Source organism: Beta vulgaris, chromosome 5 (assembly GCF_026745355.1).
Source record: "Beta vulgaris subsp. vulgaris cultivar EL10 chromosome 5, EL10.2, whole genome shotgun sequence".
NCBI lineage: Eukaryota > Viridiplantae > Streptophyta > Magnoliopsida > Caryophyllales > Amaranthaceae > Beta > Beta vulgaris.
The window spans coordinates 14,475,854-14,541,609 of NC_079206.1; the positions used below are offsets into that span (position 1 = coordinate 14,475,854).

Sequence of the window (65,756 nt, forward strand, 5' to 3'; positions counted from 1 at the left end):
AACGGATTCGGACCTGGTCCTAAATTATTACCTAGATCCAGATTTGTTTACCCATTTTTATAATAATAATAATAATATTTAATATTATAATATTAGTTATTACAAGTAATTACAGATTTTCGCTTGAATTTCGAATTATTGTTCTAATTAATGTGCGAATTTACTGGATTATTGAGTTCGAAAAATCGATTGATAATTGTTGATCTTTTTGAAATAGTTGTTAATCTACAGTTTGATAATTAAATAGTTGTAAATAGTTGCAATGGTTATTTTTCAGAAATTAAATTAAATTTTTTGGTTTATATTAGATGACTTTATTGTTTAAAATCTTTAATTGTTGTGAAAATTAGGGTAGTTTGAAGAAAATAGTCAAGGATCCGTATAGGACCTAGATCCGTAGGATCCATACGGATATGGAGCTGGATCCTTATTCTTATTACCCAATGGGTCCGGGTAGGATCTGGATCCTTGTTTAAAAAATAGATATGGATCCTAAAGGATCCTGTCCAGATCCTACCCATTGCCATCTCTAACTCTCATCATCACCTCGACTATCTTTATCAAAACTTTTACCAAATTTTTACCAGCTTTTCCCTTTGATTTTGAACTGTCATCTCTTTCTTCTAGGTTGCACCAATACGGGTACGGGGATGGATACGGGTACGGGGACGGAAAACGGCAAAATCAAAATTTCAAAAAACGGGTACGGCTTGGATTCGGCAAAAAAAAAAAATATTTTTTAATGAAAATTATTATGTTCAATTTTTCCTACATCTCCATTAAATTTGTGTACAAAAATATTAAAAGACATGCATATGAAACTATGGAGAAAAAGCTTTCCTTCCTGTAAATAATTTGATTTTAGTTTAGCAAAAAAGAAAAAGAAAAAAAAGAAGCAGAAACATACTAAACAAAGTTGTGAAAAAGCCAAAGACAGCTGTAAATATAATATTATAATACACTACTCACTTTCACCATTTCACGTGCCTTTTTTAATGACCTTCCCCCTTCCCCACATACTGTACAAAAGAAAAAAAAAATTAAACCAGAAAATGACTCTCTCTATCTCCCCTGATCTTCTTTCCTTCTCTCTCCTCTGATCTGCTTTTTCTCTCTCCTCTGATCTTCTTTCGTTCTCTCTCCTCTGGTCAAAAATTCTAAGATGAACAACTAAATTTAATCGGCGAACAAAATTACAAAACCCTAAGAATCGAGAAGAAGAAATGATGAGAAGGTTACTTGTTCCAGCCTGCGTTGAAGAAGAAAACCGGCGAGAGGAAACCGGTAAAGACCTTGGGTACGTGGTTTAGTATAAAATACGTACCCAGCCCGTCCCCGCGTTCGAATTTTCCGTCCCCAACAACAGCCCGCGTACCCGGCCCTATGGATTCGTTCTGGGTACGAATCCTAGGCGAATCCGTACCGTACCCGGTACGGGAAACGGTCCCTGGAAGGCGTACCCAGGCATCATAGTCTTTCTTGGCTCTCTCTTGCCAAATAAAATTAACGTTATGTTTGTAAGAAGGGAATAAAATCATGAGTAATAATGCAATACATTGTTATGTGGACGTTCCTAGAAATTGTAGCCATGCAACTTTCACGTTGATTTGAGCCTCGTCTACTTCGCCGAACCTGACAATGCACGAACGACTCCAAAAGAAGTGAAGCTAAAATATTAGCCGGCTGCGAGGCCGTATGTGTGGTGGGAATTGGGATGTGCCAACTTCGTATACGTTACACCATGTACGAACTGAGCTCTTGGTCTTTTATATTCTAAGATTATGTTCACTTTACTGATAGAATTTCTGACAGGCGCATGCGGAATGTTAATGGATCAATTTTGTAATTTATGAATTTTCGTTGATTGGAATAATATGTTACAAACTTGAGGGAGATACATATGATATGTGATATGCAAGGTTCCATAAGAGAACTATTACTTATGAATGTGGTCGGAAGTACATATGACTCCATACTCCTATGTACAATGCTTACACATATTTATAGGAGTGGTATATCTTAACCTACTATATTCTACACTAATCTTATATGATCTAATAATATTTGGTGCTAGATTATTCTAGATTCTTCATTCCTAGATTTTTCTATAATATGTTTTAATTACATATATATTTGTTTAGATAACTCTAGAATTCATCTTGATTTTTACACTCGCTTTTTCTAGATTACTATTTTTAACATTTACCTTATTTTTACTCCATCCTTTTCATTTTAATCTACATATTGACACTTTTTATGCCAATGCAAAACTTTGAGGATATATATCTTTAGTTTTGTATTTGTAAAAATTATAAAAAGTACATCTTAATAAAATAAATGTTATAATGAATCTAACAAGATCCCACATGACTATATTTTCATCCGCGTATAAATCACAAATGATGGTCAAAGTGAATTTTATGAATAGTGTAACAATTAAAATGAAACGGATGGAGTACTTATTTCATATCATATCAATTCAGATCAAAAAAATAAGTTTAGATCAATCAAATAAGTTCAAATTATGCTTATATTATTGTTGTTGTTGTTGTTGTTGTTGTTGTTGTTGTTGTTGTTGTTGTTGTTGTTGTTGTTGTTGTTGTTGTAGCTGCTGCTATTGTTGCTGTTCTTGTTGTTGTTGCTGCTATTGTTGCTATTGCTGTTGTTGTTGTTGTTGTTGCTAGTCTTGCTGTTCTTGCTAGTGTTGCTGTTGTTGCTGCTGCTGTTGCTGCTATTGCTGTTGTTGTTCTTCTTGTTGTTGTTGTTCTTGTTGTTGTTGTGGTTGTTGTTGTTGTGGTTGTTGTTGTTGTTGTTGTTGTTGTTGCTGTTGCTGTTGTTGTTGCTGTTGTTGTTGCTGTTGCTGTTGTTGTTGCTTTTGTTGTTGTTGTTGTTGTTGTTGTTGTTGTTGTTGTTGTTGTTGTTGTTGTTGTTGTTGTTGTTGTTGTTGTTGTTGTTGTTGTTGTTGTTGTTGTTGCTGGTGTTGCTGTTATTGTTGCTGTTGCTGGTGTTGCTGCTGTTGTTGTTGCTGCTGTTGCTGTTGTTGTTGTTGTTGTTGTTGTTGTTGTTGTTGTTGTTGTTGTTGTTGTTGTTGTTGTTGTTGTTGCTGTTGCTGTTGCTGTTGCTATTACTAAGTCCTCTAATTCTGTTTCGTAGCTTGAGAGTGACACATGTTGGTGTCGACATGTAGTTTAATGTAAACTGACCTGTTGTCAACGTCAACCTGAGTTTGAGTGTGGGATGACATTTTGTCAATGTCAACTTGAGTTTGAGTTTTGTTTGGGTATCGAATGTATTTGAACAGTCGGCACATGTGCTTGTTGATGAATTGGAGAGAGAATTCTAAGAGAATATTATGAGCTCTTGAGAATAATGATTTTTCCGTTCCCTCAACTGAGAGATGTGAGGTATATTTATAAGGAATGGAGATCCCTTCATGGACTTGGTAGTTTATGGATTTGGGCTCGTTTATGACTTGTGAGTCTTTTTACCTTTGTCATTTGACCATCTTATTCGAACTAGTAATATGGGCTAGCCTAAATATTTTAGAACCCAAATTATATTTGTTTAATTTAATTTGGATATGTTATTTGAGTGGACTAAATTAATTAAATTGGACTAATTATATTTATTTTAGCTCAATAATAATTACTTTATTTTAATGTAAAAAACTAATAAATTTTTGATATCTACAAATTACCCCCTCGATAATATGTCACGTACATAATTTAAAGTGTTTAATCATGACAGGTCTCGTCGTCTCAACAAATTTGATTTAAACTAGGTCGTGTTTTAACATTGCCATGATTCTTGATTTTTACGGTTTCGCAGTTACGTGAACTCTTTCAAGTTTTATCATGATTCCACTAGGTTTACCATAACCTATAAAAGCCAATAAGGATAGCCCTCCTTTTTTTTTTCTTAACCTGCGATACCCGAACTCCTTTTTCACCAGTTAAGGTAAACCATGCAAGTTTTTTCTTTTCTTTTTTGTTTGGGTTTTCAATTCACAGTTAGGGTCTTTGCTCTTTTGCTTCAGTTTGCATTCTTTCACTAACACCATCATCAATCAACAGATCACAACCAAGTAAGTGCTAAAGTTGCTTTTTTTGTTTTTGTTTTTGTTTATGTGATGATGATGAATAATAAAGATCAGGCGGGTTAGAGAATTTGGTGAATTAAATTCCAAGTCAATTCAAAGCATCTGATTTGGGTGAATTTCAATTTCTTGAAGAGGAGGTCATGGAATATGCATAGTGTTGCCCTTTCTTTTTTCGTTCTTTTTTTTCTTGGTTCTTTCAAAATTTGTTTTTTTTCTATGGATTTCTGAATTGGGCATTTTTTTTTGGGTTTTGTGTGGTATTTCGACAAAAGCAGAAATCTTGGTGTTTGATGTGGGTTTTATGTGTATGTGTTTTTTTGTTGTCATGTCTCTGGATTTTCATTGTGAGGTAGAAGACATTAGGTGTTTTGTGGAACCAAATAAATCCGACCCCCTTGGCTTTAATCTTTACTAAACTAGCATATACCACCTTGAGAAATATACAATCTTTATTAAGTCATCAATGTGTACAAGCCTGCAATCTTCAAATATCCAAAGTATTCTCCGACGAGGACAAACAATTGTAAGCATGTGGATGAAGAGAGATGTCACATAGTTCCAACTTCAACCAAGGATGTCTTGGCATAGTGGTTAAGATTGAGGTGCTGTGAAAGATAGGTCACAGGCTCGATTCCCCTCCCCTTCTTTGTACTTTGTACCGCCTTCTTGGCTCATATGGATAAAAAAAAACATAGTTCCAACTTCAAGCCTCAATGCAAGTTCTGAGAACAACAGTTGACCAAAAATAGGAGAGAGAAAGTGCGTGAAATGATGGAGATTGGAGGCCATGGGAGAAATCATTAGCAGAATAATATCCAAATTATTCGTCTACTAGCACATTCTTTGCTGAACAAAAACTCTAATTTGTCGGAGAAGTGAATTATACCCAATTTTATTTGTGAAAATAAAAATTGCATTTTTCTTCTTTACACAAGCGCGACTACTGATGAGATGTTTAGAAATTCTCTCTTTTGTTTATACTTTTATCATGTGACACCTGATTGCAAGTAGAAATAAACATCTCCTTTGTGTATTCTTAATATATAACAATTATACATCAGCGACACTTAATATTTGACAAGTCGAATTTCGATATCCCTTTTCTTTTATCAAATTGTATTTTGACATATTTTATTTGACTTATAGTACATTAGAAATTGTGAGATACTGAACTTCTAGACTAACTTTGAAGCCTTGCAGAAGCTCAAGACTAGTAAGGTGATGAATTTTTTTTTTTTTGCACCTTTAAGTCTCTTCTTTTTCACTTCTTTGATTTTTGGTTGATTAGTGCTATAGAGATTGCTTTTTTTTTTTTGTGACTTATGTTTGTCGATTTCAATGCTCTTTTTGTTTGTTTTGTTTTTTTTTTCAAAGTATCATGAAGGTGTAATATTTGAAATACCACGTAATAAACACTGTTAATCTTGTCATGTACTCGATTTTTTTTAAGTCTCTTTTGTTTCATTTTCTTTTTGTGTTCCTGTATATATTTTTTTGTAACAAAATTTAAATCTTGATGTTATGGCGTACTTTACATGACTTGGAGCACATGAACTTCTAGACTATCTTTGAAGCGTTGCAAAAGCTCAAGACTAGTGAGGTGATGATCTTGTTACACCCTTTTTGTCTAGAATATTTTATCTTTATATCATTTTTGTGCATGTGTACCCATATATATTTTTTTGTATGACAGGTTCACATGAAGACGGGGATTTCATTGCGATGGGCCACATGACTTTAGCACTAAGAGCCTGTCAGGGGTGTTACTCATATGTCTTTAGCACTGTGACACCTCCAGACAATCCCTTGAAGACGCAGATGAAGATGGGGATTTTGTCGTGATGGGCCACATGTCTTTAGCAATGTGAGTTTGTCAGGGGTATTACTCATATGTCTTTAGCATTGCGACAATGACACCTCCAGACAGTCCCCTCAAGACGAAGATGAAGATGAGGATTTTGTCGTGATGGCCCACATGTCTTTAGCACTGTGAGCCTGTCAGGGGTGTTACTCACATGTCCTTAGCACTGCGACAATGACACCTCCAGACAGTCCCTTGAAGACGAAGACGTCTGACTACCCTTCTCCCCTTAGTTATTACGTCCGACCCTTCTCCCCTTAGTTATTTATATATTCTTTTTTAGCACACTTTTTTCTTTCAGGATGGTGTACTTCAAAGAATTCAAGCAAGGCGATGACATTCATCTCTCTTTAGTTGACAATGAAGAAGATGATCTACGGATTGGCACTACTTTCGTTATTCACAAATCATTACTTCGTCCTGACGACATGCATACGCACATTGACAAAGGATCGTTACTGAGTGAAATGTAAGTAAAGGTGAGCAAAGGGTCCAACGACGCAGTTCCGATGTATGTCCTTAAAAGCAATCTTCGAGACAACTTTGAGCTTCCTACGTCTTCATCGATGCTTGGTCGCAGAATAATTTCAGGTTCGGCGCGCTGGGGCTCTAAAAGTTTGAGAATATTGGGCGAGGCAGTTTATTTGTCTGGTTATTGGGAGTGGACCGAAGACGTTCTGTCTCGCTTTGGGGCAATTCTTGACTCTTGTTCTATTTACTCTGCAGTTCAAGCTTTTCTTTATTTGTATGACAAGAACCTTGACATCATTCGCTCATTCTGTGAGAGCTGGTGTCCTACTAACAATACACTACTTCATACCATGACTGGCGAGTGATCAATTTCATTGTGGGACATGTACAAATTTGGGGGTTACTATTGGAAAGATTTATGATGAGACAGTCCCTAGCTACAACATCATGCGTGCTCGAGACAAAGAGGGAAAACGATTACTATCTCAAGCTTGTGAGGTATTGTTTATTTTTTATCATACCCTAACAAAAGACCCCAACTCTAGAAAAGGTGTGAGTGCTCAAAGTTGGATTGATTTTTGGTGTAAACAGAAGAGAGTCCATGAGGAACCTACCAAGAGTCTTAGATACTTTGAGTCTCGCCCAAAATTTACTGTTAATCCTAGCGTAAACATTGAAATTCAGCCAATTGTTTGGGAGAAGGCAGAATCTGATATGTTTGATCTTCTTGGGATCAAATCTGTGAATAGGAAGACATACATTTCTGTTGCTGCTTTTATATCTTTTTGGTTATGCACTTTTGTGCTATCTGACTCTGAAGAGAGGTTGATTAGACCGAGCACTTTTGAGATTGCTGCCTTGATGGCATGTGGGCACACCTTTAGTCTTGCAATTCCTCTGCTTTCCAGTATATATTGCGGTTTGAATGCGATTGCAAGTGCTCCAAAACTAGATTTTTCAAAAACCTTCTTCCCAGCACATTACCTTTATGGTTGGCTAGCATATTATTTCATCATTCACCATGATGTCGATCCTGTCTCACCTGGTCCTTTGATGGTTATATATTCAGGTGCAAAAGGATCAAAAGTCTTTAATGGAGAGGATGCTCACAATCTCATACATTTAGGGGCGTCAATTAATATGGGTTGCACCATGTTGAACAAGAAAAAACATGACCTTTTGCAGGATGACGATCAACTAGACCCTGTCAAATTTAGTTATATGGTTTCTCTTCAATTAGGTTACCTCGTCTTGCATTCCTGTGCCAAATTTCATGTTGAACCCTACTCCCATCATCAATTTGGACGGCAATTTGGTTATTGCCAAGAAAACACGGGTCTACTGCGCCGTGATGTACAAGAATGTAAGGTGTCTTATTATGAAGCTTTGCGTTATTGGACGTTGCTTTTGTTTACAAGAAGCCAATCTCGTGTTTTTACACCATGTCAATCACTAGACTGGAAAAACTTGGTGACATCTAAATTTGCTAGCTAGTGGCTTAAACTGACTATTGGAGATTTAAGGAAGAATGTTGAAACCCTTTGTTCAAGCGTCTTAACTGTTGCATTAAAGTACAAGTAAGATCAACGACATAATGATGGAAAACGTTTGAGTCAACCAAAAGATGATGGTTCACGTGAACCATCATCTTTTGGTTGACTCAAACGTTTTCCATCATTATGTCGTTGATCTTGCTTGGACTTTAAATGCATTAGTTAAGACGCTTGGACTTTAATGCATTAGTTAAGTCGCTTGAACAAAGGATTTCAACATTCTTCCTTAAATCTCCAATAGTCACTTTAAGCCACCAGCTAGCAAATTTAGATGTCACTAAGTTTTTCAGTCTAGTGATTGGCATGATGTAAAAACACAAGACTGGCTTCCTATAAACAAAAGCACCGTCCAATAACGCAAAGCTTCATAATAGGACACCTTACATTCTTGTACATCACGGCGCAATAGACCAGTGTAATCTTGGCAATAATCAAATTGCTGTCCAAATCGATGAGGGGAGTAAGGTTCAACATGAAATTTGTCACAGGAACGCAAAACGAGGTAACTTAATCGAAGAGAAACCATAGAACTAAATTTGACAGGGTCTAGTTGATCGTCATCATGCAAAAGGTCATGTTTGTTCTTGTTCAACATGGTCCAGCCCACATTAATTGACGCCCCTGCATGTATGAGATTGTGAGCATCCTCTCCATTAAAGAATTTTGATCCTTGTGCACCTGAATATATAACCATCAAAGGACCAGGTGGGACAGGATCAGCGTCATGGTGAATGATGAAATAATATGCTAGCCAACCATAAAGGTAATGTGCTAGAAAGAAGGTTTTTGAAAAAGCTGGTTTTGGAGCACTTGCAATAGCATTCAAACTGCAATATATATTGGAAAGCACAGGAACTACAAGACTAAAGGTGTGCCCACATGCCATCAAAGCATCAATCTCAAAAGTGCTCGGTCTAATCAACCTCTCTTCAGAGTCAGGTAGCACAAAAGTGCATAACCAACAAGATATAAAAGCAGCAACATAAGTGTATGTCCTCCAATTCACAGATTTGTCCCGAGAAGGTCAAACATATCTGATTCTGCCTTCTCCAAAACAATTGGATGAATTTTAATGTTTACGCTAGGATTAGCAATAAATTTTGGGCGAGATTCAGAGTATCTACGCCTCTTGGTAGGTTCCTTGTGGATTCTCTTCTGTTTACACCAAAAATCAATCCATCTTTGAGCACTCACATCTTTCCTAGAGTTGGGGTCTTTTGTTAGGGTATGATAAACAACAAACAACATCTCACAAGCTTGAGATAGTAATCGTTTTACCTCTTTGTCTCTAGCACACATGATGTTGTAGCTAGGGACTGTCTCATCATAAATTTTTCCAACAATAGGTAACCCCCCAAATTTGTACATGTCCCACAATGAAATAGACCACTCGCCAGTCATGGTATGAAGTGTATTGTTAGTAGGACACCAGCTCTCACAGAATGAGCGAATGATGTCAGGGTTCTCGTCATATAGATAAAGAGAAGCTTGAACTGTAGAGTAAATAGAACAAGAGTCAAGAATTGCCCCAAAGCGAGACAGAACGTCTTCGGTCCACTCCTAATAACCAGACAAATAAACTGTCTCGCCCAAGATCCTCAAACTTTTAGAGCCCTAGCGTGCCGAACCTGAAATTATTATGCGACCAAGCATCGATGAAGACGTAGAAAGCTCAAAGTTGTCTCGAAGAGTGCTTTTAATGACATACATCGGAACTGCATCGTGGGACCCTTTGCTCACCTTTACTGACATTTCACTCAGTTACAATCCTTTGTCAATGTGCGTATGCATGCTGTTAGGACGAAATAATGATTTGTGAATAACGAAAGTAGTGCCAGTCCATAGATCATCTTCTTCATTGCCAATTAAACAAAGATGAATGTCATCACCTTGCTTAAATTCTTTGAACTACACCATCCTGAAAAAAAATGTGTGTTAAAAAAGAATATATAAATAACTAAGGGGAGAAGGGTCGAACGTAATAACTAAGGGGAGAAGGGTCAAACGTCTCCGTCTTCTAGGGACTGTCTGGAGGTGTCATTGTAGCAGTGCTAAAGACATATGAGTAACACCCTGATAGGCTCACAGTGCTAAAGACATGTGGCCCATCATGACAAAATCACCGTCTTCATCTTCGTCTTCAAGGGACTGTTTGGAGGTGTCATTGTCACAATGCTAAAGACATATGAGTAACACCCCTAACAGTCTCACAATGCTAAAGACATGTGGCCCATCACGACAAAGTCCCCGTCTTCATCTTCGTCTTCAAGGGACTGTCTGGAGGTGTCATTGTCGCAATGCTAAAGACATATGAGTAACACCCCTGACAGGCTCACAATGCTAAAGACATGTGGCCCATCGCGACCCCGTCTTCAAGTGAACCTATCAAGAACCTATCATACACAAAAAAAAAATATACGATACACATGCACAAAAATGATATACATATAAAATATTCTAGACAAAAAGGGTGTAACAAAATTATCACCTCACTAGTCTTGAGCTTCTGCAACGCTTCAAATATTCTGATCACTGCTCTATATAACTTGGTGTCAAAAGTTTCAAGGTTCGAATATGTATTGTTTAACAAGGAAGTGCAAACTTTTAAAGAAAAAGGCTAAATATTGGGTCATTACAAGATTTGGCAATATAGCTAGACAATTAAGTAACGTCGAAGGAAAGCTAGCTAAAATTCAAAATCAACTCCTAGGACATAAAGATTGTCCTCTTCTTATTAGACAACAAAAATTTTTTTTGGCTAAGCAAACAAAATTGCTAGATTTTCAAGACTCTTATTGGAAAATCAAAGCTAAGTCTAATAATTTAAATTTTGGGGATGCAACCACAAAGTATTATCATGCGTGTGCTTCGATTAGACGAAATCGTAATATAATCACTTCTATTAAAGACCCACCAGATCATTTAGTTACTTAAAAATTAGTAGAAGAATGTATTACTAATGCATTTAAGAAAAGATTTACTAAGAATATGGACTGTTGCTTTAATTATGACTCTGATCTATCTTTATTATAGTGTACAATTTCTGAAAATGATAATATTGACTTATGCGCTGATATATCGATAGAAGAAGTCAAATCTGCTCTGTTTGATCTAGCGCCGGATAAAACTCGGGTCCAGATGGTTTTACTCCTTTCTTCTATCAAAAGTATTGGAATCTAGAGGGAAACTTAGTGTATAGAGCTATTAAAGCCTTTTTTCACTCTGGAAAATTTTTAAAAGAAATTAATCATACTTTCATTACTCCAATTCCGAAAATTGAAGCTCTATTATAATCCAAATTATTTTCGACCTATTAGTCTGTGCTCAACTATTTATAAAATTATTTCAAAAATTATGGCTAATAGATTGAAAGTAGTGTTGAGTCAGATTATTCATCCTTTACAAGAGGCTTTTGTTCCTGAAAGACAAATTCAAGATAACATTTTATTAGCTCATGAAGTGTTTTACTCTTTTAAGAATAAAAAAGGAAGAGAAGGGTGGTTAGCTATTAAATTAGATATGGAAAAAGCTTATGATAGACTAGAGTGGAGTTTTATTTTTGTAACTTTTAAGAAATTGGGCTTTTGTGAGAAATGAATTAATAGGCTTCGTCAATACATTACAATTGTGTCCTTTTCTGTTGTAGTAAATTGTATTTCTGGAGATATGTTCTTCCCTTCTAGAGGTATTCGTCAAGGAGATCCTCTTTCTCCGTACATTTTTATTCTATGTGCAGAAACTTTAGCCCGTCAATTGTTTCAAGCTAGTTCTCTAGACTCTAGATTGGTAGGGGTCACTCTTAGTCATTTTAGAGTTAACATTCCTTTTTTAACTTTTGCGGATGACACAATGATTTTTGCAAAAGCTAAAGTAGAAAGTTGTCATGCTATAGAATTCATTCTTAACAAATACTGTTCTATGTTAGGCCAACTTGTCAATTTTCATAAGTCTGCTTTTCAATTTACTACTAATACCCCTATAGAATTATTAAGTGTTTTTCAAAATATTCTTCAAATGGAAGACTTTGATCTATCACTAGGTAATTATTTGGGTTGCCCAATCATTAGTAACAAAGTCAAAAATGCAACTTTTAGTTTTATTTAAGAAAAAGTCTCCATTCAACTTACCAAGTGGAGAGCCAATTCTCTATCTCAAGCAAGAAGAGCTATTTTAATTCAGTCTAATCTGACTTCTAAAGCTAGCTTCCAAATGCAAAGTTTTACTCTCCCTCCTTCTACCCTCTCTTCACTGGATAAGAATTATAGAAATTTTCTTTGGAATAAGGATCTGAATTCTAAAGCTCTTAATTTGATAGGTTGGGATAAGATTTGTATGTCTAAAAAATTTAACGGACTGGGATTGAGAAAAGCTAAAATTAATAATTTAGCTCTACAATTTAAACTTTGGAAAATAATTAGGATGCCTAATAATTTATGGGTCAAACTTGTTAAGCAAAAATATCTAAAGCAAGACACTTTATTCTCTTATAAAACTAAAGCTAATGTCTCTTGGCAATGGCATAAACTTATGACGCTTCGTGCGATGATCGGAAATGGGGAGAATATTTCATTTTGGAATGACAATCGGGTGTTTAGGTACCTTATTAAAAATAAGTACTCCCCTATTATTGGGTCATAGGAGTTGATTATTAACTTGTTCATTACAGATGATGCTCAATGGAATAAAGATCTTCTCTTAAATTATGTTCCGATTAATATGGTAGATGCTATTATAAAAATCTCTATCCCTTCTAATAAAATGACAGATAGGATTTTTTGAAGTCTTACTGCAGATGGAGAATATTCAGTTAAATCAGGTGCTGCTCTGCTTCAAGGGTATGGCTTAGATCCTCCCAACTAGGTTAGTTTTGCCTGGATTTGGGATTTGTCCATTTCCACCTAAGATTAAATTCTTTTTGTGGAAAATTTGTTAGAATAGTCTCCCTACTAAAAAGAGGCTAGAAATGAGTCATATTTTCCTCCTTTTGGAGTGTGTTTTTTGTAACTTTCACTCAGAAGATGCCCATCATTTATTTCTCGATTGTTCTTTTATGCATGATGTTTGAAAAATAGTTAATGCCAATGGGGTTTTTTCCCCCTTCCTATCGATAACAATGATCTTTCTTTCATTGAGTACTTTTGTAAGCTTAAGTCTTGTTTGACTCTTAAGAACCTCAATTTCTATGCTATTGTCTGGTGGTTCATTTGGTATGCTAGAATTAGTGTCACCTTTCGTCAGGAAAGCTTTTCTCCAGCCAAACTAGGGGTATGATTAAAACTTATATGCATAATCTTGATTGTTCCTATTCTAGTTCTTCCAGTTTGGGTTATAGTCAACAAGTTGTTAAAGACTCTAAAAAGCCTAGGCCAAATATAATTTGGTCCCGCCCCTCCTATTAATTTTGTTAGGTTTCAAGTTGCAAAATGGTAGCATTGCGTACGACTTTGTTATTAGAGATGCTGTGGGGAATCTTGTGCTAAGTGGTGCTAATACCTTCGCTGATAATAATGCTATTTTAGTAGCCGAGACCTGAGGCCTAAGAGAAGGTATTAGGGGAGCTCTCTTTCTGGGGGCTAGAAATATTACTATTGAGGGTGATAATCTCTCGGTTATTCAAGTTATCAAAAAAATCTGGAAAATTCCTTGGTCAATTAATGCTCTTATTAATGATGCAGCGGAAGTTCTAGAAAGTTTGATAATTATAATATTCAGCATGTTTTTAGAGAAGCTAATTATACTGCCGACTGGATGGCAAATTATGGTCATTCCACTTTTAATCTCTGTTATTGGTTTGAATCTCCAAAATCATTCTTAAGGATGCTTTATGGTGGCCTGTTAGTTGGATACCTCCCTAGTTTCTTTCTTTTTGGCTTGAAAAAAAAAGGTAGCCGGCTGCCGGACTTTGCAAATAGAATGCTGCACTAGGAAGCGCTCTCTCCCTCTCCTGCTAAAAAAAAAGAATGGAGTTCATCGACGACTACGATGAAAGCAGACCCAAACTCATCTACCAATCTCGCCCCCAACCTTCTTCAGCAGCCATTGATACACCTCAAAATTCGCAGAAAGACAAGCCCATACTCATCCTCTCACTCTTCTTCTCTCTCCTTTTTCTAGCTTCATCCTTCTTCTTTTTCTCCCAATCTCAAATTCTTCAACCACTTTTCCTCTGGTTCTCTCTTTCTCTCCTCGTTGGTCCCTTCGCTCCCCTCTCTTTCACTGGCGGAGATATTCGAGTTGGTCAAGGAAGAATCCTTGACCTTCCCCCTCAATTTGACGCCCTTGATCTTGATGAATCCAAGAAAAAAGTACCCAATAAAAGAAACCGAGGAAAAAGATCTGATATTGATGGGGTAAGCGTTAATTCATCTTCTGATTCTCTCAAGAACAGTGAAATTCCTGGGAATTTTGAGGGTTTAGGGGCTGATTTGAAGAAAAATGATAAAGGGTTTGTTGGTTTGGAGGCGAATGTTAATGGGGTTGTAATTGAGGAGAAAGAATGGAGTGAAGATGATTTAGGATTGTTGAGGAAACAAATTTTGAAATACCCAGTTGGAAAACCTAGGAGATGGGAGGTTATTGCTGAGGTTTTTAGGGGTAGGCATAGTGTGGAGAGTGTGATCAATAAAGCGAAGTCGTTGGGCAAGGAGAAACCGGTTGATTCGGATTCGTATTCGAAGTTTTTGAAGGACCGGAAGCCGGTTGATAAGAAGATAGAAGGTGAAAATGTGGGTTTGGTTAATGGGGAAAGTAGTGGAGAGGTGAATAGTTGGAGTTCTAATGAAGATATTGCTTTACTTAATGCATTGAAAGTATTTCCTAAGGATGTTGCAATGAGGTGGGAGAAGATTGCTGCTGCTGTTCCTGGGAAATCTAAAGCTGGTTGTATGAAAAGAGTTTCTGAATTGAAGAAGGAATTTAGGAGTTCCAAAGCTTCCACTGAGAGCTAGTTTATGGGTTAATGTTTTTGAATTGGTGGCAATACTTAAACTAGGTATGATTGTATCAACTCAACTCTCATTTTGATGTTTTTAGTAGTGATCATATGCATTTCATTTTCTAATTATTGCTATACGCCTATACCCCAGAATTGGATGATTAACTGACTGGAATCTTTATAATGTTATTTCATCGTGTTCTTTATTTTGCACATTAGACCATTGAATATTTGAATGGCGAATTGGTGTATGCTACTGCTTTTTTTTTTGTTGAATTTCCGTTGATAAGTACATGTTGATGAACTATGAAGTTTGAATAGATTTAACCATCTAACTGTGAGATTATGATACATAGAGTCTACAAATTTAGATTAAATCAAGTCTTGAATATGGTAGAACTATTTAACTTGAGCAAGAGAAAATTACAGAGAAATCACCTACAAGAGCTAGGCATGCTTTAACTTGAGATTGTTATGATTGATTAGGGATGATGATTTGACTTTTGAGAGATGCTTGGAGTTGTTAAGGAGACAATGACCACCCTGACCAGAAATCTAGAATTAGAGTGTGATCGTTTAAAAATTAGGCTTGCTATGTGATGGGATGTTTCTTGCTTGAATGGATGTTCAGTTCTCTTTTGATTAATATTAGAGTGTAAGGAATGCTCTTCTAATAAGATGAGTTCCTTGCTGGCATCAAGTGTTTCTGTGAAGGTGTCATTAGCAGTACATCTTTATTACTTGTGACTTTAGAAGTTAGGCATGCTTTGAGATGAGATTGCCCTTGCTTTTGAGGAGCTTTTATTTGTTTATGTTGTGAAGGTCATTCTCTTCAAACATGAGGAATTTTGGACCTGTTGAGATGAAGTATCCTGGTGAAAGATAACCATATCTCTCGGGGTTCATCTGTATAATTTGGAGTATTCTCTACTTGTGGGAGCCAATCTGTTTTAAAATGAATAGTTTGAGTGAGAAAGCCTGAGACAGTCTCAGTAATGACTATTATGACTTTATGAGTGAGCATCTTTTAGGGCACTGAAAATATTTCTTGAAGGGCTTTACCACCAGATGATAATTGATATACCTCAATATTATTGTGGGTATAACCAAGTTGTTAGCTATTTGAATTCTACGAAGAGCCACAACTCTTTTGCAATAAGAACAGTAGAAGTGGACAACAATTGGCTTGCCCTCCTCGTCACTAATCATAGCTTTAGGCACTTTGTGAGCACCTCTAGCCAACTCATCAAGTTGCGTTTAACATTTAGGAGCGAAGGGGAGTCCTGGGGAAAGGATATAACTTATAAGGGAACTGGTTTTCATGTTTATTGGAGGACCTGTAAAGCTGTAATGTGAAAAGAAACATTCTGTAGTTCCATCGTGCAATCATTTTAAAAGCTCTTAATATAATCTCTTTAATATTGAGGATAACCTTCTTGAAAATCATCTTTAAAACTTCTTCATACTAACATCTTGTATATTGAATCATAATTTATAAATGTTTGATATTATCTACCATAGTTAGGGACTTAGGGTCAATATTTCAATAGCTGCAATATGTGTTTTACAGGTCAAATTTTAGAAACTTTAATGGTTGACCACATTTTTTAAGTTGGAACTTTTTAGGGAATAAAGTGTTCTAATTAAGTTTGTCATGTCATTTTAGAATAAGTAGAGTTTTTGATTTTAGAAAGATAAAAAGACATCAATAGAGTTTAAAATGAGATTAAATGTACAAAAACTACATGGTACGATGAAGTTAAATTAATGATAACTTCAAATATACCCTTCAAAACTTTAGATTTTATGTTCATTGCAATTAGCTTGGAAAACAATAAATTAATATGAGATCTAGATGATATACATAAATGTTTATATAAAATTAATTGATATTTTAATGTTCCTGAAAATATTATAACTATAATTACTTCCCACTGTTCTTCAAAATTGTTTCACATTCATGTTCCTCAACCAAACATAATTGAAAAACTTAAGAACCTTACATAGTTATTCTTAGGCTTTAAATTTTTTTCTGCCTGGGCATATTAATGCAGAAACTTTTGGGAATATAAAGAGTGCGACAAAATATAGTCAATTTAATAGTTAGATGAAACAACTGTTTACTAACTATAAACCAAACATGAGTATAAAACTCAACAACCTAACTTCAATCTTTATTTTTCAGTTGATGTATCTTTATTTCTTAGTTTGTGTATCACACATCCTGTACAAGTTTAAAGCTAAAAATATGTCTTGCTGTAATTTTTAATTTTCTTGCTTTATTTTAATAAAATGAAATAGTACTATGATATTATCTTTATTCTACTTAGAAACACTCAAACTCACTAAATAAAATCTTATTAACTACAAAAGTAGCTCAACAGAAGGAACCTTAGAAAGACTATTAGTAGTTGGTAATGTTGAAGTAGACATTATAAGATTCATCTTTCAATGCTAATAAAGGTTCAAGAATATAGCTCCTCCTTAATCCTTTGGCCATGAAACTGATAGGATGATACCTCTTCAAGCCTTGGTTCCATGTGAAGCTCGCTGCCTCCCTAAACATAGTGTCCGAAGATGATTCATTTTTGCAGCTCAGTCTCACATTACTGTCCGATTTAGAGTACTTTAGGCCAGTATACACGAAACGTCTGTCTTTAGTTTGTAAGGAAATTGTTCCATTCTTACCGTTCAACCCCTTTACAATCAGAAAATCAGCAGATCCAGCCTTATGATCAATAGCATGATAATGCACAACCATGAGGCCGTCTTTAGCTGTCCCATGGTAACTGTAAGCAAGCACCATTCCAGGAAGATCAAAAGGTTCTAACATGATTGATTTTCCAATAACACCCTCTTGTCCTGAGATTACCGTCTTCAGAATGAGCCTATAAGTAGCATGCACGTATGAATCATGATTTTGAGCTTTAAGAGATGCTTGCATCTTGATGAGTTGGTTCTGGTTGAAGAGGAAGAACTTGGAATTTCCCATCTCTTGTGCAAGAGAAACTAGATGGGAGTTATAGTTGGCTGGAATTGGGGATATCCAGCCTAAAGTAGTATTCACCGGTCCAGTTTGGATGTCATAGTCCCCCATAGATAGACCCGCCAGCAAGAAAGGTCCATACAGAATTGCTTGAAGGGAAGCAAAGATGGGGCGATCATCTAAAAAAAGGTCAATTTTTAGTTGATGTTGAAAAATATCCTTGTAATGCTAATCTATTGAAATTTCTACATAAAATCTGTCTAGATGCATGGCTCAAGTTCAGTTTCTTTGATATTGTATAATACTAGTACCTTGTACAAACTCTGTTCTGAGTAATAGAGGAAAATGTAGTTCAACTTCATCTGCATTTCCCCAACTCCTAGATATTGATAGAAACGTACCTGCCCGAATCAAGTATAAATTTGAAAAATCAAACATTGTATGATTTCATTTGGTATCCTTAAGTACTGGACTTTAGGATGCATGGTTTTCATTGTACCAGCAAACAAGACATGATACTTAATTTAGACCTGGATTTGGTGAAGGCAAAAGATCGCCATTCAGAGAAGCTTTTAGACCTCTCAAAGATGTCCAAGAAGGAATCCGAAAGTTCAAGGTAGCCATCCCTAAGCTCTGAGCCAGGCAAGTAAAGCCTATTAGAAAGTGATGTTATCCTGCTGAGAAAATGTTGTAGAGCATATGGTATTAGGTGTACCTCCTTGGATAAAACTTGTAGTTTCACCTTGAGGATCTGATCCCAGGAAACAACATTATCAACAACCTGGATCAGTGAACTTCGTGTGGAAACCCAATCGAGTGAGCTAGATATGTACTGAATTACATAGAGCTCAGGCATTTCGCCATCCTCTTCAAAGTATATAGAATCTCCTAACTTCGAAAATGATTCAATTCCTTCACAAAACAAAGACAAAGAAGAAAGATCAGAACAACTTAAGAGGTGGAAACATATAAGTCAAAATTCAAAGTCCAAAACCTGTTCCATAGCAACACCAGAAGGAATTGAATTGATTTCCCCAACCATGAGTACTTCTTCCTTTAAAGACTCCATGACCAAGAGGAAGCATATAGATCATTACACCAGGTTCATTCCCTTTCTGTATACTTAACACACCGTTTGTAAGTGCTCGCTCATAGTAATCTGCATAAGTCACTTCTTTGGTCCATCTGAAAAGGTTACGGGAAACCTAACGACCAATGTCAAGTGTAAGTTTGTATAAGTTTAATAAGTACATCAAATATCATAGTAATCTCTCTTCAAATATCATAGTAATCTCAGGGAACAAAAATTTTTCTTTCAAGTGTAGGGAGAAATATGTTGTGCAGATATTCTGAAAATTAGTATACCTTTAGCATATTGTAAGTTGTGCAGGATTCTTCGTTTTCGGAATTTAGCATGTCACCTAACCTCTTCGGGTCTTTCCTGGAAGCAATCATATTTGTTCTTAATTGACAAACAAGAATGTCATTATACAAAAGAGGCATAAGAGTTAATGCACATTGCAGTACCAAAACTCGGACACCGAAGTCCCCCCAGTTGCAAAACTATGACTTGAGCTCACAACATCCAAGAAAAATGAACTTATTTCCTGCTCAAAATTTTTGGAAGAATATCAGGGCTAGCAGAACTCTGAATATCAACAAATCATGCTCCACCGAAATTGGAGTAGACCTCCTAGTATTAGATATGATGCAATGCATCGCGTATTTGGCATGAATATTAATAGATCAACCCTAAATCTATAACATGGCCTCTGACCTGGTATAGTTCATCACCAGTTACTTCATATCGCATTTGAGCACCAATTACAATTGGAATGTGGGTGTTTGCATGAAAATCAGATATGTGATCAGCCTTCGAGATGGAGAATATGGATGTATTAGTACTTTCTATATTATCAAACATACATATTGAAAGAAGATAATCTTATAAACATGTTCAAAACCTTTATTGCAAGTATTCCTAAGAAGCATGGTTTGTCGAAAAGATGAGCTAGCAACAAGTGCTTCTGATCGCCCTGTACGCGGTTAGAAGATGCTAGTCATGAGCTAAATGAATAGATGAAACTAAGATGAAAAGAAGACAAAAATATTAAGGATGAACCAGAAAATGCTACATCGATGATAAAGTTAAAACATACAAAACCATAAGTACATCGTTGTATCACACTTCCTAAATCATCCTATCCTGCACTGTAAATTTTTTGTTTCAAGTTCCTAACAGATTGAATAACTGATAAAGGACATCATTCATGCCACCAGTTTCTTCGTTTAGTGACAACCAGTGTCGTTCAATGCTGTACTTTATCACCACATCCTGCACACGCCTGTAAAAATAATCAGCCATCTTTGTCACCATCCTTAGAGCTTCAGCATTGCCAGCAAGTTTATACTGATCCAAGAGGCCTGCCATAATCTGCCAATGAAGACATACTATTCTTAACCGAAAATAAAGAAACGGAAAAAGAACAGAGTTCCACATCTTTATTGTATGAGATCTAATAAACATTAATCAGTACCTTGTGGATTGTATAATAAGGTGCCCACACAGGTTTTAAAGCTTCAAATCTGTCAAAGAGCTCAGATGGAAATGCAGAAAGATATCCTGTTCCCATTGCATCCTGACACTCTTTGAGAGCACTTACTAATGCCCTCATTTTCTTTTGAAGAGTATCATTGTGAGTACTTGCCCACATCTGTGCCGTTGCGCTCATGTAATGCCCTTCATCATATGTTCAGATATTCGGAGTCAACTTTACAATATAAGTACAATAACATGCTTCTCAAAAAAAAAGTACAATAACATATACTTCTACTAAACTACTGTTTTGCAAAATTACACGTTTTTTCACCTTATGTATTCTAGCAGTTGAGGTTAACCAATATTAGAGTATACAGCAAGCAAAAACATATTAAGATATGATGAGCAAAGCAATGCAAAAGAACTGACCTACAAAATGGCCACGAAGCTCGATATTCGGTGCTTCCCAGCCACCATATGGACTTCCTAAGGTGGGCAAACCAGCTGTTTTTCTAAAGCTCCAAACCAAGCTATCCACATCCAACATCAGCAGATACTCTAAATTTGTCTGTTGAGCTTTCCCATGTAATGAATCAGGGTCTAATCTCACATTATGGAGTGAGATTTCCCTTAGAAAATTCTTCTTAAACTTATTATCATGATTAGAGCAGTTAGTTTTCTGATACACAGAATTCCAGCTGGATTTACCTCCTCCTCTCAAAGTTGTCTTAGGTAATAAACTAGACATCAACATTTCCTGCTTCCAAGTTTCATTTGTTGAGGTCAAAACCAGGGCCGGTTCTGAGGGTAGGCAAGGAGTGCCACCGCCCAGGGCTCACGATTGTGTAGGGCCCAAAAAAAGAAATTAACTATGACCAGTTAAATAAAAATTGATACACTTTCTGAATATTTAGTGAAATTTTGTGCTATTTTTGTGTAATTTTTAATAATATTATGTGCTTATTTTTTTATTGGTATCATTAACAAAATATAGATTATACTTTTAGGTACAAAGGTTTTAATTATATGACCTATAAAATATTAGGTCGATTCATATAGGGGCTTTTATTTTTAGGTTTGCCTAGGGCCCAAAAATTATCAGGAACGGCCCTGGTCAAAACTTCATATCTCAAGGTTTTTGATGAGAGTTGATTAATAAAATGATTATTACACTCCTTAGCTAAAGAAATATGAAATCCAGATAATAACAGAAGATAAATTGCAAGTAAAACATTATTGCAAGACCAAAAATCCATTCTTTGTTGTTTTCCCCCCTTTTTTATATAAAAAAACCTTCAATATAAGAAACCCAGATCCCAGAAACCCCTAATGGATCATATTCAGTGAGTTAATGAGTGAATGAAGTAATGACCACTGACATGAAATACATACTCCTCAGATATCACGTACTTATAGTAGAATGCGGATTATCTTTTTTCTTAAAAGAAGGTTAGTTCGCACTCCTAAGAATTGGAAGAACAATAGCAAGTGGGCATAAGAAAGAGAAACGAAGAAAGGTGGGGGAAGTTTGCTAGGCAGGAGGTTACTCTCAGTAACATAATTAGACATACATTTGAAAATGAATACTACTATGTGACAATGTCTATTTTATTAACGTACTCGTGCTAGGTGAAGGTACGTGAGAAACTACTAAATTTTTATCGCGACATGCAAATAGTGCCTATCACAATGATATGTACACGGTAATTTTTAGGGGAAAAAGAGTTAATATATCGTAGAACTCCTTACTTTTTTTTGAGAGAATTATTACCCAATGCTACCCCGCTGTGCTCCCGAAATTGTTGATTTATCCCAGGATCAATCTATTTGAACTATTATCTGTGGGTTGCCATGGGTCTGCTGGCCCAAATTGGCAATGAGGAACACTGGGGAAAGGTTGGATTCTCCTGCGTGGAGCGATTCCTAGAGATGAAAGTGTTATGTTCCTAGAGCCCCTGTACCTGGTGTCGAGCATCATCAAGAGTTACATCCTGTCCTTGAAAGATATGCTTGTTCCTTGTAACCCAGAGTCCCCACATGATGGCAACGAATATTGGTAGTCTGGTTTCTTAGAGAAATCTTCTGTCCTGAAATAGAGGAACCGGGCAATAATCCATTCTCAAAGCGTAGTGGACAGATGCTAGAATAACCTATTGTCCGGTGGTGGAGATTAGCGGTAACAGGTAGGCTGTCATGCCATAATTTTCGGACGAACAATTTTCATTTTGGCATGATATATTCAGACTCCACAGAATTCAAAAGAATTTCATATACAGTGTTGTTGTCATGCTATAGTTGCTATTTTGTGTTGAGGGTAGACCATGTTCAATTTTGGTTGTATACTCTCCAGATGGGCTGAAAAGTCAATGGAGGGAGTCAACAGCTTTCGCTGCAGCTGCCAATTCGAGGCCCCATATTTGGGATGCACACAGCACACTGCTTTGTGAAGTCTCTACTGTCTATTGATGTACGTTCCACCCCTGATAGGAGCAGTTAGATTGTATATTGATGCTGGATTCACAGCTAAATAGCACTAAATAAAAACAAAAAATAGCACTATCTTCACATTCCTTAAATTGCTTGACAGTTTTTTTCTCCATATCTTGATGGGCGGCCAATTGACCAATTTGGTAAAAAAAATTAGCACCTAACGACAATTTGGTAAAAAAATTAGTTTCAGTGACAATTTGGTAAATAAACTTAGCTTCGGATGACAAATTGATAAAAAAGTTAACTTTTGCGACAGTTTGGTAAAAACAATTGAGCTCTTGCGACGTTTAGGCCAAAATTTTAAAAACCTATTTTTCTTTTTATTTATTGTTGAATTTAGGGGTATCTCCTTTTAATAAATACAATATGAGCGAGAATCACAATAATTTTTCTCTTGTTTGCATTCTAATTAACATTCGAGATCAACCTTTCAAAAAAAAAAACATTCAAAAACAATAACATTTGTATGCAATATGTATTGAAATTTATTTCAATATTTTTGTGGAATATTTCTAAGATAGTTACAATATTTTAATGAAACTATACACTCCGGAGTAATAACTTTAGGGACAATAATACATTAAATATTACAAAAAATATTGAATACATTTGCACTTAAACTATGATGAGTGGAATAATATTTTTTATTCTCCTCTTGTATTAATTAGAATGGAAAGAATACATGGTAAAATAATGAGCGATAGTTGGGTAAATAAATGTGTGGGAAAGAAGAATAAAATTTAACAAAAATGGAAAAGCATAGAAAAATAGTTTTTTAAAATTTTGGCCTCAACATCACAAAAGCTCAATTTTTTTAATAAACTGTCGCAATAGTTAACTTTTTTTATCAATTTGTCACCTGAACCTAAGTTTATTTACCAATTTGTCATCCGAAGCTAAGTTTATTTACCAAATTGTCACCGAATCCAACTTTTTTACCAAATTATCGTTATGTGCCAATTTTTTTTACCAAATTGGTCAATTGGCCCTTGATGGGCCATGCTCTTTACTCTTCTTCTTTTTTTTTTTTTCCCAGAGGGCCATGCTCTTTATTATTAGTATAGATGGGGTATCAATTTTCTGGCTGCTTCAAAAAACTATATAAATCCACTATCCAGTCCACCAATTTGAGCGAGGAGAGGGTAAATGACGACAATGACGAACATACCATCAAAGGAACATCACCAAATTATTTATTCAACATATGGAAAGGTTTGGGTAGTCCATATTTTCATACCCACCTGTTACCTGTGATGTTTAGGAACTATGTTAAGCATCAAAATTTGTCATCACTTTAATGCTTATCACATGGCTATACACTAAAAATGGGAATATGCTTCAATTTATAAATGAGTAGTAACAATAATAGTGTCTGATACAGTTTCCAAAAATCAGGGCACTCCTTGATCTCTCTTGGGCTAATTGACTTTGAAAGAGGTTGGAAGCTGTTGCGGTTTGTTGTTTGGAGCCAAAAGAACGGTGCATGAGATACAGGTTGCAGTTTGCACAAGACACTATTGTACGGTTGCTCTTGCTTACACACGCCCGTTTGGCCTCTTTTGCTCGGTTGCATATCACTTATAACACGATAGTGCGAGATTTGACACGTTTGTGTTAGTCGAATTATGCGACACATTTTCACAAATCTGAGATTATGTGAGATTGTAGAAAGATTCGGAGTGCCTTGTACTTGTCAGTTGTCACATATATATTTCCTCTGTTTTTCAATAGATGCATCATATTGACTTGACACACTTGTCGATGTACAACTTTGACCATCTATATCTTTAATGATATATTATTAAGAATTATAAAAAATAATATTTTGAAAATGCATATTATGATTAACCCAACAACAATTTGGACAATTACCATTATCTTTATAAATTAGTTTTAAATATGGTCAAACTTCAAATTTCGTAAAAAAGTTAATATGACGCATCTATTAAGAAACAGAGGAAGTATTGATATATTATCGTGCTTATTTTTCATGCTCTAGAGTTTGCATTTATAATTTTTGTATGTTCCTTATTTTTTTCTGTTGTTTTTTATTGTACGACGTGTGAGCCTTATTCAATCCTCTCATACCATGTAAAAGGAAAGAACTAAAACACCACATATAAGACTTACTCAACGAGCACTACGTAACCTTAGAGCTTGAATTACATGTCATAGTGAGATGTCAAAATGGTATTTCACAAGAATACTAGACGCATTTTACAAGCTGGAGGTATCAAAATAAAGTATTGACGTAGGGAGGTTAGCGAATAAGTTCGATAATGAAGTTCGACAAAAAAGCCTGAATGATTTCTACTAATCGGGCCGACGGAGTCCGATTGCTTATTGTGATACCTTTTCGGAAGCAGAACGGGCCAACGAGTCCAACTATAGGCTTTTTAAGCCATCCGAGTTCGTTTAAGGCCCGAAATCAGCATTTTAATTATTTCCGGATTTTATTATTTTCTTAATTTCGTATTAGTGTTTTGTTTTACGTATTTAAACATTGTTAGGTCATTGTTTGGAGGCAGTTTTGACTTTTAATAATATCACAGAGTTCCTACTATTTTCTGGTGGATTTCGGAGTTTTTACAGATTTATCGCTTGTAAATCTGTCTGTTCTTGATCGAGATTAGCGCTTGCTTTTCTCCATAATTTCCGACTGCGTCAAGTATAATCTGGTACGAAAACTCATTTAAATTGATACCAAAATATGGTCATTGTGATACATATACCAAAGTAACTCTTACTTGGTACCAAGTGTATCAAATTACACGTTCATACCGATTTGACTGAGTTTTGATACTAACTTATACTTTACTTTGGTGCGTAATACTTTGGTATCCTTGAGATGCTATTTTGACATGTCACTACGACTTACGAGCACTTTCTCCTTTATCCTAACCTTATTCTCTTATGTTTTGCGAATGTCTTGAGTTCATCATAACACTCTAGAATATGCTTTATGTCATCCCTAACACCCAGTGGCAGAGCCACATTGGATCACGTGGGGTCACGTGACCCCTCAAATTAAAAAACTAATTAAAGATTTTTTGGGAAAAAGAAAAAAAGAAAAAATAATGTGAGGCGCAGCAGTGCAGACGTGCAGTATTAACGGCTAAAATGTCAGTTTCTGCTTCTTTTTGGCCCACTTCCATATATTAATTGAAGTGATCCCAAATTTCCCAACTCCCAATTCTTATCAAATTTTAAATTAAATTTAAAACCATTTAATTTTGAAAACTATCAATTTCTCTCTCCTTCCTTTCCCAATTCTCACGCTTAAATTTTTTTGGGATATTCCATTTGGTACCATTGTACTTTTGGCTTTTCCATTTGGTACCACTATTTTTCAGATATTCTACATGGTACCACTATAATTTGATTTTATTCTGTATTGTAGCATTCAACTAAGTAAAGTGTTAATTTAAGTTAAAATAGGCTAGAGTTTTACTTCGATTTACATGTTTTAATTTGCGCTAAGGTTTTAGTAATCGTTTTAGTCGTTAATGTCAAAGTTTAGGTCATATTTGACAATAAAAAGACATAGAATATTATGATCATTTTTATGAAAATTTTGACTGAAAAATTGAGCTTTAAGGGTTAAAACGACACCCTAAAATCTTAATTTATTAAATTTTTGCAACTGCAAATAGAAACATGCAAACCCAAACAAAATCGTATTCTTGTTCAACCATTAACTAATATTTTACTTAAAAAATGATATGGTAAAGATTAATATTAAATTAGAGTGGTATCATGTGTAATTATAAAATAATAGTGGTACCAAATGGAAAAGCCAAAAATTCAATGGTACCAAATGGAATATCCCAATTTTTTTTTTTACCTCACTCTCACTGACTAGTGAGTCGTTGCCCACTGCCGAGAAGCCCAGACTTCACCGCCGTCCGCCGCACTGCACCGCGACCTCCGACCTCCGACCAGCCTGCAGCCGGTAGCCATCGCCCATAAGGTACGTATTATTGTAAAAATATTTATATAATTTAAATTTTAATTCTTTTACATTATTTATTTTCTAATTCCTAAATTGTATATTTAAAATCTTATTTGGTTGATATTAATTGTAATATTTGCGTATATGTGTCATGTGTGAATTTTCGAATTTGTAAGGTGTGATAAGTGATTGATGCATTTAGTTAGTTTGTTGTTTGTTTTTTTTTGTGAATGTTGAAATTGTGAGATGTAAATTTGTATATATTAGGTACTTAGGTAGTGTTAATTAATTTATAATTTTCTATGATGATTTAGTTTCTTTATGATGGTAATTTATTGATTGATTTTCATATAGTTTAATAGTTCGTTCATGCAGAGTGTGAATGACCCCTCGATTTTGAAATCCTGGCTCCGCCACTGCTAGTAACACCCTATATATTCATTTGGTTGTACCCAAAATGTGCTACATGCTTCAACGTCATGAACCATCCATGTTGATGATCTCATGTTCCATATTAACCTTATGATCATCACTATCAATATATTCTTCATCATCACACCCTATAACTTATTGCACTTCATTAATTGTACCTAATAAACCCTGATTTCACCTTATATTGAAATATGCCTTGAATTATCTGGCGCTACTTTTAACCAAGCACGACCTCGAACTTCTTCGGTGTATGCTTTTTAGTAAACCGTTTATGTATTGGTTTATGTTTTAGGCTCAGTCTGTTTTAGGTATAATAGAAGTGTACAATACAAATCCTCTTTTTAATCTTTGTCTCATTATTCTGTAATTTGTACTCTCTCTTCAAGATGATAAAACTACTTTTCGTCTACTTGTAGACATAGCTAACACATTATTAGTGAACCACGTTAATTATTATGTTGATTGTTCTTTAATTCTTCTTTGCTTTATTGCTTTCGTTATAACATTTTTTCTCGGTATATTCTTTATCTTAAAAGCTAAGTCTAAGGGCTAACTAGATCCAATCAAGTGTAAATAGTGAAACTCGGGTTTATAAGATCCAATAGAATCTAATAGGTTCAGTTTAGTTAGTTGTGAGAAGAACATGCCCTAAGCGTCAATATTTGTCATCAAGGCTAAACATATGGTTACACAATAAAAAATGGCACACGTAAGGCATAACGCATTCATAAGAAAGAAGTTTATCCAATTTCAAATGAGTAAAACTAATATTGTTAGGAAAGGGTGTAGTAGTATTTGATTAATGCGAAACAAACCTATGAAATAACAAGGATGAAAAAGCAATAAAGAAAATAAATAAAAGAGAACACAAGCATTTACGTGGTTCAGTCAAAATAGACATACGTCCACAGGTAGGCACTATATACCCTTCAGTGTTTGAAAACGTTCACCAAATGCCCTTTTTCTAACTTCCGTTAACTCACTATTAGCGTTATTTACAATTTTGCCATCATTAAGCCTAAACCTTAATTCTAATCCTAATTTAACCCATAATCCTAAATCTTACCCTAACCCTAATACCACCCTAACCCTAACCCCTTGACAGCCCCCACCCCTCCCCTCCACCCCACCACAGCCCCAACCCCTACCCACCTCCGCAACACCCCTCCCCCTCCCCCTCTTCGTTCACCAACGATTCCCCCACCCCCTCTTCGTTCACCACCAACCTCCCCCACCCCCTGCATTAGAGTTAATCGAAAAGTTCTCACCTGCGTTCGCACCACCAGCCCCCACCCCTCCACTCCACCGCCGCAGTCATCTTCCCTCTTCCTCTCCCTGTTGATTTCCCCCTCCAGTCGTCTTCTTCTCACTCCTTTCTTCTTCTATAATGGAAAAATCAGCAGTTGGTCAGGCGGTGATGCAGTGATGCGGTGAAGTGATAAGAGAAGAAGTGATGTGGTGGCGGTGATGCGCTGATGAGAGAGAGAGGAAGTGATGTGGTGGCGGTTATGCAGTGATGAGAGAGAGAAAAGAAGTGATGTGGTGGCGGTGATGTGGTGATGAGAGAGAAGAAGTTTGGTGCGGTGAGGCGGTGGTGGCGGTTTGGTATGGTGCGGTGGTGGCGGTCTGGTGTGGCTGCAGGTGATGCGGTGGTGGAGATTTGAGGCTGGACTAGGCTGGATGAGGGTGGGGTGGGGTAGGAGGGGGAAGGGTTAGGGTTGGCAGGGGTTAGGGTTTGGGTGGGTTAGAGTTTACATGTTAGGATTAGGGCTTAATGATGGCAAAATCGTAAATAATGCTAACAGTGAGTTAACGGAAGTTAGAAAAAGGGTATCTGGTGTACGTTTTTGAAAACTCAAGGGTATATGGTGAATTTTTGGAACATTATTGAGGGTATATGGTGAATTTTTTAATTTGTCGGGGGTATTTGGTGAAAAAACCGTTATTATTTAGTTGTAGAAATTATGAGCCTTCAATCCTAACACACCAGATAAAACATAGAGGAATAACACAAGATGGTTTAAGTTTGAAAAACCCGAAAGTTCCGGTAAAAATGAAAATGTTGTTAGAAAAATCCAAGAAAAATTAACCCATTTTGTGTGTTTTTTGATTCAATTTTCTATTGATCATTTGATGAAATTAACCACTTATATAATTGATCCACCTACATTATATACCTGAGCTTACCCATGTCTAAGTACACTCAACTACTTGCTTTATTGTCTCAAAAAATGCAATAAGTAGATGGTGGACAGAGGTGTAGGATGAGCATCCTACACCAGCTCCAAAACGCAAGGCAAGAAGAATAAAACGCACCATTCAACATGCAAAAAGTAATTGATTTGACAACCAATGTACATTCCCCTTACATCCAATGTACATGTCGAAAATTCAAAAAGTAAATGATTTGACAGTTACTGTTCACCATTTAATAACTGATTTGATGTCAACTGCCATCATTTCCCCCCATATACTGTTCACCACTTCTCTCTTTTCCACACTCAACCTCCTTCCATGTTTAATGATTTCGTTTTTTAAATTTCATCCTCTATTACTAAATTTTTTTGAGGTTGCAAGAACACAAAGTGAAGAAATACCATTGGCCCCCTTTTGAGAACAAAGGGAAAAAAATATGAAGAAATATCTGAACCTCTACTTTGAATGTCTGTTATTGTTCATTGTGTTTTATCACATTGTTCACTATATCACAAGGATTGTACTTTGGATGTCTATTATTGTTCATTGTGTGTTATTGATGATTTTATGGGGGTGTCATTGTACATTTTGATTTTGTTAATGAACAACCACGAAGCCAAGAATGTACAAAGAAACATAATAGAATAAAAGTAACCCAATTCCTAAAGCTGATGTCAAGTGAGTAATTTGCAATCTTTGTACACTGGTGTGTGATGTTTGTTCACTAATGAAATTCAATATGTACAATTACAGTCCTATACCTCATAGTGCTCCAGGTGCCACAAAAAAAAAACTCAATATGGGTATTAAAACAAAAGGTCAACACATAACAACATGATTGAACTCAGTTAATGTACATGAATGTCAACAAAGTGTACATGCAAGGTACGTGCATGTACATGCAACTGTATATGGAGCTAATAATAAAAAAAGGTACCGCAACCAACGTAAATAAGGATAAATCACTATGTACACTGATGGTCATTACTTTGATCACTGAAAATAAGGATACATTATTATTTGATTGAATGTTCACTGGATATGACTCAATGTACAAATGTTCTAGCAAGATTGTTCAATTACTAAGCCTGAATGTACAATGTTGTTATGACTGGATGTTCAAGTTATTTTATAGAGCTGACTTTGTTTTGTGTACATTAAAGTTGCGTTAAGGGAAATTTCCTCAGGTACCCCTCAGGTTTGACGTAATTCCCAAATTACCCCTCACATTTGGGGAATTCTTCAGATACCCCCGAGGTTTGTGTTTGGGTCTAAAATACCCTTACTCTTGACGGAACCCTAACGCCGTTAACTTTTTTTTCTCTCTTTCTTCAGTTTCTCTCCTTCTTCAGTTTCTCTCCTTCCTCCCACCCTCCTCCATGGAGGAATCTCCAAGCTTTCTCTCTCCTCCCACCATCCCCCACCATCCTCCAAACTTTCCCCAATTGTCTCGCAGCCCCTGCCTCGGCTGCCGCTCGCCGGAACTTCGCCGGCCACCAACATCCTCGTACTCTCTCTCCTTCGTCGCACTCTCTCTCTCGCTCCTCTCCTTCGTCGAGCTGCTGTACGTACATCACCACCGGCGACCCGCGCGCGCCACACCGTCAGAGACCACCGCTGCTGCTCGCTTGCCGTTCGCTGGAGCTCGCAACTCTCTCTCGCCTCACTCGTGGTCTTCCCCCGTAGCCCCTCACCTTAACCCGTCCAAATCGACGAAGGAGAGGAGCGAGAAAGAGAGTGCGATGAAGGAGAGAGAGTACAAGGATGCTGGTGGCCGGCGAAGCTCTGGCGAGCGGCGGCCGAGGCAGGCGCTACGACTAAGCGCGACGCAGGGGGTGGGGGGAAGGGGAGGTGGTGGGGGTTTGGTGGTTAGGGCTTTTGAGTGGGGTGGGAGGAGAGAGAAAGCTTCCATGTTCATCAATGGAGGATGAGATGGAGGAGAGAAAAAGAAAATTGGGAGAAGGAGAGGAAAACCTAACGGCGTTAGGTTTCCATCCATAGTAAGGGTATTTTGAGCACAAACACAAACCTTAGGGGTATCTGAGGAATTCCCCAAATGTGGGGGGTAATTTGGGAATTACGCCAAACCTCAGGGGTACCTGAGGAAATTTCCCTTGCGTTAATGTTCACTGTGTATGACTAAATATACATTAGCTTCACTAACATGGATGCATAACATATTCAATAGATACAAACAAAACAAAAAAAAAAAAACTCAATATGGGTACTAAAACAAAAGGTCAACACATAACAACATGATTGAAACCCAGTTAATGTACATGAATGTCAACAAAGTGTACATGCTAGGTACGTGCATGTACATGCAATTGTAGGTGGAGCTAATAATAATAAAAAAAGGTATCGCAACCAATGTAAATAAGGATAAATCACAATGTACACTGATGGTCATTACTTTGATCATTGAAAATCCCCAAATGTACACTCGTATATTATTGTACATCAAATCATATGCATTTGTACATTAAAAAAAGTTTTAAAAATACAAAACAGAAAATAAAATCAAATATCAACATTTGGAAATTTATAATACAAATGTATGAAAATAAGGGAGAAATAAATGAAGAACAAAATAAATGAGAGAGAGAATTGAAATGGTTCTTGAAAAATAAATGAGAGAGAAAGGGAGGGAATGAGTGAGTGATGAGAGAGAAAGAGCTGACCCACTTTCATAAATACTACCAAAAGCCTGCCAAATTTTGGCTCCCCTAAAACCATCAAAACGACGTAGTTTTGGACAAGGTGTAGGATGCTCATCCTACACCTTGGTGTAGGATCTAATTTGCGCAAAAAATGATGCTAATGTGGAAAGATGAAAATGATAGAAAGAATATCAATAAAAGGATTTCTTTTGTAAGGTATGCATGCGGCCTAAACATGCGATGTGTATTGCCCTTGTCATCTTAGTGACTTAGTGCTACCAGCTACGGTAAGGGTACGTTTTCCACCTTAATAAATTAAGTTTTAGGTCTAACAAGTTCAGATAAGTTCAAATAAGTTTCAATCAGGTTCAATTAGGGCAAGAAGTACCAATCAGGTCTAATAAGGTTCAATAAGTTTCAATCAGGTGCAATATGTTTCAATCAGGCTTAATAAGGTCTAATAAGTTTCAATCAGGTGCAAAAGTTCCAATCAGGTCTAATAAGTTCCAAATAGTCAATGATCAATACGATAAACATTTGTATTACTGTCCATTATTTTATTATTTATATCGCTATTAGCTAATTATGTTATTATTAGAATTTTAATTAATATATCACAATGATTATATCGTATTATACTTGTATTATTGTCTATTATTTTATTAAATATTTGTATTATTGTCTATTATTTTATTATTCATATTACTATTAGTTGATTATTTTTGCGTATTATTAAATCCTACATAAGGAAGCATGATGTGCATCCTTCTCTAAAAAAAACATTTAATTCAAAAATCGATAGAAATTTGTGGTATACTTTCGGACTAATTAAATCAATACCAATATGCAAAATATTGAAAAGAAAAAAAAATCAATGGTGAATTCCGATAGAATTTTTATTACGTAATATTAATTAGTTAGATTCTAACTAATCTGAATCTGACAAACAAACTTGACTTGGGGACCAAAATAGGGATTATCGAAAGGAGGGGTAGAAAAGACCTGCTTGAAACAGTTATCACTCAACCTATTCACTGCGTCACAACAAGAACTACCTAACATTATTTTCTTCACTTCTGCCGATACCTCCAATTCGTGATAACACCCTGGTACATGCTTTATGTCATCCCAACACCCTGTATATTCACTTGATTGTGCCCCAGATGTGCTGCGTGCTTCACCACCATGCACCATTAATGTTGATGATCTCATGTTCCATGTCAACCCGATGATCATCACCATCAATATGTTCCTCAACATGATTAAATGTATATAGAACACTTTTTGGTTGGGTAAGTATGCTTGAAAATAATCCTTTCTTTGATTGGAATTGCTTGTTTGGAGTGTATTGATTTTGATGGTTGCATATCTTGAGGGTCGAGGGATATATATACAAGGAGTCGTACACAAAAGCTTAAATTATATAAGGTATAAAATTATAGATTTTTTTTTTCTTTTTGATGTTTAGAGAGTCACAAGGACGGGAATGAGTATTGATCCCATAATCTCTTGAAATTAGGAAGGAAGCTCTACCCCTCAAAAAAAAAAAAAAAAAGGAAGGAAGCTCTAACCAACTGAGTTATCCACTTATCCATCGCTCTCATAAAATTATAGGACTTATGATTGTAAGTTAAAAGAAATTATTTACTCCATGCATGTGTATTACTTTTATCTTTTTGATCACTTGAATATTTTAGTCAAAGTTTGAAAACTTTGACATGTGTATGTAATGGTTATATTGTATAGAAAAATATTTTTATGTAGAATCTTATTATATTCGTCCCCATGTAATTTAAGAATATCAACTTTTCATAATTTTTATTATTATTTAGATATATTAATGGTCAAAGTTATGCATCGGAGTCTGTGCAAAAGTAAATAGGAGGATTTAAAAAATACAAGTGAGTACTCTTTTAGTCCAATATTACTTGATACATTAGTTTTTTTTATTGTATTTAGAATGACTAGCTAAACATAACTTTGATAATAAATACTTCTTTCATTTCAAAATACTTGAAACGTTTAAATTTTTAAACTATTCACGCAATTCCCTGGATCATATTTTGTGAATCCTAAATAAGGAAAAATATGGTATTTTGGAATCTTATTAGATTCACTTCGACATCTAGTTTAAGAATATCAAATTAAATTATTATAATTTTACGTATAGGGAATTAGAGATAATAATAATCAAAGTTACGCATCGACACGAGTGCTTGTTACACTGTTTCAAGTAATATGAATCGGAGCAAGTATTCTTTATTTGGTAAAGGAGAAAAATGAAATTGATAGTCACCTTTATAGTCAATTGTTGTATGATATCATCATTTTTTTTTTATGATATAAATCATATAATTACCTTCTTTCTAGTTAATTTTTGTGTAGTATAATTAGTTTTTATACAATTATTTTTTGTATAATATAATCAGATTATTTTATAGTTACTTTATATATGATATAATCAGTTTTCTCTGTTATAGTTGGTTTGTGTGATATAGTCTGGTTAGCGTTCACAATAATTGGTAGAGTGATGTATCAAGTTCAAGATCTTTGTTGATTATGTTCACATGAAATCTCAAACGAACATAATTGGGAGAAAATCACCTCTGATAAAAGATTAGTAGAATTTTTCGCACGCATCGAGTCATATTAACGTAGGTTCAATTGTTGAATATTAATAAAGTGGAGGACTTTGATTTATATAATGCAGATTACCGAATAATAAACAACATTTGGGTTTTAAAATATTATTAATATAATTATTAATATGAAACTCAAGTTTTTATTTTTTCATTTGATTTTGTCAATCAAGTTATATTGTTAGTTGAATTTTTTTATTAGAGTTTTTCACACATATGTAAGAAAAGGAAATCATACTATAGATAATAAGGTAAAGGAGAAAAATGAAATTGATAGTCACCTTTATAGTCAATTGTTGTATGATATCATTAGTTTTTTATGATATGATTACCTATTTTCTAGTCAATTTTTGTATGGTACAATTAGTTTTTATATAATTATTCTTTGTATGATATAATCAGATTTTTTTACAGTTAGTTTATATATGATATAATCAGTATTCTCTATTGTATAGTTGGTTTGTGTGATATAGTCTGGTTAACGTTCACAATAATTGGTAGTGATGTATCAAGTTCAAGATCTTTGTTGATTATGTTCACATGAAAGCTCAAACCAACATAATTAGGAGAAAATCACCTCTGATCACAAATTACTAGAACTCTTTTGCACGCTATGTGTGCGAGTCTATTAACGTAGGTTCAATAATTGAATATTAATAAAGTGGAGGAGTTTAATTTATATAATAGAGATTACATAATAATAAACAACATTTGGGTTTTAAAAATATTATCAATACACTTATTGATATGAAATTCAAGTTTTTATTTGTTTATTTGATTACATCAATCAAGTGATATTGTCAATTTAATTTTTTATTAGAGTTTTTCACATATATATAAGAAAAGAAAATCATAATAGAGATAATAGGGTACATAAAGTCATGATTCTCATTCCTGTCAAAAAGAAAAAGTCATGATTCCCCTGTACTATATTTATGATTAAACTTAAAATGTAAAAGCTTAATAAATGGATGAATTTAGATATATTAATTCGCTAATGTATAAAACTAACAAAGGTTGTGAGTTATTTTTCAATAATCTTTTGTGAATGAATTTTGGGCTGAAATAATGAGTTAGTTTCACTAAATTAAAAAAAGGTGGATGTCATATATACCATCTTCTCTTTTTTTTGAAAAGGTCAAGATATTTTGTCAATTTTATTTTTTGATTGAAATATATAATGCATGTACTATTTTGAACTTGTTTAAAATGAGAAGTTGAATAGATAAAGGGTTTTTAATTTGTTCTTTTATTTATAACTTTTTTCATTCCATTAATTAGACTATTAAGGGTAATTCAGTATTTCAAATGGGTAGATCATCTTCCTCCCCCTTCCTTATATAATAGAGATTATATATACTTTCTCCGTTTCAAAATAATTCGGTATATCCAAAACTTGATGTATTGAAAAATTGTGTTCAAAGTTGTTTTAATTTTTATTTATTTTTTTGACCTAAAGCAGGGGAATCATTAATAAATTAAAACCACAATAAAATCTCATGTTAAAAAGTGAATATAACAAACCAATTTGAGACTAGGTTGTACATGCGAATTTTATCCGTACTAGTTGTTGCACTGCGCGCCTACGCGCGCGGCACCCCAAAATAGTGTAATTGTTATTCGTAATTCCTTGGCTGTAATTAGTACGGTACCATTTGTTTGCAATTGATTTCAAATAGGTGGTAATCACACGATTTGTTTGAATCGCGTTGGTCAAATCACGGAGGATATGTGTTCGAACTAAAACTGGTCACATCTACATGCTTTTCTATGCATTGTATCATTCTCCGAAATAGTAAAATGGTGCTATTTGTAGTCGGTTAGGTGCCTCAAAATAGTAAAATGGTTTCGCACGCTATGAAACAAAGTGTAGATGTATGTTTGTTGTGTTACGGATATTGTAGAATTTGCGCAATTTGGATGCGGTTACGTAGATATCTAATACACGTTAACGTATAATAACTTGAAGACTATAAGACTAATGCTCCTGGTTAGAGCAATGCAGGCAAGATGTTAATGATTTTAAAGGAAAAAAAGGCAAATGTAGAAGTTATTGTTGATAAGTTTGGAATGTTAGCATATCTCCATAAGCGGTTTTGCATTTTAGAAATGCTTGTGAATTTGTTTTCTTCCTACATTAGGCTGCTCTGTCAGTTGAGCTTGCCCAAAAAAGTGCATACACTACCTGATTTTATACAAATTTGTATGATAATCTAACAGCTACACATGTACTAACATAGTTCTCAAAATAGGCAAAAGAGCTGGCAATTATGGAGTTGGAGGAGCATGTGTGTGGGCAAAAGCAAGACTCCTCATTCTTCTTTCTTCAAAAATAGTTGTCGCCAGTCTTCAAGCTACAAGAAGGCAAATGCTAAGGATGATGAAATTTGATGAAATCAATCTAAAAAGAGTACACATAATAAGAGCTATATCTAACAAATAACCTGTAACAATCTCTAACAGCTAATAGAGATTTCACCTAAGCATTCTTCAGAAATCTGTATAATAACCACCAGAAAACAACTAAATTTCAGAATGTGTTCTCTAGCTGTAAATAAACAAACACTGGAGTATGCATGGTTTCTTCTAATGTTTTCTTGGAGTGTGTTCTCTGGCTGTAATTCCAAGAAAACAATAAAGGTACATTTTTTTTTTGTGTTTAGAAAGAGCAGGGGCTCACAATTGTAATGAATTGAAGTAAAGTTTCCTAGGTTGTTTAACTGTTCTTCACCATAGACTATAGAGGTGGTTGTCTCTGGCTTTTCTACTATTGTAATGAATTCGTGCTAAATATTTCTCTAATTAGTTTTTCTAGTTCTTAGAAACTATGGTTCTGGGTTCATGGCTTGGCAGATGCACATGTAAATAATATAAACACTAATGGGTGATCGGCTGGCATATTTGAGATCGAAATGCAGCCATTGCGAGCTCAGGAGAAGTAAGTTTTCAGAGATATCAGTGGTTTCAATTACAGCTTTCTACATATTGCCTCAATTGAGTCTTAGCTAGGATCTTGTTCCCTCCAATGCACATAGTTACATAGCTCAGCTCCCATATGCAAGAATAAGAATGTGGATCCTAGACGCGAAAGATAAAGACTATATTTTTAGCGCACACGAGGAGTTACTCCGAAGTTCTTGCTGCATAGCAATGTATGAAGAGCATGAATGTCAACTGAAGGGGCGGGTTTCAATAAGAAATATATCAGACAGATTTTGCTATCATACATATATGATATGGCAAAAAAAGAGGGAAAAAGGAAGATTATTAGCATATAGGCTTCCTACCAAGTCCTTAAAGTGGACCAATGTAACAAATCAGCAAAAGTATGATTGTCACAAGTCATCAGACAAAGCTATGCTACTAATGGCATTGGAAGGGGAGTTCCCCTTTCACATATAACATTCAGCAAAACAGCAAATTCAAAAGTCCAAGCTTCTTTAAAGGCATCATTTAAGACTTCCAGGTTGCAATATTTATATGAAAAAAGAACACTCCACACTGATAACTAAGCTCTTTCTTTTACCAGCACTGAATGTCTCGCAATTCTAACAAAAAGAAGAAACCCAACTTATAATTTAAGTGCACCACAATGTCAGAAGGTTGTTTTCACCAAACAACCAACAAGAGCGGGTGGGATGTTCATCCACAAACAACAACATGACACGACAAGTGGCACTAATAGAAGCCAGACAACAAACAGAAAAACTTTTCTTGACCTCCAATACCTTTTAAGACCAAAGTTCTAGAAAAGAAGTATGGAAATTGTTAAAAAATGATTCAGTTAGCAACATAACATTAGACTATGTTGCTCCAACTCTACATGTACAACCAAAAAAAGGATAGAGGAAGGGAAGTATATATGCTTGAAAATAGAACGGGAGATTTTTAAAAAATAGCAAGGCGAACTTTGTTTTTGCACAAAAACTGACAAGAAAAGCCCATGTAAATTCCTTTTAGTATTAGTAATATGTTTTACAAATTATGTTTCCCGACACCCACGTCCAATTGTCACTACTTATGTTAAGGAAACTCTATTATAAATTAGTAACTTTCTTTTAAACAATATACTCCAAGACCTTAAATTGCATCCTTCAGATTAGCCTCATCAATGAAAGATTCTTTTCTCTTATAACAAACTCAAGGAAAAAGAGCTAAGTTTTCAATCTGGCCATCTTTATTCAACTCAGACGTATGCGTAGTATGCTCTACAAGAAATTTAGTAGTTCCCAGGCCGCATTTGTAAGACGTATGCGTAGTATGCTCTACAAGAAATTTGGGTCCGGCTTGTTTTAACCTGCGTTGCAACTACACAGGGAGGGTACAAGTTGTAACAAACAAAGCAATTTTGTGGACACAAGGCAGTATAAGCTAGTATTGGAGAAACTAAACTAACCAGCAGCTTCAGCGGATAAGAGGTCATAAACATCGTTGGCCAATGCAGAAGCGATACCTACCTCAGCAGGAGTATTTTGCCTACGGCGACCACTTTTCTAATTTTTTAGCCCGTGGTGCAACCCACAATCACCATAAGGGCGAAGTAGGGGGTATTGTAATGGATCATAGCACCCGTAGTAGTGCATGATCCTGTGTTCACGTTCTGCCTTGCCGTGGACAATAATGTGCGGTCCACCAGTTGTACTGGTTGCTGAATCTTCAGCCCATATGACAGCGACCTCTTCAGCAGTTGGGGCATTGTAAACACGCTGGTCAAGGACGGGATCCTAATTTAGGTGTATTTCCGTGTGCTCTACAACGTCTAGCTCGCGCAGGGATCTGAAAATTTTCGCATATGGATTGTACTGCATGATATCCATTAAGATACCTATTACGTCAAGCCTCAATTCAGGGAAAAGCTTCAAAATGTTTTGTGATTCGTGTTGCGCATCATAGAAGTACAGTTGTAAGAATTGAGGCTTATGGTCATTTGGTAATAGATTAGGTATGAAATGGTAGATTTGGCCATGTAATTTGAATACATAAATGCCTTTTTGAGTGCATGAATCAAAATTGCCACCGAGAGAGCTAAATGCAAACAAATTATTGTACAGACGCGAATATGTTCTGAAGTGCACAGCATCATCGTCCTGTGAAGTAAACAGCCTAATGAGCTCTGATGGGAACGAATTGGATGCAATTTCAACGTCACCGTCAGAACAACAGAACCCAGGCGGTTCGTAGAAGAACCTAACTGCAGAACATTTGACACAACGTTCTGCAGGGGGAAGGACCAGTGCTGCTGTTGGCATCTGCTGCCCAACATTCATAGCAGCCCCAACTGGTTGAGCCGTAAAGAACAATAAGTCAACCATATGCACAACACACTATATAGAAAGTTAGAAACAACAAAAGCAAGCGTGCGCAGAAGCGTTATTTACTTTCTTTTTTTTTTTTGACGCTTGACTCGAGTTTGTTTTGGTAGTGCTCCAGCATCACCTGTGCTGGGTAACATACGAGTCATGGTATATTGTCTAGAGTCAAGCGCCGGACTCAAAAAACCTTCACCACTGGTTCCAACTGCATGTTCTTGTAAGCCTCGCATGTGTTTACTAACACGAGTTGCAGGTGCCTTTGCATTACCTGGGCAAACAAAGCTGTTAAGTATCTAAACTCAACGACAGAGAACCATAACCTACCTTGGAAAAAGGAAAGTAGCGCATGGGGTTTACGTGTTTTGGGTAGGAATCTAACTGTTTGTAGTGTACTTAGAGGCAGGCAGGCTAAGGTAAAATCTCAACTTTAACCTAACAATTGAAGAAGACCGGGAACTCTAACCTGAGCTGTGTCTGTTTTTTTAGAAGGAATTCTATGAACAATACAACAATACATGCTAACTTCAGTTATCTAGACCATTGTATGCTGCAGTTACAAGCACCACATATATTGAACCATTTGAAGCAGTAGTTATTGTAAAAGTTTTTTTAGAAAGTACCCATAGAAGTGATCTTGGGCGGCGCTTGGATCCAATTTAGGGCGTGGTGGGAGCTTCCATGGCTCTTGGAAAGGAAATGGTGATTCCTGCAGTTTTTCAGACCGGAGAACAACAGGGTCATTGCAGAATATTAACTAAAACAATAGTGAAACAGCACTTCACAGATTAGCACGCTTGGTACAGAGGTCGACAAGGTAAATGTAATATGGCTGCTACCATGCACACAACTATGACGCACAGGTGTTGTGGAGACAGACTGTAATTCGAGTACATGACCCTTGCATTTTTAGGTTTTTTGTCCCTGCTACGCGTGTGTTTATTTGCATATTAGTTTCCAACAGTTAAGTGTGCCTACAACGGTTTGTTAGAACGGATGTGGCACACTGGCATTAGGAGTTTTGAAAACAACATACTAATGTAGTTTCCACAAATACAGAAAAAGCTCTGTAAAATGTAATCGATTCCAAGTCGCCACGTGCATTTAAATAGTGAGTGATGTAAGCAGGTCAGTGTTTCTCTTAAACGGTCATTGGAAAAAGCTCTGGTACGCAACAGGTATTGAGCTTGAATAGTAACCAGTTTGGTTGAGGATAAGCATACAAAAGAACTGGCCTGGTCAGATTGCAGGATACCAAAAGTGCAGAGAAGAAGAGCAAGTTAGAAGCAACTATTATATAGCAAAGATTTCATTAATTGCATTGAAATGCACAGAATTTGTTACAACCCATCTAAGCTATTACAGGAAACAAAGCCATTACAAAAGGTTGCTTTGACTACAAAAGGACAAAATGTAAAGGGTAGCCAGTACAGTTTTAGAATTCTATCAAAGCAACAACTTCAGTTTGGAGAAAGGCATAAACAACTCGTAGTACAAAAGGGCAAGGACAGGCAACTATTGCAAATGGTTCCTAACAACACAGATAGATGGTATGCCTAGAGTCCGCTTTTCTTGGGACGTTTTAGAACAGTTTCAAGCTCCGAGGGAATAGCAAGCAGAGGAACTGTAGGGCCTTGCCCAGATGTCGGTACGTTTCCAAAGGATGGCCTGGCTTTGCGTTTCTTTGGAGGAAGGGGAGGCGATACCATTGTAGGTATCTGAAACTGGATGCCACGCGGAGTTAGGCAATCTTGCTCAACAACCAACGGGCTAGGGTGCATTGGTTCTTGGATGTTGACCACCCGTTCTTTAACGGTTAGATAGCTCTCTCTTTCAAGGGCACTGAGAATAGATGCATAGTTGGAGGCTTTGTAATTTGCATCAATGATAGAGAAGTTGTATTGATGCATTAGGAAAGTAATTGCCTTCTTTGCAAGACTCTGCTTGGCCTCATCTAAAGTGGCACAGGCGTTCCCAAAGATGCATGCAACCCCATGTGCACTGTGTGGGCACGTAATTGTCACCCACGAAGTGTGCCTGAAACCACCAAAGCATATGTTTTCCATTGGAGTCAACAAAGCTTGAGTGTGCTTGACTACCATAGGTAAGAAACTCATGTAGTCAAGTGTAATGTGGCAACAGTAGGACAAGCATCTAGGAACTCAGCTTCAGATGGCAATCCTGATGGCGTGCCCCTTTCAATAGCTTCAAGTTCAATCCTTTTAAGGCTATAGAGGTAGGCACACCTATCAAGCATGCGTTTTTGCCAGCCGTGAAATCCTCAACATGGACATTGTATTTGCTAATGAGGTCACGGACAGCTTGCTCAGCAGCTTTGTCGCACGACTCATCTAGGTTGCCAGCCTCCCCAGCGACATACATATAAGCCATTGGCCCACACTCTGTCCTAACAGCTACGCAAGCATTGTTCTTAGCTAGGTCGACAATACTATAGGTAGGAACTTGGAAGCTTAGGCACTCGGTAATTTGCCTTAGTAGAGGTTGGAACGGGATGCGCAATGGGTTTAGTGACATAGCTACAACCTGTGAAGACAAACCAATTCAATTTATGATGGATGATGTTGACGGAAACTAAACAGAAAAGGCAAATCACAATGCCTCACAGAAACTGGCCCAATGTTTATTCACAATCACATGTTTATGTGGGGTTTTCCCAATTTTCCTGAAGCAAGTTCGTTTGAGAAAAGCATTTTCCAGCGACATAACACACACCTAGAGATACTATGTTATTGAAAATCACAGCCATCTACCATGACCTCTAAAGCAAGGTAGCAGACATTTGGGAAGGCGGTAAACCGGTTATTTTCCAAACCCTTTGAAAGGCATACAATTAAATAAGAAATATGAAGGAGGACAGTTAAATGCTTAAGAAGAGACAACAATAAAGCGTAGGCTAATGGGAACAAAACACCAAAGAGGCCACAAACACAACAACACTATATTTTTGAAAAAAGAACAGATTCAACAGAACTGAGCAACTATATACTTTGGTAAAAACAACAGGATGAACAGAACTTAGCAAATATATACTCATAGGTTGTTAAGAAGCTCATAACATGATTTCGTAGGGAAAAGAACAACCAGGGACTTTCAGGGAAAAGGATTACCAGGGGATGGCTTACAAACTGGCAAGGAAAAAAAACTTAAACAGAACTAAGCAACTATATACTTCGTAAAAACAATAGGTGCAATAGAACTAAACATATATATACTCATAGGTTGCTAAGAAGCCCATAACATGATTTTTTAGGGGAAAGAACTACGAGGGACTGTGAGGAAAAAGGATTACCAGATGCTGGTTTACAAGCTGGCAACAACAGATGAATGAGAAGCAACTGGAATCCTACAGGGAAAGGCAAAAACAATCAGCTTATTAGCAATTGTGCAACAAATCTAATTCACAGTTGGTTCTACAAAATGAGAAGCAGCAAAAACGTAAATTAAGATCCTAATATTTGTGTTACAATACATGAGCTCGTCACATCTATCAAGCGTACAATTTTTTTCTCGTTTCAAACTAACAACCAAGAACATGGAACACTTAAATTGGATTTGATGAACTGAAAAAACATATGAACAACAGATCATCCAGCTGCCAGAAACAGGCCATGGGACCCCCCTTCCTAAACTTGTTTCAGAATTGCTTGCTCATATGATTATTCAACACCAAAAGAGCATGTGATTTTGTTTTCCACTACTACCCTATATGTTTTTCTACCTGAGTTTGATATATTTAAACACCAAAAGAGCCTGTGATTTTGTTTTTCACTACTACCCTATATGTTTTTCTACCCGAGTTTGATTGATTTAAACACCAAAAGAGCGTGTGATTTTGTTTTTCACTACTACCCTATATGGTTTTCTACCTGAGTTTGATTAACCAAAATGGTATATGATGCTTGCCTAGATGCCTATATGATCATTGAACACCAAAAAAACAGCCAAAGTAAAGCTTAATATATAATATAACAGGATTTCATGTTTAAAGTAACCATAACACAATGAACACAACATCCTAACTGCATTGCATGCTAAGAAGCCCATAACATGATTTTTTAGGGGAAAGAACTACCAGGGACTGTGAGGAAAAAGGATTACCAGAGGCCGGTTTACAAGCTGGCAACAACAGATGAATGAGAAGCAACTGGAATCCTACAGGGAAAGGCAAAAACAATCAGCTTAGCAATTGTGCAACAAATCTAATTCACAGTTGGTTCTACAAAATGAGAAGCAGCAAAAACGTAAATTAAGATCCTAATATTTGTGTTACATGAAATGAGCTCGTCACATCTATCAAGCGTACAATTTTGTTCTCGTTTCAAACTAACAACCAAGAACATGGAACACTTAAATTGGATTTGATGAACTGACAAAACATATGAACAACAGATCATCCAGCTGCCAGAAACCGGCCATGGGAACCCCCCCCTCCTAAACTTGTTTCAGAATTGCTTGTTCATATGATTATTCAACACCAAAAGAGCATGTGATTTTGTTTTCCACTACTACCCTAGAATGGGAAGTACTACATTAGGGCAATGGCACCATTGCTTGAATAAAATATCAAGTCCTAGTGTACTGCATTCCTTGGTTCTAGTTCACTTTGAGCCTTAAAACCGGGAACTATTTGCTTTTTCCCTGGTTAGAACCTGGTTAGAGAAACAGGAAAGTAACTGTACTTTTTTGGGGGAAATCTATTAAATATTGGGTAAGTTTACCCCTGCTGAACAGATCCCTCTTTCAATTTTTTCCAAACTAAAGGATGAAATTAATGCTTTAACGCTAAATTAATGCTTTCATGCAAAATTAATTAACTGTTCGCTATATAATGATATGATGTTGTTCATGATAATGCTATTTAATGGCTTAATTAATAATTATTGTATACCTAATGACTAATGATTTAGTATTTGATTAACAATGGTTTAATTCATAACTATTTTATTAAACCAAAGAGCACCATGATTCATCTTCATGTAATATAATTATAATGATGATTATTTGCAGATAATGATGATTATTTGCAGATTTGCAGATTGTAGAAAAACAAAAGTGGTAAAGTGGGGAAGCTTAGACATGGGAAACGAAGTCAATTCCACAAGTATCAATAAATCAACTTTAAAGTGCACAAATTACCTCTGTAAACAAAGTAGGAGCTTCATTTCCCTTGCCCAACAAACAGCCAAACATCCATTTTTCTTGCCCACTACACGCAGCTAACCCAGCAGTCCCTGAATTGAGCCACTTCCAGAATCCATAACCCAGCATCAAAGGAAACCATTGAAATTGATGGAGATGCGAAGCAGAAGAAGGAATTTACCTTTGTAAACAAACCGGGAATTCCACCTCCCTTGGCCACAAAACACCCAACCATCCATTTCCCTCGGCCACTACACGCAGTTGACCCAAACCAATTGTAAGTAATGGAGTTGAAAAGTAGAAATTTGATGCAGAAGAACCCTCGACCAAGCATTAAAGGGACCCCATTTAAATTCATGGAGATGAGGAGTAGAAGGTTGAAGTTTGATATATAAAGAAAAGAAAAGAAAAGAAAACCCATTGAAATTGATGGAGCTGAAAAGTTAAAATTTGATTCAGATCAGAAGAAGAATCCTTAACCAAGCATAAAAGGAACCCCATTTGAATTCATGGAGATTCATGGAGATGAGCAGATGGGAGGATGAGGAAAGAGAGAAGACGAAAGCTAAAGGCGCCAAATTGATTTGGGCACATCTGGTGAGGCGGTGTGTGGCACGTGTAGGACGCGTGGAGGGTTGAAGTAAGTTCCATCACGCGAGGCGCACGTGACTCGCTTATGAACTGTAGATTTCAGCTGTTTGTCACCCAGAACACTGTAGAAAGGAACAGTGTTGTATATTGCTACTTTTAAAAGGTTCAAGATCCATCAATAGTAGTAAATTGCTCCCTTCATTTCATTTTAATTGTTACACTTTTGATATTTTATACTATTCACAAATTTCACTTTGACCATCATTTGTGATTTACATGCGGATGAAAATATAGTCATGTGGGATCGTGTTAGATTTATCATAACATGTATTTTCTTAATATGTACTTTTTATAATTTTTACAAATACTATATGTCCTCAAAGTTTTGCATTGGCATGCGTGAAAAGTGTAAATATATAGATTAAAATGAAAAGGAGGGAGTAGTAATGTATCAAATTCATGATCTTTGTTGATTATGATCACATGAAATCGCAAAGGGAATCAGATATAAATGGGAGAAAAGCACCTTTGCCCACAAACTTTAATAGGCTATATATTTTTTTTCTTTTTTTGAAAAGGAAAGGAAACTAGGTTACACCTAGAGGTGGGCAGGGCCGGGCCGGGCCTATTCACGAGCTCGGCCCGCGGGCATGGGAAATGGCGGCCCGAGCCCATGAGTAGCGGGCCGTGCCAGGTCGAGCTTGAAATTTTCAAAATTTGTCCACGGCCCGGTCCAGGCCCGCTGGCCGGGTTCTTGCATCCTGCGGGCCTGGCCCATGTTTTATGTTTTTTTTGTATTTTTGACAGTTTTAGGCTAAAAAAAACAAAGGAAGGAGCGTTCGTCCCGCGGGCTCGCGCCGGTGCGGGCCTGAAATAAAATTCCTTGACAGTGACAGGCCCGCGGCCCACGTAGCGGACAATGGGCCGGGCCGAGCCTCGAGCGGGCTCGTGCTGGGCCGGGACTACATCGTGTCGGGCTGGCCCATGCCCACCTCTAGTTACACCCTAATAGAAGTGAAACATAACTCATCCTTGCGGATGATAAGATCGAGGGAGCCCTGGGGGAACACCGACAAAGAGAGCCAAATTTGATAAAGATTTTTCGCCCAGTTTGCAAGTAGGTTCGCAACTTGATTATTTACTTTCCAGTAATAGTGTTGGGCTGAGAAAAACTTAAGCTTCTTGGCATCTTGACCTGCATCCTCAATGAGATTAGAAATTTCCCAGGGAACACGCCACTCCCTTCTAATGGACTTGATGATAGTTAAGTTATCACCTTCTACAACGAGTTTGCTTATACCAAGGGAAATAGATGTCTTAATGCCAGTATACCAACTCATTGTCTCAGCCATTAGGATCGACCAAGATGGTGGCAAGGCCTTTACTCCCCATTTGATCAGAATTCCTTTACTATCTCTACTGATGAATCCAAATGAGCAGTGGTTTTCCCCGGATTTGGAACCGTCAAAGTTTAGCTTGAAACAATCTCGAGGGGGGGGGGGGGGAGGAGGGGGGACCGGCCAACCGATATAGGGGAGGGCGACAAGTGATGGGTGCTCACATTGTTTGAACTAGTTTTAACCCCCATATCTTCATCTAGGGGGTTAAGCCATGACTCGCAGTAGCTTATTACGATCATGGCCGCATTTTGCAAATTAATGGACTTATCTTATAAAACAAACCTTGTTTATGAAATAACCACATAAACCACCAACAAATCATAAGTTTTTGCAGCTCTTTCATTCTCATGGACGAACGCAATTTGTTTAGAACTTTGATCATTCCCATATCTTGGACCTCTTGTGCCCTGAATTTTAGCCATGCATATCTACCAGAGATTGAGTTGAATACGTCCAATGTAAATGGACAATTTATTAGTAGATGGTTTGTTGTTTCTGTATGACAATTACAGAAACACAAAGCAAGTACATGACTGTGAAAAAGTCTATCTTTTGTTGGGTGGCCATCATTATAAATTCCTCAAATTAAACTACTAGTTTTTGGAGGAATGTTGAGCTTCCAAATCCACCGATAAGCACACTTTTGGATGTTTTTCGGGTTTATCCCTTGGATTAAAAGAGCAGCAGATTTTGTGGAGAACTTACCACTGGGGGTGAGTCTCCAAAACATCGTATCTTGGATATAGTTAGAGGGAATAGGGGTGTTGCTAATTGATTGGACTATGTGAACTGGAAGACAATTTTTTCAGGCCATTGATATTCCAATCTTTATTAGGGAGAAGATAGTCTTCCACTTTTTCATCTAAATTGTTACAAGTAGGGATTATATCTATTAGTGGATATGGGAAAATCCAATTATCTTTCCAAAAGAGAATGGATTTTCCCCCACTTGCCATTCAAGACCTTTGACAAATGTAGTTCTCAACTTCATGAGGTTTTTCCAATGCCAGGATTCTAACTGGGAGAGCAAATAATCAAATAGGGTCTTCTATTTAAGGTATTTTTCCTTTACTAGTTGGACCCATAAATTAGGAAAAATTGAAATGAATAGTCTTAACTATGGGCATTTCGCCATTTTCAGTCCCAACTCATGATTATTTTTGAGCAGTCCCAACTATGCATCATTATTGCTAATTGGTCCTAGTTGACAAATTACCTGTTTAACAGGTTCATTTTTTGTTCAAAAAACTCTTAAATAAGTTTCCTTCTTCCTCTTTCTCTCTCCTAACTCCTTCCTCCTTGCCACCCCTCTGCCTCCTCTCCCCCTCCCCAACTACTCCTGAAATCCCCTCCCCTCCCTTCCCCCTACCCTGCCACCCCTTACTGATTCTTGTGAACTTCCTCTACTCTATTTTCTTTCTTTAAGGCTCCGTTTAGTAGGGCGTAAAACGTTTTCCCGGGAAACTGTTTTCCTCTATTTTCAGTTTTACATTTTTTGGTTGGCAAAAGAGTGTAAAACATTTTTCCCTTGGGGTAAAATTACTCTCCCAATGATGGAAAACCATTTTCCTTTCAAAATGAAGGGAAAACTATTTTTCTTATCTCTCTTGTAAGCTCCTCTCACTACCTCCTTACTTTCCCTTTCATTTCATCATTTTTCTTACATCGAACCAAACAACGGAAAACTAATTTTGGAATTGTGTTTTCCATTGTAAATTGTTTTCCATGAAAATCATTTTACACTAAAAATGTTTTACGTCCTACCAAACGGAGCCTAAGTCACAAAAAACTCTCGCTGCACCTAATCTTTATTTTATCTACAAATTTTCTGGAATTCAAAAGAAATGATGGTTTTAAACGATGATAAGAAGACAATGGATGATAAATCCTAGAATTAAATTAAGGGTGTTTGAGCTTCATTAAGAATAAGTGACTGCTAATTGAATGGAAAATTTCTTCTTTTTCTTCTTCTTATAGTAGTATATTTTTATTATCTTAATTAATGACTTATTTTACATCTTTTTCTAATGTCTGCAGCTTTGTACTCATAAATCATAATGCTGCAACAATTAATCAAATCAAAATTCCCACTAGTCAGTTACCCAATAAAATTTGATACTATGTTGATAATTCGTCCAACATATCTAAACTTCTTCAGTATAATTAGTTTAATAAAGAGGAAACAAATTTTTTGGTCATATTTCAGGGAAAGTTGAAGAATTTGAGGAACTCCGAGGAAAAGAATTTAGCGTGTGTGAAGTGAAGTATTAGGTTTGATTTTGTATCAATTTCAGAAATTTTCGAGGATAAAAATGTAGGAATTAAATTGAACGCATTTCAATTGGGTTTCTGGTGCTCAAAGAATTGCATTTTATCAGAATCATAGACTCTGAAATGTCAAACTCGATGAGTTAGTTCTTCAAAAGTTCATTGCATTTTTTCTTGTTTACATAAAAAAATGTTATTGCTAAGCATGTTGTTAGAGTAAAGTTTACAAATAAAGTAGATGACAACACTACTAATTGCAAATTTCCCATGTTAAATATAACATCACAGAATGTGATCAGCAGCAGCAGCCACAGCCACCTGATCCTAATGACAACCAACTATGCCAGCTCAGCATAAAGTAGTTATTAGTTTGTTAAGTTTGGTACTGATATTTTTCAGTAAGTTAGTTAGCTTCTTCTTTCTGTTATTAGCTAGTCTTTCCTATCTCTTCATTGTAATAATAGAACATAGTATGTAGTAGTGTAATTCATTCAGAAAATATAGCATTCTGCATCTGTAAATACTCTCTCAAATAATATGAATTAGTTCTAAGTCCTGAGCTCCCAATGTAGAGCAGTGAAGGAGAAAAATCTGGTGTGTATCCATTGTCATTTCTTGCTGCGCCTTCCATTTGTAACATGGTATCAGAGCACCAGGTGCTTGATATTGATCGAATTTGTGAAAAATAATTTTTCACAATCATCTTTCTTGATAATTTTTCAGATTGATTCTTAAATCTTCTGCGTTCTTTGCATAATATGTGATAATTTTCACAATCTTCATCTTCTTTCTTGACAATTTCTCAGATTGATTCTTAAATCTTCTGTGTTCTTTGCATAATCTGTGATAATTTTCACAATCTTCATCTTCTTTCTTGATAATTTCTCAGATTGATAATCTGTTCATAATTCTTGTTATCTTAAGATCAATTGAGATCTATAAAATGTCTTCTTCCACTGAAGCATCTGCTACTGAAAATGCTACTGAAAACATACAAAATCCTACTTCTCCTTACTAATATACATCCTTCAGATAATCCAGGAATGAAGTTATTTTCTCTTCAATTTGATGGAAGATCCTATACTGATTGGAAGCGTTCTATGTTGATTAGTCTATCTGCTAAAAATAAACTAGGATTTGTAGATGGTTCCATTACTAAACCTCTACCTTCTAGTCCTATTTTCAATGCATGGGAAAGGTGCAATAATATGCTGATTTCATGGTTGCTTGGAGTATTAGATCAGAATATTGCAAGAAGTGTGTTGTATTTCAGAACAGCACATGAAATCTGGACCAATCTTGAAGAAAGATATGGTCAGTCTTCTGGAACTCAATTGTTCTCTCTTAAACAATCTTTAAATGATCTTAAACAAGGGCAAGATGATATCTCAACTTATTATACTAAGTTGAAGATGTTGTGGGATCAGCTTGATTCAATTGATCCTAGACCTCAGTGTGAGTGTAAAAATTGTACATGTACAATCACAAGAAAGTTACTCAAATCTCAGCAGGATAGAAGGTTGATTGAGTTCATGATGAAGTTAAATGATGGATATGAAGTTATCAGAGGTAGTATATTGATGATGTCACCACTGCCTATGATATCTCAAGCTTACAGGCTGTTAATGCAAGAGGAGAAACACAGACAACTTTCTCATCAATACAATGGCAGTGAAGACAACATGGCCTTTGCTGTGTATAAGAAGAAATTTGGTGAATATACAGACAGAAATAAGAACTACAATAGTTCTTACAGCAGCAACAATAATTACAATTCAGATAGACAGAGGTTTGGAGGAGAAAATAAGAGATGGAATAACAATCTCTATTGTGATCATTATCACATGACTGGACACACAAAACAGAAATGCTACAAGCTTGTTGGTTACCCAGCAAATCATCCAGCCAATCAGTTCAAGAAAAGGGCTGCTGTAGCTTGTAATGATGACAGAGAAGAAGTGAAACATTCTCCATCATACACACCAAGTCAGTATGATATGTTCATCCAAATGATGAATCAACAAAAGTCTACTACAGAAGATCAAAGTATATCTTCAGCACATGTGGCAGGTACACATTGTTTCACTTCTATTCTTAAAACATCATAGATAGTTGATAGTGGGGCAAGTGATCATATGTGCTATGATTTGTCGATGTTTTCATCATACAAAGTTGCATCTAAAGAGCAATTTATAACAATTCCTAATGGGAGTAAAGTCAAAGTCACACATGTTGGGAGTATAGACTTGAAAAATGGTATAAAACTGCATGATGTTTATTTGTACCAGATTTCAAGTTCAATCTCATTTCTATTCCTAGAATTTGCAAAGAATTGAAGTATTCTGCAGTATTTGATCACAATACTTGTTACATACAGGGCCTTTCAACGAGGCCACAACTTCTTGGTAAACTGGAGAATGGTCTATATTACTTGGATGCTTCCTTAGCACCTTTGTCCAGCTCAGAATCAGTTTTCTCAACAGCATTGATGAATGTAAATGATGCAAATAAAACCAAGCTTTGGCACCTTAGGTTGGGTCACTTACCAGTTGGTCAACTACATCACATCCTTCCTACATTTGACAGCAAGACAACTTTAGATTGTTTATGTCAAATATGCCCTGCAGCTAAACAACCTAGAGTCTGTTTCCCTTCTAGTAGCATAAAAACTACTGTTGCTTTTCAAATGTTACACATAGATGTATGGGGTGCATATAGAGTTCAAACAACTCATGGATGTAGATTTTTTCTTACCATAGTTGATGATTTCACTAGGATGACATGGGTGTTTTTACTTCATAATAAATCAGATGTTGTTACTGTTCTTCCTCACTTTATGCAATATATTGAAACACATTTTCAAGCTGTTGTTCAATTTGTTCGAACTGATAATGCTCCTGAATTATGTGAGGGTATCTTGAAACAATTTTATTTGAGCAAAGGCATTGTAAATCAGAAAAGTTGCCCAGATACACCTCAACAAAATGGAGTTGTTGAGAGAAAACATAGGCATATTTTGGAGGTTGCAAGAGCACTATTTTTCCAAGCTAAACTTCCAGCCAAGTACTGGGTGAATGTGTTTTATGTGCAGTTCATCTCATGAATAGAATGCCCTTACCTGTTCTACACAATGTTAGCCCCTATGAGAAATTATATGGAGAAATTCCTAACCTAGATCACTTGAGGGTCTTTGGTTGCCTATGCTTTGTGTCCACACCAACACATAATAGATCTAAATTTCATCCTGAGGCTGTCCCTCATGTGTTTCTTGGCTATCCTAGTGGTCATAAAGCATACAAAGTTCTTAATCTTCACACCTTCAAGATTACTATTTCAAGAGATGTTGTTTTTCATGAACAACATTTTCCATACCATTACAAAGACTCTTCTTCTACTTTTCAATTTTTTCTACCTATTTCCACAAATTACACACCTATATCTCATGATGACATACCAGATATCTTCTGCACTACTGAAGATTCTTCTTCACAGCCTAATACATCTCCTGTCATACCACCTTCTCCCTCTCCTACCTCTTCTCCTCCTACTGTTTCTCTTCCAAATTCTTCTGTTCCTCACAATGATATTGAAAATCTGGTTGATGTTAGTTCTCCACTTTCACTTAGAAGGAGTTCTAGAACTATTCTTCCCCCTACTCACCTCTCTGATTTCATATGCAACACAGCTTCTTCCAACAATCAATGGTGTGCTCTTGTTGCCTATCACTCTTTACCTACTGATCACCAAACCTTAATTTCTTCTAATGAATTGCTCATTGAACCTGTGTCATATAAAGAAGCTGTTAATGATTCTAGATGGATAGAAGCAATGGATAAGGAACTCTCTGCATTACAAAAGAATAACACATGGCTCTTAGTTGATCTTCCACCTGGAAAGAAGCCTATAGGCTGTAAATGGGTATATAAAATCAAGCAGAAATCAGATGGCAGTATTGAAAGGTTCAAAGCTCGTTTAGTGGCAAAAGGATATAATCAAAAGTGGGGCATAGACTATGAAGAAACTTTCTCACCAGTCATAAAGATGACTACAGTTAGATGTTTAATTGCTTTAGCTGCTAGCAAGGGCTGGGATTTGTTTCAGCTTGATGTCAACAACGCGTTTTTGCATGGAGATCTCAAGGAGGAAGTCTATATGAATGTTCCAAAAGGCATGGATAATCCTTCTAAGAAAGTGTGCAAGCTTGTCAAAAGTTTATATGGGCTTAAACAAGCTAGTAGGCAATGGTTTGCCAAGCTTGTGGGGGAGCTGTTGATTAAGGGTTTCCAACAATCAAAAAATGATTACTCATTATTCATTAAGCATACCCAGGGTCATATCACAATTTTAGCAGTATATGTTGATGATATCATCATCACAGGTGATGATTTGGATGTTATACATGATATTAAAGCTCACTTGGATCATGTGTTCAGTATTAAGGATCTTGGGAAGCTCAGTTTCTTTTTGGGTATTGAAATAGGCTACTTGAAATCTGGTATTTGCCTTACACAAAAGAAATTTACAAAGGAGCTTCTTGCTACTGCTGGGATACACAATACAAGAGCAGTTGCTACACCACTTCCTATCAACTTAAAACTTTCTGCAGAAGAGGGTGATTTATATGAAGATCCTAGCACCTACAGATGTTTGGTGGGAAAATTGAACTTTCTTACACATACAAGGCCAGACTTAGCCTATACAGTCCAACATTTGAGCCAGTTTCTTCAAGCTCCTAGAATTCCACACTATGAAGCTCTTGTTCGTGCTCTTAAATATGTGGCCTCAACTATGGGCCAAGGGATATTATTGAATGCATCAGATCACCTAACATTGCAAGCATACTCAGATTCAGATTGGGGAGCTTGCTTAGATTCCAGAAGATCAATCTCAGGTTATGTGCTTCTTCTGGGAAAATCTCCAGTAAGTTGGAAATCTAAGAAACAAGGCATTGTGTCCAAAAGTTCATCTGAAGCAGAATACAGAGCTATGTCTGCAGCTGCTAGTGAAGTTACATGGCTTGTGAGACTTCTTGAAGAGTTGGGTGTAACTAAGCTCAAGCCAGTCACATTACATTGTGACAACCAGAGTTCAATACACATTGCTAAGAACCCTGTTCATCATGAATGAACTAAGCACATAGAAATTGATGTGCATTTCACTAGAGACAAAGTTCTAGAAGGTCTCTTGCAGCTCACTTATTTGCCTACCACCTCTCAGATTGCTGATGTCTTTACAAAAATTCTGCCTTCACAACAGTTTACATATCTCTTATCCAAACTTGGCATGGTTGATACCTTGCCTAGTTTGAGGGGGGGTGTTAAATATAACATCACAGAATGTGATCAGCAGCAGCAGCCACAGCCACAGCCACCTGATCCTAATGACAACCAACTATGCCAGCTCAGCATAAAGTAGTTATTAGTTTGTTAAGTTTGTTACTGATATTTTTCAGTAAGTTAATTAGCTTCTTTTTTCTGTTATTAGCTAGTCTTTCCTATCTCTTCATTGTATAAATAGAACATAGTATGTAGTAGTGTAATTCATTCAGAAAATATAGCATTCTGCATCTGTAAATACTCTCTCAAATAATATGAATTAGTTCTAAGTCCTGAGCTCCCAATGTAGAGCAGTGAAGGAGAAAAATCTGGTGTGTATCCATTGTCATTTCTTGCTGCGTCTTCCATTTGTAACATCCCAAATCAGAATTATCATCATCAACGACAACAATCATTCAACAACAATCATATACTTGAGAATCTAAACCAAATTCAGGATTTCTCTTCAAATGGGTTGGTGTTAAATCAAGAATTTTCAATTATCTATAACTCATAATTCTTTCGAAATGCTCCAAATTTGATGGATGTTTGGACTAGAATAAAGAAGAAATGAGAGATATTTGATGGGTTTTGGGGCTGGCAGGGGGTGGTAGTTGATGGGGAGGGAGAAGAGAGAAAGATGGTGGGGGTGGTGTGTTGGGTAGTGAGGTGGTGTCTAATAGGTTGTGGCAAAAAAAAAAAAAAAGAATGTGTTTTACCCGTTATAGAAGGTCATTAACATGATGGGACCAATTTTGACAAATATGATGTATAGTTGGGACTGCTCTGAAAATAATTTTTAGTTGGGATTGAAAATGGCGAAAAGCCCATAGTTAGGACTGTTTATATCAATTTTCCCACAAATTATTGGGTTTCATTGAAATTCTCCATAGTATCTTCATTTGCATTACTTTTTTGTTCACTTGTGCTTTTCGGAGACCTAACCCCCCTAAGAATTTCAGTTTGCAAATTCTATCCCATCCAATCAAATTGGGGGTTGGTGGTGTTAGGTCGCGATTTGTAAGTGTAGTGCCTGGAAGGGTGAAGCTTTCCATTTGATGATTTGGCTTTGTGACCAGACATGACTATTAGAGTTGTTCTTCCTGCTTGGGAAGAATTTGCTTTCCACTTGGCTAATTGCACTAGTAGAATAAATGCTTATTGTTGCGGTCGCTAAGTGGCCTATTGCGGCCGGTTTTGACCGCGCAGCAATTAAGGGGACATCAATAGGAAAATAATATATTGCTGCGGTTTTTAACCGCAACAATATTTCAACATATTGCTGTGGTCTAGCGTAAACCGCAGCAATATTTCAATATATTGCTGCGGTTTCTAGCGTAAATGCAGCAATATTATTATTTTATATCAGAAAAAAATCCAGTATATTGCTGCGGTTTCTAGCCAAAACTGCAGCAATATGTCCTGGTACAGGCAAAAACTTTTTTTTTTGTTTTTTTGCATTTTCCAATTAAATTTGAAATATTTAAACCAAACAACTAATATACTCACTATCCATTAAATTCGCAGACAAACTGAAGATAAAATGTTCATTAATATATAAAGATGAAAAATCTAATTACATCAATATTACAAAAGAATAAAATGTAAAATTAAAAAACAAAATTAAAAAAACAATTACAACTAAATGACTAATAAGAACAAATAATATACTAGAAAAATAAAAAACTGAAAATAAAAAAGAAATCTAACTACAAACAGAACTTAAGAAACGAAAAAAAAAACGAAAAAAACGGAACATTCTGAAAACAAAAAAACGAAAAAAATTAGAAATTGCTTCGTCGGAGGTCAGCAGCGTGTGAGACGAACAGACGTCATCGTTGAACGAAGGATGAAGCGCGAACAGACGAGGAAGACGAACAGACGTTGTTAAGCGAAGAATGAAGCGCGAACAGACGAACAAACGTCGTCGTTGAACAAAGAATGAAGCGCGAACAGACGAGGAAGACGAATAAACGAACAGACGAGGAAGACGAACAGACGAGGACGAGGACAAGAGACGAAAGACGTCGGCGGGGAGATGGAGCACGAGCGAGTGACGTCAACGGGAAGACGAAGAGCAAACGAACAAGTCGTCGGTTGAGAGAGGCGTGAGACAAGGTTGAGAGTGAGAACATGAGAGAGAAGAGAGGAGAGAGGTGAGAGGTGAGAGGCGTGAGAACTGGTGAGAGGCGCACAATATGTTGAGGGTTAATTAGAGAGATGGGATTTAACCGTAGCATCTTTAAATACTTTTTATGGACCTATTATTGTGGTTTGTCAAAAATCGAAGCAATATATTAAAATAATATTATTTTTATCTTATTTTAATATATTGCTGCGGTTTTTGCCAGAAACCGCAGAAATATGTTTGGTCAAATAGTAAAAACAATTCAAAAAATTTCCGTTGAAACTATATTGCTGCGATTTTCGACCGAAACCGCAGCAATATAGTTATTTTATATTTTTTCTTTTCTTTTACCTGATATATTGCTGCGTATGGGTTGTTAGTACTCGAAACTATTTTTCCAAATGCGGTATCATTGACTCTCTTATCAATGATTGGGCAACCCAGATAAGAATCTAGAGAGTTGACATTTTCCATTGCCAACACGGATTTGAATTCTAAGATTTGTTTGGCTGTCACATTATGATTTATGATAGTTTACTATTTGTCTGGACATGGAGCAGTATTTGCTTAAGATATTTTTGATGACATGACATGACTGGATGTTGGCTTTTGCAAATATCATAGTATCATCATCAAATGTGAGAAATGGGATTCTTATATATTCGAGAGTGGCCTGGGTTGACAACTAGGGCTTGCTCTCTTCCTGGTCCTACATACTGTAGTTGTCTAGCTAATAGTTCTGCACATAGGATATATATGTAAGGGGATAGAGGGTCCCCTTATCGTATGCCTCGGGTGGGGAAAAATTGGTCTAAAGCGATTCCATTCAGTAATACTGAAAAGGATACTATTGTGATACATTCTCAGATCTACACATTCATTGTTGGCAAAATCCTAGTTTTTCTCAAGTGTTGAAGATATATTCCCACTCAAGAAGATTAAATGCTTTTTCCATATCCAGTTTTAAAGCAATCCATCCTGACACACCCGTCCTCTTTTTAAATGCATGTAGAACTTCGTGGGCCATAGCCCATAAGGATGTTATGTAATGCCCTGACTTTCATACATTCTTATTAAGTTAACTAATCCATATTAGCAGCGGAAGACCTAACTTAGTCGGCGCGTTACCGTCGTACTTTCCACTTATGGAAAATACAAGACGACATTTTACTTTATCATTCATTGACTTTACTCCGATTCTCAACTTATTAAATAAATACTATAATAATTGAATAACATTTTTTAGAAATGGAACAACCTAAAACAGAAAAATATTTAGAAAACCTGTTACAAGTTCAATGTAAAACATTTCCAAACCCATAACTCAACCTTGCGGAGCAGCAACTAAAGAGAATCAGGAGCATTGTCGCTCTCGTCTAAGAAATAGAAATAAAACTTAAACTATTAAGACTAATAATTACATTGTGGGACGTCCTCGCCTCAAAAGAAATGTAAAACAATCACATCTTAACTCTTAACATGTAACTGCTTCTATATATCTTGGAAGATGTGCTCCAGAACTTCGACATGAAACTATTGTAATGTTGCCGCCCACCAAGTGACAGGCCACAGTAGTGACAAAACAAAATATTGACTGAGACATCAGCACAATGCTGAGTACTAACCCATAAAACATTCTTAACATATGCTTTAGTGTCTACGAATTTCACGTAATCAACATGTTCACATCGTTCATAACCGTATCACAACAACATAACAACATTCACATCAATGTATACATTTATTCATCTCTATTCGCTCATTCATTCACCTTTTTATATTTCATGGCTTTTATTCGTCATTCAAGATTAACGTAGAGGAGCACATAAGTGTCTTTATTCCTTTCTAATAGCACTTAATGCGTTACTTTATGATACTTTCATATATCAATCCCTTATTAGGAATTTAAGATAACGCGACAATGTTCAGCAAACTTTGTTGCTTTACTTTTGTTAGAAAACCTCATAACTACTCATACAATTTTCTATCAACGCTACAACTCATAGTATAACTTAATTCATGTCGAAAATTTACATAACAAGAGATAAGATGCGATTAATAGAGACAAGAGTAACATAAACCATTTCGTGAAGACATCAGATCATTTCATAAACGTATCACGAGCTTCATCGTCATCATTTCATCTTACTTAATCATATCGGTAACTTGGCAAGTATAACGGAAGGGATATCTCCCCCAATTTTATTTTTGTAAACCAAAGGCTACCACTCGAGGACCTTGTCCCCCAGATTACAGAAGGTGGTATAGAACCCAAAACATAACACAGAATCACCCCAATAAGTAGAAGGTGACTGACCCGTCATAAGGTACGTGCAAGACTCGATTTTCATTTTCCTAAACGGAAGGCTACCACCCGAGGACCCTAGCCCCACATTATAGAAGGTGGTATATAACGCCCGAAACATAACACGGAACCACCCATGGACATATACCCCATAGACAGAATGTGATTGACCCGCCAGACGATACGTGCACAACCTGACATAAACATAATATTGCCATGAACCGTTCTTCCACGTAGCTTTATCATATTTTGTTCCTTTTACGTATCATAATTACATTACATAATCATAATCATAACTATGAAACATAGCCATAATCATACATAGTCATAACATATTCATAACGTAATCATAATCACATTTTTGTAACATCATCGTTATTTCATAAAATTCGTTCCTAACATCGATAATTGATATTCATAAAAACATTTCATATCTCACAATTCATATAATCATAATGTAATTGGAATAATAGACATCACATACTTTTCATAGCATGAGGATTTTATAGAACATTTATTCAAAAATGACGTTTCGTTTCCTTTATAAGTGTCTTTAAAAAATATAGCAAACTTTTTGTACTTCATATTGTTTAAGAGTCATTCACACTTTCAGATTATTTCAGAAGTAAAAGGTATACTTTGGCATAATCGAAAATTTATAAACATATCTCATAAGTCATACCTTAAGTATATCGGAAGTACATAACAAGATCATAACGCAAACATCATAACAACCCTTTCATACTTTCAGATCATTTAGGGGAATATAACATAAGATCTTTTTCATAACATCATGGTTTCACATATATCATTTCTTATAATATAATTTACCTCTCGTAATTCAAATACACATAAGTCATCTTTACATACTTTCAGATCATTTCAAGAAATATAAGACATACTAGTTTGGTAACGATAAGCCATTCATCGTGTATATTGTTGAACTACTTAAACCTCAATGAAAGAATAATCAGAATAATCATAGATCCCTTGTTAGAGAATATCTAACTAGAGTTAGCTTTGACTTGGAAATACGAAGTTCATTAAATGTATGCTAGTTTAAGGTTTATTTATGTCGTTCATAATATATCCTTATTAGATGATTCAAGGTTACTATTACTCATAAAAATCCACCTTTAGTTGAACCCCTTCATACTCGAGGACGACATTCTGATTATCTTTCGGTTTGACGGGTGCGATCATACCAGCACTAATGCACCGGATCCCATCAGAACTCCGCAGTTAAGCGTGCTTGGGCGAGAGTAGTACTAGGATGGGTGACCTCCTGGGAAGTCCTCGTGTTGCACCCCTTTTTTCTGCTGTATAGCACTATGTATTAGTCCATTTTAAAAAGTCTCTCTCTAGGAAACTAGGGTTTGAGCGTTCGCGTTGGGATTCCAACTTGCAGTCTTGGTTTTCGAGTCTGCCAATCCCTCCTTGGGATTGTTTCGTCAGTCATCATGGCTGATGAAATTGTTAACAAGTGTGCAAATCTCAAGATTACAGATGACGAAAGTAGGGTTGTGGTTTTTGAAGAGGAAAACGACGATCTGGAGGACTCGGGTATTTCTCTATCTTTGGTGGGGAGGGTTTTATCTGTTCGACCCCATAACTTTGAGGCATTGAAGAACACTCTGAACCAGATATGGATGATTTCGAAAGCTGCCCTTTTTCGACTGATAGAGAACGGTCTTTTCGTGGTACAGTTTGCTACCCACCGTGACAAGGAGAAAGTGATGGCGGGACGGCCTTGGTCGTTTGATCAAAATTTAATTTTGTTGAACGAAATTGAGGGAAGTGCACAACCCTCCAGCATCTCACTCACACTAAGCCCTTTCTGGGTTCGTCTCTACAATTTGCCTATGGATAGTAGGACAGAGAAACGGGTGTGGGCGATTGGAGGAGGGCTGGGAGTAGTCTTGGAGGTGGACTTCGACGGAATTGTGTGGGACAAATCAGCGAGGTTGAAGGTGTTGATTGACGTCACGAAACCCTTAAAACGTATTCAACGTCTTTGCGGGAAGGATGGGGTAATTGTTGTTGTGGAAGTTAAATATGAACGCCTTCCAAATTTTTGCTATGCATGTGGCATTCTCGGGCATATAGAACGAGATTGTTTACATATTCAGGAGGGTGATAAAGAGGAGGACAAGCAATGGGGCTCTTGGCTTCGTGCCTCACCGCGTCGGGGAAGACTGAAAATGGAGGAGGAGGTTAAGAAGTTTCGAAGTTGTGCGCGTAACCTTCAGTTTTCACCGGTGCTAGCGGAGGGGAAAGATGTTCTAGCTGCTGAGACTACCCAAGTAGTGTCTCATGCAAACCCGGGGGAAATTTCTAGCTCAGTTGAGGTGGGAGTAGGGCCTGCGAACACTCCACTGCAAGTTCCGAATGGTGGTTTTACCCCACCGCCCACTTCCAGTGCCATAAGGTTTGATTCTTCTGAAAAAATTTCTACTGGTTCTGTGTCCCCTAAGAAAATTAAAAAAATCAAAACTATGGTACGTAAGAAGCATGTTGCTAATAATATCCCAGTGTTGGTTGAGGACTGTTGTTTAAATGTGGACATTAATCATAACTCTAGCTTAAAAAGAAAACAATCTGATGACATGATTATTGATGACTCGGTGGACTTGGCTGTGGGACTGAAAAAACATAAGACGGATGAGTTACTTATGGAGGGCAGGACCTTAAACACTGTCGAGGCGGAGGTTGGTGATGTCCAACCCCGCCCGGCATTATGAATCTATTATGTTGGAACTGCCGAGGGATGGGCAACCCTTGGTCAGTTCGTCAGCTCCGTAGATGGAGTAGTTTGTTTGCCCTGGATATTGTTTTTTTGTCGGAAACTATGATAAAAAAGAATGTTGTTGAAAGTATTAAGGATCGCCTGGGGTTTCATCATGCATTTGGGGTGCCGAGTGTTGGGAAGGCTGGCGGTTTATGTCTCTATTGGAAGGATTCGGTGGATCTTGCTATAGTCTCTTATTCCCAACACCATATTTGTGGGGACATTTCTTGTGATGGAGTGGTGAAGTGGAGGTTTGTAGGAGTGTATGGTAGGGCTCGAGAGGAGGAGAAGGGGCATACATGGGAGCTTATGCGTCATCTTTGCGAGGATGGTAGTGTTCCTATTTTACTTGGAGGTGATTTTAACGAGATATTGAGCTATGATGAAAAAGAAGGTGGGGCGCCCCGGACTATGCGGGAGATGACAAATTTCAGAGAGGTTGTGGAGGACTGTAGCCTTCGTGATTTGGGTTTCGAGGGACCGTGGCATACTTGGGAGAGGGGGAAGGAGGAGGCTACTTGTGTGCGTGAAAGACTGGACCGGGTTTTAGCCTCTTTCTCTTGGGCGGCACAGTTTCATGAGTTTATGGTAGAGCACCTCGTTCGATATAAATCGGACCATTCGCCTATATTGCTGCGTAGGCATGTTGAAGGGGGTAAGAAACGAAGGAAGAAGAAGCAATTTCGCTTTGAAACTAGTTGGTTGCTAGAGGAGGGGTGTGAGGAGGTTGTGAGAGAGGCGTGGGAGGGGTTGGCTGGTGAACGGATAGGTGTGCGCTTGGAGGGAGTAGTGCAGGGTCTTGTAGGCTGGAGTTCGGGGCGGTTTGCGAAGCTGGGTGAGCAGATTGGCCGTGTGGAGAGGGAGCTTCATGAGGCTCAACAACTGCCCATCTCCAGCGAGAGCTGTGCGAAGTGTTGTGAGTTGGAAAAGAAACTTGATGATCTTAACTGCAAGCACGAAGCGTATTGGTTTCTAAGGTCTCGGTCAGCGGAAGTTAAAGATGGTGATAAAAATACGAAGTACTTCCACCACAAAGCATCTCATAGGCAGCAGCGAAATAAAATCCGTGGTTTGTTTGATGATGAGGGAGTGTGGAAGGAGGATGAGCAGGACATTGAAGCTATGATTTCTGATTATTATAATCATCTATTTTTATCATCTTCACCTTCATCTGATGTTATAAGTGAGGTGTTGCAGTTCATGAGCCCTTCTATCACACAGGAGATGAACGATGCGCTTATGAATCCCTACACTAAAGAAGAAATATTTGCCGCTCTTAAGCAGATGCAGCCTTGTAAGGCTCCGGGGCCGGATGGTATGCACACCATCTTTTACCAACGTTTCTGGCACATTATAGGTGATGGGGTAACTCAGTTTGTATGTAATATTCTGCATGGACAGTCCTCCTCGGGTTTGGTAAATAAAACTAATATTGTGTTGATTCCCAAAGTACAACATCCGACAAGACTAACGGAGTTCAGACCGATTGCTCTCAGTAACGTGTTATATAAGTTTGTCTCGAAGGCCCTTGTTATGTGCTTAAAAAATATATTGCCTGTAGTTGTGTCTGAGAATCAAAGTGCTTTTGTTCCCGGTCGGCTCATCACAGATAATGCACTGATTGCTATGGAAATTTTTCATACTATGAAGCATCGGAGTTCGGGGCGTTGGGGTACGATTGCCATGAAACTGGATATGAGTAAGGCTTACGACAGGGTTGAATGGGGCTTCTTGCGGAAGTTGCTGCTTACTATGGGTTTTGATGGTCGTTGGATAAATGTGGTGATGGAATGTGTCTCTTCTGTGTCCTACTACTTCGCTTTTAATGGAGGAGTTGGCGGGCGAGTTTTGCCTTCTCGTGGGTTACGTCAGGGTGATCCATTGTCGCCCTATCTTTTCATTCATGTGGCTGATGCATTTTCTAGAATGTTGCAGGCCCGTGTCGAGCAGGGTTTGATCCATGGTGCAAAGGCTAGTCGAGGTGGTCCTGTTATTTCCCATCTCCTTTTTGCTGATGATAGTCTCCTTTTTGCAAGAGCTACTAGACAGGAATGCTCTATTATCGTTGATATTTTCAACCAGTATGAAGCAGCATCCGGGCAGAAAATTAATTATGAAAAGTCAGAAGTTTCTTTTAGCAGAGGAGTGAGTCAGGAGAATCGAGATAGTTTAATGGGGGTGCTTAAAATGCCACAAGTTGACAGACATGAGAAGTACTTGGGTATCCCAACTGTGGTGGGAAGGTCAAAAAAGGTTTGTATTAGAAAGAATCTGGAAAAAACTGAGTGGGTGGAAGGAGAAGTTTTTATCCCGTGCTGGTAAAGAAGTCCTCTTAAAATCGGTTATCCAGGCCATTCCTACTTATCTGATGGGAGTATATAAGTTTCCGGCAAGTGTCATCCAACGAATTCATGGAGCCATGGCTCGTTTTTGGTGGGGGCAAAAAGGATCCCATAGGAAAATTCACTGGAAGAGTTGGGCATCACTTTGCTCTCTGAAGTGTCTCGGGGGGATGGGATTTAAAGACCTCCCGGTCTTCATCGATACGCTTCTAGGGCGTCAGGCGTGGCGTTTGGTGCGGGAGCCGAGCTCATTATTAGCTCGGGTGATGAAGGCCAAGTATTTCCCTAGCTGCGATTTTTTGGATGCTTCTCTAGGTCCCGTGGGTAGTTTTTCATGGCGGAGTATTTGGAGTGTCAAGGCGCTAATAAAGGAGGGCATGGTGTGGAGAGTGGGTGATGGAGCTCGTATCAACATCTGGAGCGATCCTTGGATTATTGATGAAGGAGGCCGGTTTGTGGAAAGTACGGAGGTGGCCTCTTTGACTCGGGTGGAGGACTTGATCGATAAGGATTCTCATGAATGGAGGGAGGACATTCTCACTGCTCACTTTAATGAGAGAGATGTCCGCTGTATTCTCTCCATCCCAATAAGTAATGTTGGTTTGAAGGATGAGATATCATGGGCCCTTTCGAAAGATAGTTTGTATTCGGTGCGGACGGCCTATATGCTGGGCAAAGGGGCGAATCTTGACGATTTCCACCAAGCATGGGTCACCATATGGAATCTGGAGGTGAGTCCGAAGGTGAGGCAGTTTCTTTGGCGACTCACCACCGGCACGCTTCCCACCAAAGGTCTCCTGAAAAGCCGTCATCTATTAGAGGATGCGGTCTGTCCCCGGTGTGCCGAGGAGGAGGAATCGGTTGGTCACACGATTTTTTCGTGCCCAGCCATCCGCGACTTATGGCAGGAGTGTGAGTGCTTTGCGATGATTGGCCTGGATTTGACTAGAGGCTTACCGGATTTGGTCGCAAGCTGGAACAATTTGGATAAAAAAATGGTGCAACGTGGAGCAGTTTTAGCTTGGTGTTTGTGGTGGGAGAGAAATGTGGTGGTCTTCGAGAATAAGGTGACTCCTAGATGGTTAGTGAAGTCGCGGGTGTTGCGGTTTGTGGAAGAGTACTCTCTCTAGGAGAGTCGAATTTATGGCTCCTTGGCCCCTAAGCGTTCGTCGAGTCCTAAGGTTTGGTAAGCTCCTCCGGCGGGTGTGATTAAACTTAATGCTGATGCTACAGTCAATGAAGATGGTTGGATCGGGTTGGGGGTGGTGGCGCGAGATCAGATGGGTGCGGTTCTATTCTCGGCGGTCCGCAGGGTCTGTGCCACATGGGCTCCGCAAA

The 65,756-nt window shown here is 37.0% G+C and overlaps 1 protein-coding gene, 1 non-coding gene and 1 pseudogene across 4 annotated transcripts; 2 read left to right on the forward strand and 1 right to left on the reverse strand.

Annotated features, from left to right (window-relative positions):
* Nucleotides 1–13,860: 13,860 nt before the first annotated feature.
* On the forward strand, nt 13,861–24,333 carry LOC104908288 (hypothetical protein). 3 transcript variants are annotated; one of them, XM_057395022.1, is made up of 2 exons: nt 13,861–14,975; nt 24,315–24,333. In XM_057395022.1, the coding sequence occupies exon 1, from the start codon at nt 13,945–13,947 to the stop codon at nt 14,929–14,931; it is 987 nt and encodes a 328-aa protein (XP_057251005.1). In that variant the 5' UTR covers nt 13,861–13,944; the 3' UTR covers nt 14,932–14,975; nt 24,315–24,333. The 3 variants fall into 3 exon arrangements, with proteins under 3 accessions (XP_057251005.1, XP_010695681.2, XP_019108357.2); XM_010697379.4 differs by lacking the exon at nt 24,315–24,333 and adding an exon at nt 22,794–23,038; XM_019252812.3 differs by lacking the exon at nt 24,315–24,333 and adding an exon at nt 19,295–19,313.
* Nucleotides 17,092–21,238, reverse strand: LOC104908300 (uncharacterized; annotated as a pseudogene).
* Nucleotides 24,334–60,479: 36,146 nt separating the features above from the next.
* On the forward strand, nt 60,480–60,598 carry LOC125494357 (5S ribosomal RNA). The gene has a single exon (XR_007270663.2). It is a non-coding gene; the product is annotated as a 5S ribosomal RNA (ribosomal RNA).
* The last annotated feature ends 5,158 nt before the right edge of the window (nt 60,599–65,756 follow it).

Coding starts and splice junctions, on each gene's coding strand:
- LOC104908288 (XM_057395022.1), top strand. CDS start 13,945: ATGGAGTTCATCGACGACTACGATGAAAGCAGACCCAAACTCATCTAC.